At 41.9% G+C, this 72,089-nt stretch overlaps 1 long non-coding RNA gene across 2 annotated transcripts; it reads left to right on the forward strand.

Annotated features, from left to right (window-relative positions):
• The first annotated feature begins 14,109 nt into the window (after positions 1 to 14,109).
• On the forward strand, positions 14,110 to 38,091 carry LOC148511408 (uncharacterized). Of its 2 annotated transcripts, XR_015868740.1 has the most exons (4): positions 14,110 to 14,697; positions 15,798 to 15,926; positions 34,014 to 34,165; positions 37,751 to 38,091. It is a non-coding gene; the product is annotated as an uncharacterized LOC148511408 (long non-coding RNA). The 2 variants fall into 2 exon arrangements; XR_015868739.1 differs by having other exon boundaries at positions 14,110 to 15,926.
• Positions 38,092 to 72,089: the final 33,998 nt, after the last annotated feature.

Below are 72,089 nucleotides of genomic sequence, written 5' to 3' on the forward strand. Positions count from 1 at the left end.
TGTGTACCTGGCATTAGGTTTAGGGAGGTTAGGTTTAGGCACTAGGGGGAGGGTTAGGGACAGGCACTGGGGGGGTTAGATTGCGCGGAGGGGGAGATTAGGTTTAGGCACTAGGGAGAGGGTTAGAGGCAGGCACTGGGGGGTTAAAGTGTGAGGAGGGGGAGATTAGGTCTAGGCACTAGGGGGGAGGAGGGTACACGGAGGGGAGGTTAGGTTTAGGGACTGGAGAGGGGTTATGAGGGGAAGGGTTAGGATACAAACTGACAGGTGTGGGTATCCTAACCCTGTCGGGATGCCGGCATCAGGATTTTGACTGAAAGACTCCTGAATGCTGGCATCCCGTACCCAAACCAAAGGAAATGCTAGGTTAGGTAAGCAAGATATAGTAATGGGGAAAGTGAATGAAAACAGTACTCTGCACAGACCAGGCAATGCGGATAAGCCATGAAGTTTATATAAAAAAAAAACCGACAATATATCTTCTCCAGAAGCAATTAAAGAGATTTAGTTTAGTTAACTTGGTCAAACATTGCACAGCTAAATAGGGCGACGCTTTGACTGAAATTTCATAACCAAAAAAAAGTGCTTTAGGGCATGAAACGCATTGGCGCAGTAGGTGTTAGGCATCCAGTATCGAGATCCCCCGGTAAGTAAGCCGTCCGCATCCGCCAACGAATCCCGCTGACATCATCACTCGCGGCCGCATCCGGCCAGACGCCTGCGGCACGTGGAGAGCAGGAGTCCAGGCCAGACACTGCTCCAGCATCCACCAGCGCTCACCATCACCATCTGGAATCATACCATAAGGAAGGCCCGCTGGAGGGACAAGGTAGGGACAGATAGGGCTGGCATCATTGCGGCTTTTGGGACTACTGATCAGACCTCACCTCACACAAAATATCTCCAAAAGAAGCTATAAACACTTTATACTAATATATATTTTTTACAGGTGCCACTATTTATTTACTGACAGAGACATACCTGTCGGTGCCTCATGCTGACCGACCCTGCGCACCGTTGCCTGATCTCCCTGGTGTCCATATTTCCGCCTTCTCCTCGTCTCTGTCACTGTCATGCAATGGGGAATCACGTGACTACTGCCGTGGTTGGAACCTCGTCCAAAGAGCCTTTGTTCTTCCTTTGATGTGGGTAAACTTGTGTATAATCCCAATTACTGGTCTTCCTCTAGGGAATGCTGTGCTTTTCTTCCCTGTCTAGCTTATTTAAGGATGTAATTAATTGACAGAGGTGTTCCAGATCACTTGTCAATGAGTTGATTGGTGTTTATACATGTCAATCATCATTGTCAATCCTCATTGTTAATTGTTAATTCCTGTTTATCTTTGTTGGTTAGGTTTTTTCATTATTGCAGGATAATGGTAATAAATAATAATACAATAAATCATAATTGAATAATAAATAAGGACTAGATGTAAATAAATTATACATAAGGAATAGATGTAGATACTAAATAATAGATAATATTAGATGATAAAATTAATAATGAAAATAAACCTACATGAAAATTTGTTTGATAATATGATAAACCTAAATATAAATATAAATATCAACATTGTCCATTATTCCATCATAATGGGATTGGATTTTGTTAGACTAAACTGTAGTGTATTGACACAATAATAATGGCTTGTATATTTATCAAATTATGAGAAAATTACTCAGTAGGTGAATAGAGATGAAGATTGATCTTTTGATATTCACCAGTTATCTAATAACAGCACTTAATACCCTCATTCCTTGCATATATTTGTGTCCATGCATATACATACATACGTATACATATATACACACACGTCCATATATGTGCACATGTCCAAATATACGCATACACCTGAACATGTACACACAAAGACAGTGTATGTGAGAACACATGCACACATACATATATATTTCTGTTGCTGTTAGGGTGTACTGCGAAATTCAGAGAATAATAAATAATGTGATTATTGTAATCCCTTTATATTTTTGTTAAATATAGTGAAGGTGGATGATGTATATTATTACAGTCCTTCATGTATTCGGGATTCATATTTAAATGGTAGGTTAGGAAGCTCCATGTAATTACTGGCTAGAATGATCTTTCTAACCAGTCTAGATTATTTACATATTATTGATTTTATATCATTATTTCTGTTTAGTCCTGATGGTGTGAATGTCTTTAGTTTGTACATCCATCTCAGTTCAGTTTAATTTATTTTGTGATCGTAGTTACCTCCCCTCCAGTTCTGTTTTACTTCTTCGATACCAATAAATTGAAATGTATCTGGATTGCTGTCATGAAATTCTTTAAAGTGTCTTGATAAATTGTGATCTTCCAATCCTTTCTTAATATTGCGTATATGTTCTGTGATCCGGATTTTTAAAGGTCTTGTCGTTCTTCCCACGTATTGTTTATGACAGGCACATTCTAATAAGTAAATCAGGCCTTTACTGTTACAGGTTAGTCTGTCTTTGATGGTGTATGTTTTGCCTGTAGATGTCGATATTAATTTGGTTTTTGGTTTGGTACTCTGTGCTTTCATTATCTTGCATCCCTGACATGTACCACATGCATAGAAGCCTTTCTTCTGTGCTTCCATGTTTATTGTTTTTTGAATGTATTTCTTTGGCCCAATGTGGTTTTTCAGAAAGTTTTGTTTCAAGTTGGGGCTTTCCTGAATACAACTTTAGGCCTTCTAGGTAGCTGTTCCCCTAATATTTCGTCCTCCATCAAAATTGGCCAGTGTTTTATCAGACTTGTTTGTATTTGTTTAGCTTCCTGTGAATAGTCCATTATGAACAATAAGTTGTTCTTTTCTTTGTTGTTTTCTTTACTCTAATATTGTAAAAGATTTTCTCTTTTCATCTTTTCTACTTCTTTGAAGCTTTGTCTTAGGAGGGTTTCTAAATACATTTTTTCTTTGAATTGTGTGGTCAGTTCTTCTCCTTGTTTTCTGAAGTCTTCCAGTCTTAAGCAGTTTCGTTTTAACCTGATGTATTGCCCTTTCAGTATGGTTTTCATCCAGTTCGGGTGATGCCAGCTTGTGGACAGAATATAACTGGTAACGTCCACCTCTTTTCTGTAGGTATTTGTATGAATTTGGCCATTGTCTATAAAGATCTTCAGATCCAGAAATTCAACCTGTGTTCTGCTGTAGTTCACAGTGAATTTCAGGTTGTTGTTGTTGTTATTCAATGAATCTATCAATTGGAGCAGAGATTCTTCATCTCCTCTCCATGTGAAAAATGTATAATCTATATATCATCTCCATAGTATGAGGTTTGCCCCCAGCTCCATATTTGACCAGATGGTGTGGTCTTCCCACCAGCTCATGAATAAGTTGGCGTAGCTGGGGGCAAACCTCATACCCATCGCTGTACCTGTTATTTGTAAGAAGAATGTATCCTCAAAAAAACATAATTATGCTTTAGGATGAACTTTATACTGTCCTGTATAAATTCTCTCTGTTTATCTGTCATTCCTAGATCTTTATTCAGATGGTAATCAATGCTTATAATCCCTTGGTCATGATTTATAGTAGAATACAGAGATGTTACATCTGCTGTAACTAACCATAATTGGTCATCCCAAGTTGTATCTTGCAGGACGTTCAAAATTTGTGTTGTGTCTTGGAGATACAACCATTGTTGTTGCACATAGACTTGAAGAACTTGATCCAGATATTGTGATAATTTTGAGGTAAGTGAACCGATGCCTGAAATTATTGGTCTTCCTGGGGGTGCTTTGTTGTTATTGTGGATCTTCAGTAAGTAATAAAATACTGGAATTATTGGACGATGTGTTGTTATGAAATGATATTCTTGAGATGAGAGTATCAATCAGTCTAGACCTCTTTTAAGGTGTGTCTAGTTCTTTCTTGAATTTGTTTGTGGGGTCTTGTTTTAATATCCTATATGTATCTTGATCCCCAACAGTCTATTTGCTACTTGTATATAGTCATGTTTGTTCAACACCACTATTCCACCTCCCTTGTCTGCTGGTTTCAATATTATTGAGTTGTTGTCTTGTAATTCTTTTAATGCAGTCATTTCTTGTTTCGTTAGATTCTTCTTGTGGTGTTTTCTTATATTGATTTTCTCCAGATCTCTTTCCACCATTCGAATGAAGGTGTCCACTTGTGGGGCCTTCATATGTAATGGGTAAAAGTTGGAGTCTGGTTTGAGGTCTGTGTGTTTGTAGGTATTTCCATGGTTATTATGTTGTTCGGTTGCGGGGGCACAATGTGCAAAAAATTTCTTAAAGTGAGCTTTCTTGCAAATTTGTGAAGATCCACATATGTTTTAAATTTAACCATCTTTTGAGTGGGGGCAAATTTCATCCCTTTGTCTAGCAGTCCTCCGGTGTTCATCAGAAAGGGCTACATCACTGAGATTAAATATTCCTATTCCTGGTTGTCCTGATGATTCGGTTCTTTATTTCTTTGTTTTATGTCCACCCCGTACTAATCTTCTGGTTTGTCTAGTTTTCTCTTGCCTGGTTTGATTGAGAGGTCTGTTGTTTCTCCTTTTGCTTCCTTCGTACTCACCCCCAAAAAAGATTGCTTTACACATGTTATATACAATAAAGCAAAAAAGGAAAAAAGGAATCCTGGCGCCTAGCCAACCTAGCACTTATGGATACAACCAATATGTTTGCTGCAGCTATCTGTTGTATATAAGGGATCGCCAACCCTTATTGAAAGATACAATTGTAAAATAGCAAAAATAACAGATAGCGCTGCAATCAATAGGATAATCCACACAATAATTTTAATATGTAATATACATGTTTATTAATACAATATTTAAAATAATAATAAAATTAGCCAATATTGAAGAGAAAAAGAAAAAACAAAACCAAAAAAACAATTATAAAAAATGGACAAACATGGTATGCAATATTCCACTTGTTCTAATTGACAATGAATATAAACTAATCTCTTATAAAAACACCATTAATATGGTACCATCAATTAGTAGCTATATACTCCACACATGCAGAGACTGCACATTGAAAATGAGCATATATGTTTTAGATAATCAATAATTACTGGTCATGCTTTTTTATGCAGGGCTGTATAAAATTCCATGGCTAATGCTACCAATAATGATTCTTAATTTTCCCTAAGATCCGTTTTGGAGAATATGGAGCACAGATATAGATATCCAATTCCTCAAACAAAAAACATACAGTCCAGCACTTGGATTGTTAGCACACTAAGGTGCAAGTCTCAATAATTCAGTTGTTCAAATGATTGACACATTAATAAAAACATACATTCCAGCACTTATATGGTTAACACGCTGTAGTGTAAATCTCAGAATTCAATCCTCTTTTTTTTTTTTTTTATAGCCCATATCAAGCATTTGAGATAATTATCACACTGAGGTACAGATCACCGTATTAAATGAAGGTATGCAGTCCAGCGCTTTGGTGGTTAACACACTGTGGTGCAGATATCAAAGTTCTATCCTCTCAGTGTTTTTTTTTTTTTTTAACACATATCCATGTTATAATATTCACTAGATACAGATCTCAGAATTTAATCCTCTTAGTAGTTGCTATAACACATATCAAGCACTGAGATGGTTATCACACTGAGGTGCAGATCAACATATTAAATAAAAGCATGAAGTCCAGCACTTAGATGGTTAAAACACTGTGATGTAGATATCAGAGTTCAATCCTCTTAGTGGCTTTTTTAGCACATATCCATGTGATAATACTCACTGGGAACTTAGCAGAGGGATATTGTAATACTCCTTCCCAGGCTTAGTGTGCTTTAAAGCTGAACAGTCCTTGCTGCATGCAACAGGTAACGTGGAGCATACACGTTGGTAGGTATAATGTAACGCGTTTCCCCGCCTCTCTCAGAGTCTCAGCGGCTTCCTCAGACAGAACCTGTCTGTCTGAGGAAGCCGCTGAGACTCTGAGAGAGGCGGGGAAACGCGTTACATTATACCTACCAACGTGTATGCTCCACGTTACCTGTTGCATGCAGCAAGGACTGTTCAGCTTTAAAGCACACTAAGCCTGGGAAGGAGTATTACAATATCCCTCTGCTAAGTTCCCAGTGAGTATTATCACATGGATATGTGCTAAAAAAGCCACTAAGAGGATTGAACTCTGATATCTACATCACAGTGTGTTAACCATCTAAGTGCTGGACTTCATGCTTTTATTTAATATGTTGATCTGCACCTCAGTGTGATAACCATCTCAGTGCTTGATATGTGTTATAGCAACTACTAAGAGGATTAAATTCTGAGATCTGTATCTAGTGAATATTATAACATGGATATGTGTTAAAAAAAAAAAAAAACACTGAGAGGATAGAACTTTGATATCTGCACCACAGTGTGTTAACCACCAAAGCGCTGGACTGCATACCTTCATTTAATACGGTGATCTGTACCTCAGTGTGATAATTATCTCAAATGCTTGATATGGGCTATAAAAAAAACAGAGGATTGAATTCTGAGATTTACACTACAGCGTGTTAACCATATAAGTGCTGGAATGTATGTTTTTATTAATGTGTCAATCATTTGAACAACTGAATTATTGAGACTTGCACCTTAGTGTGCTAACAATCCAAGTGCTGGACTGTATGTTTTTTGTTTGAGGAATTGGATATCTATATCTGTGCTCCATATTCTCCAAAACGGATCATAGGGAAAATTAAGAATCATTATTGGTAGCATTATCCTTGGAATTTTATACAGCCCTGCATAAAAAGCATGACCAGTAATTATTGATTATCTAAAACATATATGCTCATTTTCAATGTGCAGTCTCTGCATGACTTTACACATGTTGGTTGAGGTGTGCTTACAATATTGGTTCCTGTGGTTCTTTCGATGAGTAGTTGATTTACCGTTTTGTTCAATATGATGGGACTTAATCTTTCGCTGTTTGTCCACCCTTTTCCTAGTGACAATCTTGCTAGATTTTCATATTCATAATCTTCTTCAACTTCATGGATTGAAAATGATTGGTTAGAAACTGATTGATACGTAGATGAATCAATAGACCATTCCTCTCCTTCTACTATGGGTGGTTATGTTGTTTTCTTGTGATTGTGTATCCTTGTCATATATTGCTGATATGTTAATTTAAGTTTCTTGTATATAGGTGTTCCTTTGTTACTGCTTATGTATTTATCACTTTGACTTTTGTCTATGGTTCACTAATCTGTTGTGGGATTTTTTTGGTTCTTTGTTTAGTTAAATACCAAATTTGTCTCTCAGGATTTTGGTTCTTTTTGTGTCAATCAATTTTGTTTCCACCTTCAGTATTCTGGTTGCCGTCAATTTTGACAGAGTAATAAATTCTTGCTCCTCTTTATATGGTGTCAGTTGTTCATCTAAATTCTTTATCTCAGTGTCCAATGTTTTTAATTTGTCCGTATGATTTCTGATTAGAAGATGTATGAATTTGTTAGAGCACTCAGTTAGAATATTATTCCATTGTGTCTTGAATACATTATTTTCTGTATTGTGTGTATAGTTTTCTTAATTTTTAAACCTTTTGGGTTTATATTATTGTCTATGTACCATTTGAGGGTGTGTGAGTCCCACCATAACTGATTTTCTTTTGATATCAATTTCTCTAGTTGTAAGAATATATTGCAGAATTTGTCACTATTACTATCCTGTTTGTCTTCTATAATTAGTGTGGAAAATGCTGTTTGGGCTCTATTTAACCTATTTTGTCTGATGTCAATGATCCCCATATGATTGCTTTGGCTGCAAAAAATTAGTGGTCATGACTATATACAAGAAGCAAATAGACTGTTGGGGGATCAAGATACATATAGGACATTAAAACAAGACCCCACAAACAAATTCAAGAAAGAACTAGACATACACATTAAAGGAGGTCTAGACTCAGGGATACTCTCATCTCAAGAATATAATTTCATAACGACACATCATCTAATAATTCCAGTATTTTATTACTTACTGAAGATCCAAAATAACAACAAAGCACCCCCAGGAAGACCAATAATTTCAGGCATCGGTTCACTTACCTCAAAATTATCACAATATCTGGATCAATTTCTACAAGTCTATGCTCAACAACAACAGTCATATCTCCGAGACCTAACACAAATTCTGAATGTCCTGCAAAATACAACTTGAGATGACCAATTATGGTTAGTTACAGCAGATGTAACATCTCTGTATTCTATCATAAATCATGACCAAGGGATTATGATTATAAGCATTGATTACCATCTGAAGAATGACAGATAAACAGAGAGAATTTATACAGGACAGTATAAAGTTCATCCTAAAGCATAATTATGTTTGGTTTGAGGATACATTCTATTTACAAATAACAGTTACAGCAATGGGTATGAGGTTTGCCCCCAGCTATGCCAACTTATTCATGAGCTGGTGGGAAGACCACACCATCTGGTCAAATATGGAGCTGGGGGCAAACCTCATACTATGGAGATGATATATAGATTATATATTTTTAATATGGAGAGGAGATGAAAAATCTCTTCTCCAATTGATAGATTCATTGAATAACAACAACAACAACCTGAAATTCACTGTGAACTACAGCAGAACACAGGTTGAATTTCTGGATCTGAAGATCTTTATAGACAATGACCAAATTCATACAAATACCTACAAAAACTTGAAACAAAAATTTCTGAAAAACCACATTGAGCCAATGAAATACATTCAGAAAACAATAAACATGGAAGCACAGAAGAAAGGCTTCTATGCATGTGGTACATGTCAGGGATGCAAGATAATGAAAGCACAGAGTACCAAACCAAAAACCAAATTAATATCGACATCTACAGGCAAAACATACACCATCAAAGACAGACTAACCTGTAACAGTAAAGGCCTGATTTACTTATTAGAATGTGCCTGTCATAAACAATATGTGGGAAGAACGACAAGACCTTTAAAAATCCGGATCACAGAACATATACGCAATATTAAGAAAGGATTGGAAGATCACAATTTATCAAGACACTTTAAAGAATTCCATGATAACAATCCAGATACATTACAATTTATTGGTATCGAAGAAGTAAAACAGAACTGGAGGGGAGGTAACTACAATCACAAAATAAATGAAACTGAACTGAGATGGATGTATGAACTAAAGACATTCGCACCACCTGGACTAAACAGAGATAATGAAATAAAATCTATAATATGTAAATAATCTAGACTGGTTAGAAAGATCATTCTAGCCAGTAATTACATGGAGCTTCCTAACCTACCATTTAAATATGATATAACACCTCAGAGAATCCTGAATACATGAAGGACTGTAATAATATACATCATCCACCTTCACTATATTTAACAAAAATATAAAGGGATTACAATAATTACATTATTTATTATTCTCTGTATTTCGTAGTACACCCTAACATCAACAGAAATATATATGTATGTGTGCATGTGTTCTCACATACACTGTCTTTGTGTGTACATGTTCAGGTGTATGCATATATTTGGACATGTGCACATATATGGACGTTTGTGTGTATGTATATATGTATACATATGTATGTATAAGCATGGACACATGAATATATGCAAGGAATGAGGGTATTAAGCACTGTTATTAGATAACTGGTGAAGATCAAAAGATCAATCTTCATCTCTATTCACCTACTGAGTAATTTTCTCATAATTCGATAAACATATAAGCCATTATTATTGTGTCAGTACACTACAGTTTAGACTAACAAATCCAATCCCATTATGATGGAATAATGGACAATGTTGATACTTATATTTATATTTAGGTTTATCATATTATCAAACGAATTTTCATGTAGGTTTATTTTCATTATTAATTTTATCTAATAATATTTATTATTTAGTATCTACATCTATTCCTTATGTATAATTTATTTACATTTAGTCCTTATTTATTATTCAATTATGATTTGTTTTATTATTTATTACCATTATCCTGCAATAATGATAAGACCTAACGAACAAAGATAAACAGGAACTAACAATTAACAATGAGGATTGACAATGATGATTGACATGTATAAACACCAATCAACTCATTGACAAGTGATCTGGAACACCTCTGTCAATTAATTACATCCTTAAATAAGCTAGACAGGGAAGAAAAGCACAGCATTCCCTAGAGGAAGACCAGTAATTGGTTGAAACGCGTTGGGTTTATACACAAGTTTACCCACATCAAAGGTAGAACAATGGCTCTTTGGACAAGGTTCCGAGCACGGCAGCAGTCACGTGATCCCCCATTCCTCAACAGTGAGAGAGATGAGGAGAAGGCAGAAGTACAGACAGCAGGGAGATCAGGCATCGGCGCGCAGGAGCGGTCAGTGTGAGGCACCGACAGGTATGTCTCTGTCAGTGTTAGGGAACCCGGTGATCAGCCTCAAGACGCTCTGAGCTGGCATATCCCCACCACAGATGGCAGCATCAACTCCGCAGCAGCTGGACACTGGGGTGCACCTGCACATAGGCAGACCCCAGTGTTAGGTAACTGGAGTTTAAGCTTAGTCCAGAGCACTTCATGTACTCATGCTGATAGCCTGCAGCCCAAGTGTATTCTCTGATCCCTTGCACCGCTGCAAGTGCACCAATGGCATCCCCTCAGAACCTACTATACCATCTATAAGCGGGATGCCTCTTTCAGACTGTACTGTACTTTATTCTTATTCCTATTTTTCATTCATCTAATCGCAAGTGACTTACATTATACAGTGGAACATGAGTCACTTATACAGACATATTGACACTCACCAAGGTTATGCATGCATTTCCTTTCTCTTTATTAATATTTTCTGCTGAATACCAGAATCTGCAGCACCAGACAGCTGTCTATTGTATATAGGCTGCGGATCTGCATGGTGCACACTGATGGGATAAGGACATTCACTGTAATTTGATATCAAAATCCCTCAGTGCATCACTTTATTATTATATTGATTGTATCATCATATGTTGATTTTTACTTTTATTAATGTGTTCATTTCAAAACTCTTGTTTACTTCACAACATATTAAAACAACATAGAAGATAAGCGCAGAACTTTTTCTGAACTTGTTATTGCTAATTAGGTTGGTCCCTATCAAGTGCAGCTGCTATCAGAGACACAGCTCCATCCCCATCTGATCCACAGTGCGCAAAAAATTATAATAATTCTAAATCTACCAGTATTTTATATTTTACCAAAGATCCATAAGGATCAAACAAATCCCCCAGGAAGGCCGATTGTTGCTGGAACCATCTCCATGACTGCAAATCTTTCCCATTTTTTAGATTATTATTTGCAGCCAGAAGTTTCAAAAATAAAATCCTATATAAAAGATACTATAGACACTTTATTAAAATTAAAGGAGGTAACCTGGCAGGACAATATTATGCTGGTTACAGCAGATATAAGTAGCCTCTACACAGTGATCGAGCACTCACAAGGAATAGAGGCAGTGAAACACTTTCTTGAATTAAGTGGACAGGAGGACGATAAAACTGAATTTTTAATAGAGGGGATTCAATTCAGTTTTAATAATAATTTCTTCTGATATAATGGGAACTTTTATCAACAAAAAACAGGTACGGCAATGGGTACATGGTTTGCGCCTGCTTATGTAAACTTTTTGATGGGCAGATGGGAGGAGCTTAATATATGGAATAACAAAATCTTTGAAAAAAATATAAAATTTTGGTACCAGTTTATAGACAATATTTATTCATTTGGGAAGGAAGTGATACTGATTTGAAATAGTAATGATTTTAATATAAAATTGTTTTTTAATATCAGCAACACTAAAAAATTTTAGATTTAATGATATATGTAGAAAACGGAAGCATGAAGAAAAGACGTACTATAAACCCATGGATAGTAATTTGTATATGTCTACAAAAAGCAATCATAATCTGACATGGATAAAAAATGTATGGATGAGAAGGTTTACTAAGAACAAGCTAACAATCTTAAATGTAATCCAAAGGGTATGAAGACAATATAATAGATAAATACATTGCTGAAGTGAAATATATTGAGAGAGATGATTTACTACTAAAATTAAAAAGGAAGGGGAAATCCCTCTATCTGTAATTACTACTTTTAATGGCCAACATAAAGAGGTTGATAATATTATAAAAAAAATTGGCACCTCCTACTTAGAGATCCAGTGTTAAAACCAGTTGTACCGTATAAACCCAAATTCATATATAGAAAGGTTACCAATTTGAGGATGAAACTAGTGAATAGTGCCATTGCTCCCCAAAAATCTGGAAGGCTAAAAACTACAGGATTCCATAGATGTGGTCTGTGCTTAATGTGCAGGAATCACACCACTCAATGTAGTAAAATGGAAGAATTACATTCAACTGTCACTAAGAAATCATATAAAATCAAGGGATTCATTACGTCCAACACGAAGAATTGTGTTTATGTAATGGAATGTGAGTGTGGCCTTCAATATGTGGGCCACACATCTAGGCCATTGAAAGAATACTGGGCGGAGCAGCTCCGGAATATTAAAAATGGCTTTGAAAATCATTCTCTGTCTAAACATTTTAAAGAAAGCCATATTAAGGGATGCAAGTTGTTAAAATATGTTATAGGCATAAAATAGGTACAGAATCATTGGCGAACCAATAATAGTAATTAGAGTTTAGCGCAAACTGAAATGAAATGGATTTATGAAATGGCTTCATTGGTACCAAGGGGTTTAAATATAGAATTTGAACTGAAATGGTTTTTATGAGTTTGAATTAGAAAGATTGTTATGTATTATTTTTCTGCTAATATATTGTTTTGTATATTTTAATGGCATTTTACATGGTTTGCAATCGGGAAGCCGACTGCCTAAATACCGGCAGCCGGCTTCCCGACTGTCATATGCGGTCGACGGTATTTCATACCGATTCCATTATATATATATATATATATATATATATATATATATATATATATATATATATTGTTTATATTATTTTTTATATATTTTCTACTCCATTTCTGTTGAGGATTATGTATTTAATATTTATTATGTCATATGTTGTTATGTATTGTAATACCATATATGAGATATCTACATGCTAATATAGAGTAGGTATGCCGACCTGTTGGAAATTATAGCCTTACTAGTGTTATATAGTTTCCAGAGTAACCTAGGTAACTTGGTGTACAGCAATTGGACATGCACCGCTAAATAGCATCTATGGTTACTAGGATGATGGTGCTGGGAGTTAAATAGCATCTATGGTTACTAGGATGAAAGCGCTGTTAGTAACAATGAAGTATAGCACTATTATTGTTATGTAGCATCGAGGGTAAACGAGGTAATGCGGCTAGCAGCCACTGAACATGCATCTATAAATATCTATGGTTACCAGGACGATGGCGCCAGGAACAATCACGGAAGGAAGAGCGGATGTAATGCACATTGCATTCCACAGGGTGGAATGCACGCGCAATCAAATGGACTTTTTAAAATGAATAAGAAATGGAATTGACATTATAAATATGTGAATTACATGTGAATTACATCGCAGGTGGACTGAGAACAGGAGGAATATATACAGTAGGGGTTAAATCCCCAAATGAGGTTTAATTGCAGTGGCAAACGCAGGATTTCTAGAGAGGGGTTTCCAAATGCTTGATTTTAGAGTGAGTGTGGCCAGTCCATGAATAGAGCATAACTACCACTTATCCAGCTTTAATATGCATCAAACAAATTGATGTGTCATAACTCCAGCATATACAGGACCAGAGATCACAGTAGCCATTAAATGCGGCAGTAGGGCCATCTTGCCTGAGCTTAATGTTTTTATTTTAGATGTGGGCACCATTCCAGGGCATGGAAGCAAGTCCGGGAGTCTGGGGGAGCAGCAGAAGAACCTAGCACTGCCCTGGACATATATGTAAATATTGGGCTCTATAGCAGTGCATCCCTAACAGTGCATGTTTTCCAAATCCCCTAATTAGTGCATAGGTTATTTATTACAGGCTGATACATTTTAAAAGATCCACAAGTGGTGCTATTTATTTCATTTATGATACTGAAAAGAACATGCAGCGCTAGTAAAAATTCCATTATATTACTATTTCTATTGTGGTCATGGTGTTGGCTGGGAAGGGGGGTTTCCAGGCAGACGGAACCCCCCCCTGCGTGTGCCTATGAATTGGATAAGTAGGTAGTATTAGCCTATTAGAGAAGAGATAAGGGTATAAGTAATCTAGGAAGTCACCAGAAGCACACACCTTGATAAAGGCTCATTTGGAGCTGAAACAGGTTGGTGAGAGGAGGGGAGCAGTAATCCAGGCGGAGGTAGCAGATGACTGTGGTCGACATACAGGACCTGAAGCAGTTCCAGTGCCTATACCTGGGAGGTTACTGGTAAAGCTTTTCATATGCGTGTAAGGGTTTGTTAAGATAGCACCCCATTCATTCTGGTATGCTGCTCTGCTTGTGAGTTTGGTGACATTTTGTTTGAATGTTTTAATTGAATTTATTGGATCAATAAATAGGACTTCACTATATACACTTTATTTCTTGATTTATATGTGTATGGAGAATAGGTGGATTTTTACATTCCAGAAAAGAAGAGAAGAAAAACTCACCTATCGTAAAAGAATAGGAAATCCACTTTCTGGAGGAAATAACCAAGAACTTTGTCTTTGAAACGACAATACCCCGGAGGGTGCACACTATTGCAAGTATTCTCTTTTCCTGACATTATTACCAGGGATTTGTGACAACCTGGTTGCATTTGTTGCTGCACTGTTAAGTTGAAGTGCAGGATTCTCTACATTTTCTTTTGTTATATAGATCTAATACTAGTATAGCCATGATGGCATCAGTGATCCACTGTGTGACTGGGTGAGAGCTGTCATACTTACTACCCCTTCCAAAGGATTGTTTCACAGTCACTTGTTTTTTTTTTTTTATAGTAGTCTGATGCTGGACTGCTTGTTATTTTTTTAGCACCAGTTCTGATGTTGTCAAAAACTTTTCACGAGTTGCTGCAAATAACAGGGAGGAAGTTCCTAGATGGTTAACATACCGACCTCTACTTACTGTAGCTTTACAAATGCTATAGATGGCTTGACAAATGTTGTCAGGATTTGGGTAAAAAGAATTCCACACATGAGAAGTGCATTTGTTGGTAATATTCCCAGACATGACAATGGCCTTCCTCTTATCATGACCAAGAGCTGCTTCCACTGGTGCCTGACTAACACTAACAACATCCTCAACCTCCTCATTAGTGCCAGCATCAGCTGCACAAATATCCCCCTCATCCTCTTGCACTTCCTTGGTGGCATCCTTAATATATATGTCATTAGCTATATTTGTGCTGCACATCCCCACATTTGCAGAGTGAGCAGAAAAGGTAGAAGGCAGCTTCTCAGCAAATACAACAGTATCAGAAAGCTCAGGCTCACACATAGCACTCATGGACACACTCAAGCTGGGTACACCCTAAATCATGTGTACTCAGCGTAATATTGCTAGTGACGGGACCCGGGGGGGTGCCAGCATCAGCAAGTGCATACACAGTTGCCGATGCTGCAGCAACAGAACAATGATGTTGCTGATGATGCGCGGGACCTCGCATCATCAGTTACGTGCATACACAGTGGACGATATGAACAATTTCTCATTCTGATGCATCATAATCAGCCAAATCATTCATAAAATTGGCTCGTTTGTACCCATCTTTAAACTCTACTCAGGGATTTGTGACATTTCTGTTTCTTCTACTTTTATTCTACTGCCTTAGTGTTTTAATTTTTTTTTTCACTTCTACAGTCTGAGTGAAAAGGTCTTGCATCATCATGAGAGGAAGATTCCTTACTGACACTTGCAGAACCACCACTCATAAATAAAGGCCAAGGCTTCAGTTTTTCCTTGCCACTGTATGTGGTGAATGGCATGTTGGTAATTTTACATTTTTCTGCCCCACACTTTCCGTTTATTAGATGTTTTTTTCTTTAGCACTGTATATTTTTTTATTTTAGATGCCCTGACTTAGACCCTCTATGCCCTTGAGCATCAGCTTTAATAGATGATGTTGAAGAATTATCATCGTCATTATGATCGAGGGCAGCAGCTGCAGTGACAGTATTTGGTTGCTCTTCTCTAAACTGAATGTTATCCATTTTTCAATTTGCAGATCACAGCATGGCTTATATATGCACGTGAACAAAGGGCCTGATTCAGAGCTGCTTGCTGCTAGCGAGCGCTCGCTTTGAATCAGGTGTTTTTTTTTTTTTCTTCAGACCACTCGCTAAGCTGTGGGTGACCACCCACAGCTTTTGCGAGTGGCCTGGAGATGGTCGCAGTAATCGCGACCATTGGGCTTGCAAAGAGACCCTGTGGTAGGGTCTCAGCTCTCTCAAGCCTGAGTGAACTTCCTGCTCTAATAGACATGACAATAGGAATAGATAATAGAACAGGAAGTCCACTACTGACATCACTAGTGATGTCAGTAGGGCCGCCCACAAACACCAGGCATTCCTTTGGGAATGCCTGCGTTTGCTCAACCACCCCCCCTACCCACCTACAAAATGGGGCAAGCTGTCAATCAACATCGACAGCCACCCCGTCTTGTAGCGAGCCCCTTAGCGACTGAACTTCAGTCGCTCACTGGGGGTCGCGCATGCGCACGCCGTATGTGGCGCATGCGCAGGGGCAAACATTGACCCGCTTGCGAGTCAGACCCAAAGTGCACCAGGGTAAACCACACCAAACAGTACAAACAGCAGAATGTAACTAATGACACCCCTGAGGAAGCCTGAAATAGGCAAAACGCATAGGGACCTGTGACTCTCATCCCCATTTGCTACCCATGCTGCTATCCACCTGGTGGAACATCATTGCTGCCTATGTTCTGCTAATCATACCCCTAAGGAGAACAACCATCCCAACTTCTAAGATAAGCAACCTTTTTTCTTTTATACTTATTGTAATTGTATATATTGTCTGAATAAAGATCAGCTAAACTCATGCTGAAATACAGACTTGGATTATTTGCAATTACTAAAGTTGAAGATAGCAGGGATTGGCTTACTTGAGTCCAAGGGTGGCTGATGGTGTATACTGAGGACGTATGCTGTTCCTTTGAGATGTATTGGATACGCTTACCGAACAAGTGTATGAAGGGTACGAGCAACTAATTACTTATTTAAATTGTAAGTATTGACTGAAATACCACACTATCAGGCACTTGTCCCGTCCTGTGTTTTTATTCTAGCTGCTGACCATCTCACCAAGCGGTCTCACCTTTGGACTGAGCTGCCACCTATTGAAGGGAGGAGAACAGTGTGATAAGAAGATTAATTTTATCAGAATATATAATAGAAGCTATAAACACCATAACCTACACAGAGTGCCAGATATCTATCTGTTTTCCACAGTAGAATGTATTCTTTTAATTTAGATTTTTTTTTGATGTTGCAGCTCAATTCAGACTGTTAGGATCTGCGGTTAGCAGGTCATTTCAGTTGCTATTGAGACACTGCATTTATTCCTGTCTGTCTGTGTGCTGATCTCTTGTGTAATTACTGCCTGTCTCTATGCAGTGTCACCTGAACACTAATTGAAATCTCCTGTTTGTGTGCACAGGCCAGGTGCAGGAGTCTATCATTAGGGAAATTTGCAGGGCTTCCTTTGATTGGGCCCTGTATCTGTTAAGTTGCAGCCACTCCTCACTCCATGCCGGTGATAGCGTTTCCCATGTGTTTCCGGTTGTGGCCAGTCTCCTGTTTGATCAGTCGAGTTCCAGTTCTCCTGTTTGCTTTTTTCTTGTTTGCCGTTTGTACCATCCAGGTTGCATGGTCTGCATAACATCTGCTGTTAGCCGCTTGTGTCATCTAGGCGGCACAGTGCGCATTCCTGCTCCCCATCGTTTGTGTCATCTTGGCGGCACAGAGTGCACCCACAGCCCTGAGTGTGCAATCCAGTGCACCAATGCCTGTGTCAACCCGGCGACATAGGTCCCACCTCAGCGTCCTAAGTGTGCAGTCCTGTGCACCTACACCTATGTCAACTTGGCGACATAGGCCGCACCTCAGCATCCTTAGTGCATAAATTAGTGCACCAATGCCAGCGTCTATCAGCCAAGGCCTACCAGCCCTCAAGGCTGCCAAAGCTAAATCCTATTCAGCCCAGAGGCTGCATCTCACCACGGCCAAGGCCACAACCAATTCAGCTCAGGGGCTGCATCTTGCCAAGGCTTACCAGCCCTCAAGGCTGCTACATGGCCAAAGCCGCATCCTATTCAGCCCAGAGACTGCCTCTTGCCATGGCCAAGGCCGCATCCAATTCAGCCCAGGGGCTGCATCTCGCCAAGGCTTACAAGCCCTCAAGGCTGCTACACGTCAAAGCCACATCCTATTCAGCCCAGAGGCTGCCTCTCGCCAAGACTTGCCAGTCCTCAAGGTTGCAACACCGCACCAGCCCTCAAGGCTGTGACAGAACTCATACCCTGCTGTATGACCTGAGCCTAAACATTTACCTAGCGATCTCCTGTCTGTTCCATAAACCCCTACTGTTCGGAGGGATGACCTGGTGGCCACCTGTTGTGTACATCTAACACTAAGGGAACAGCGGGTGGCTTTTATAGGCAGAAGACCCTCCATTGAGGGACTCTCTGGGTCTTATGCAATAGTGCACGAGTTTTGTTTCATTATCACCGGCCATAAAAAATAATCATAGAGCTGTAAGATTTACCATGGAGCCCGGTTAGAATCCAGCCCAAATTCTTGCGGCCCAGATCCAGGTCTTGACCCAGAAAGTCCAGGAGCTTTCTCTCCATGTCGAGGAAACACAAGCAACTCGCCCTCTCGAGCCCAAACTTAATTTGCCAGATTGTTTCTCTGGAAATTGGAAAGGACTTCCTGAATTTCCATTAAAGCTGCAAGCTCTACTTTTGGCTTTGGCCCAAGTCGTCAGGATCAGAGACTCAATGAGTTGGCATTGTTATCTCCCTGCTTCAGAGTGACCCCAGACCTTATGCACACAGTGCTCTCCATTCAGTATAGGCTTTCTTCACTGCCTTAGGTCTTCTCTATGATGACCCAGGCAAGGCGGCTTTGGCCGAGTCGAAACTTCGGTCCCCAGTACAGGGCCAGAAAGCTGCAGAGGACTACTGCATGGAATTCTGCAAGTGGTCGATTGACTCCAGGTGGAATGACCCAGCACTTCAGAGTCAGTTCCGCCTTGGTCTATCGGACTGGATAAAAGATATCCTGGTATTCCGCCGTCTCTGAGAATGGAGACTGGAGAAAGAGCTTCCTACACCTGCTCCTCAATCACCAGTTTGGGTTACTCCACCCGATTCAGGAGAACCAATGTAGTTGGGTGCATACTGTCTCTCTGCCGAAGAGAGATGGAGAAGATGCTCTCTAGGCCTCTGCCTATATTGTGGAGAGAAGGGGCATACAGCCACAAATTGTCCTGTGAAATCTTGAAAAGTTCTAGGTGTCCTGGGAGAGATACATCTATGCCTTGCATCTGTCTCTCCCTCTAATTAAGTTTTGATATCCACTATTATCCAAGGGAAGGATCATCAAGCTTCTGTCCCGGCCTTCCTAGACAGTGGTGCAGCAGGAAATTTCATGGACATCACCTTCTTTCACACCTTGGGGCTGGCATCTGAACCCTCCGTGGTCGGGCTTAATGGTGAAGAACAATCTAGGATAGCCATAATATCCCAAACACCTCCCATTCTTCTGTCCATTGGTGCCCTACACTCTGAAGAAATTACATTCCTTTTACTCCACTGTCCATTGGCACCTTTAGTCCTAGGTCTCCCTTGGCTCAGGAGACATAACCCTGTCATCCATAGGCACACTGGAGAGATTCTTCAATGGGGTGACACCTGTTCTTCTACCTGCATCACATTCCCTGTCCATCTGGTTGCTGCTGTCCAGCCTGAATTAGCCTCCAAGATTCCATCCCCTAATCGAGATTTGGCAGAAGCTTTTTCTAAGAAGAAAGTGGATATCCTGCCACCTCATCGCTCCTATGACTGCTCTATTGACCTTCTGCCCGGAAGGTAGTCTACCCAAAGGTAGACTTTATGGACTGTCTCTTCCGGAGAGCAAAGCGATAGACGAATATATCCAGGAGGCCTTGGAGAAAGGCTTCATTCGACCTTCCAAATCACCAGTCGGAGCGGGCTTCTTTTTTGTGCAGAAAAAAGATGGTTCACTCCGACTGTGCATAGACTTTTTGAGGCCTAAACAATATCACGGTGAAAGATTCATACCCACTGACTCTGATTTCTATCTTGTTTGATCAGCTTTGGGAGGCCTCCATCTTCACCAAGATAGATCTCAAAGGAGCATATAATCTGGTTCGCATCAGAGAAGGTGATGAGTGGAAGACGGCCTTTAACACCCATTCCGGCCACTATGAATACCTAGTGATGCCATTTGGCCTATCCAATGCCCCAGTCATCTTCCAAGACTTTATCAACAATGTGTTGAAAGAATATCTCGGGGTATTTGCAGTAGGGATGTGCAAGCTCGGATAGGTTCAGGAATTATGATGTTCGTCCATGTAAGATGACGTTTAGCCTCTTTCTGAGTTCCGTTTTTTTGGAGGGAAAAATCCGAACTCAACGTGCAAACTCGAACCTATCCGAGCCTGCACATCCCTAATTTGCAGTAGTCTACCTCAACGATATCCTGATTTACTCCAACTCCCTGGAAGAACATCGTAAGCATGTGAGGCAGGTGCTATTAAAACTCCTGGAGAATAATCTATATGCGAAACCAGAAAAATGTGACTTCGAAGTCCAAGAGGTAGCATTTTTGGGATACATTTTTTCCTCTCAAGGATTTTCGATGGACCCAGGCAAAGTCAAGGCCATCTTATATTGGGTTCAGCCAACCAATCTAAAAGCAGTTCAATGCTTCCTTGGCTTTGCCAACTACTACAGAAGATTTATTAAATCTTTCTCATCCATAGTTGCACCTATTGCAGAGCTTACCAAGAAAGGAGCAGATGTGAAGAACTGGTCGACCGAAGCTCTTCAAGCCTTCAACTCCTTAAAAACTGCATTTATCACCGCTTTCGTCCTCTGACATCCCAAACCCGATCTCCTGTTCATTGTCGAGGTAGATGCCTCTGAAATTGGCGTGGATGCTATTCTATCAGAGAGGGACCCTGAGAATGGAAAACTACATCCCTGCGCCTTTTTCTCTCGAAAGTTCGCCTGTGCCGAGAAGAACTACGACGTTGGGAATCGTGAGCTTTTGGCCATCAAATGGGCATTTGAGTATTGGAAGGAGCAAACCACGTCATCAAGGTGCTCACTGACCATAAAAATTTGTCATATATCAAGTCCACCAAGAGATTGAATGCCAGACAGGCTAGGTGGGCATTATTTTTCACCCGTTTTAATTATGCTATCTGTCCAGGAGTTTGTGTTAGATTGTGATATCTGTGCTCAAAACAAGTCTCCTCGTACAGCTCCTCCTGGTCTCCTGCTTCCTCTTCCTACTCCTTCCAAGCCGTGGACCCATTTTGCCATGGATTTCATCATAGACCTCCCACCCTCCTCCCGTTGCTCTGTTATCTGGATGATTGTGGACCGTTTTAGCAAGATGATGCGTTTTGTTCCTCTCACCAAGTTGCTGTCTGCTAAGGACTTGTCTTCCTTATTCATGCTTCATGTTTTTAGACTCCATGGCTTGCCCATTGACATTGTCTCTCTGATCGAGGGACACAGTTTGTGGCACGGTTCTGGAAGAATTTCTGCTCCACCCTAGGTATCAACATCAGTCTGTCATCCGTATACCATCCACAGTCTAACGGGCAGACAGAATGGGTAAACCAGTCTCTTGAGCAGAACCTCCGATTATTCGTCTCCAAGTACCAGAATGACTGGGTGTCCCTTCTTCCCATGGCGGAGTTCGCTTTCAACAGTTCCTGTCACTTCTCATCATCTGTGTCACCTTTCTTCTATAATTCTGGGCTGCACCCTAGAAAAAACTCCTTTGAGACAATTTAAACTGATATTCCATCCTCCACATCAGTTGCAAGGCTACGCTCAGTTTGGAGAACGGTTCACCAGTGTCTGATTAAATCATCCTGTCATGCCAAGACTTGGGCAGATAAGCATCATCGACCGTGTAACTTCAAAGTAGGAAATTTGGTGTGGCTGTCCTCCAGAAATATCAACATCCGCCAGCGGTCTCCTAAGTTGGGTCCCAGGTTTATTGGGCCATTTAGAATCATCTCCCAAGGCAATCCTGTGGCCTTCCATCTGAAGCTTCCTGTTAACCTCAGAATCAATAACACCTTTCACTGCTCTCTGCTCAAGCAAGTGTCTTCATCCCTCAGGTACAGCTCTAGATGGCCAGCAAGACCCTCACCCATCCTGGTCCAAGGACACCAAGAATTTGTGGTGGAAAAATTTCTAGATTCCAGACTCTCACAAGGAGGCCTTCCATTCCTGGTCCACTGGAAGGGATATGGACCGGATGAGCACTCCTGGATTCCGGAAAGATCTTTGCATGCTCCTACATTGCTGAGAAGATTCTTTGAGAACTTTCCAGACATACCAGGATCTAGGGGTTTCTTAACCCCTCATCAAAAGGGGGGGGTACTGTTAGAATCTGCGGTTAGCAGGTCATTTCAGTTGCTATTGAGACACTGCATTTATTCCTGTCTGTCTGTGTGCTGATCTCATGTGTTCAGTAATTTCTGCCTGTCTCTATGCAGTGTCAGCTGCACACTAATTGAATCTCTTGTCTGTGTGCACAGGCCAGGTGCAGGAGTCTGTCATTAGGGAGATTTGCAGGGCCTGCTATGATTGGGCTCTCTATCTGTTAAGTTGCAGCCAGTCCTTCACTCCATGCCGGTGATAGCGTTTCCCATGTGTTTCCGGTCGTGGCCAGTCTCCTGTTTGATCAATCGAGTTCCAGTTCTCCTGTTTGCTTTTTTCTTGTCTGCCATTTGTACCATCCAGGTTGCATGGTCCACATAACATCTGCTGTTAGCCGCTTGTGTCATCTAGGCGGCACAGAGTGCACCTGCAGTTCTGAGTGCGCAATCAAGTGCACCAATGCCTGTGTCAACCCGGCGACATAGGTCCCACCTCAACGTTCTAAGTGTGCAATCCTGTGCACCTACACCTGTGTCAACTTGGTGACATAGGCCGCACCTCAGCATCCTTAGTGCGTAAATTAGCGCACCAACGCCAGCGTCTATCAGCCAAGGCCTACCAGCCCTCAAGGCTGCCAAAGCCACATCCTATTCAGCCCAGAGGCTGCATCTCACCATGGCCAAGGCCACATCCGATTCAGCTCAGGGGCTGCATCTTTCCAAGGCTTACCAGCCCTCAAGGCTGCTACATGGCCAAAGCCGCATCCTATTCAGCCCAGAGGCTGCCTCTTGCCATGGCCAAGGCCGCATCCACTTCAGCCCTGTGTCAACTTGGCGACATAGGCCGCACCTCAGCATCCTTAGTGCACAAATTAGCGCACCAATGCCAGAGTCTACCAGCCAAGGCCTACCAGCCCTCAATGCTGCTACATGGCCAAAGCCACATCCTATTCAGCCCAGAAGCTGCCTCTCACCACGGCCAAGGCCGCATCCATTTCAGCTCAGGGGCTGCATCTCGCCAAGGCTTACCAGCCCTCAAGGCTGCTACATGGCCAAAGCTGCATCCTATTCAGCCCAGAAGCTGCCTCACCACGGCCATGGCCGCATCCACTTCAGCCCAGGGGCTGCATCTCATCAAGGCTTACAAGCCCTCAAGGCTGCTACACGGCCAAAGCCGCATCCTATTCAGCCCAGAGGCTGCCTCTTGCCAAGACTTGCCAGTCCTCAAGGTTGCAATAACTCACCAGCCCTAAAGGCTGTGACAGAACTCATACCCTGTTGTCTGACCTGAGCCTAAACATTTACCTAGCAATCTCCTGTCTGTTGCATAAACCCCTACTGTTCGGAGGTATAAGATCTGGCAGCCGCCTAAGTACTGGTGTGTACGTCTAACAATAAGGGGACAGCGGGTGGCTGTTATAGGCAGAAGACCTCCACTGAGGGACTCTCGGGGTCTTATGCAATAGTGCAGAAGTTTTGTTACACAAAGTGCATGAAGTGACAGTGTTTATATATGTACGTGCACCCCTATATGCATAGACTAAGAGCAGCACAGCCACTTGTGAGTCTAGACACAAAACATCCTATATACAGTAGAGCACAGCATACAGCAGCATGCCCCCCATACTTATTGACTAGAGCAGCACAGCCACTAGTGACTCAGGGCTTGATTCACTACCACACGCAACTGCTATTACACATGCAATTGGGCGATTGTTGCGTTCTGTGCATGCATATGCATCACACTAAAAATGCGCGAACTGGCCGCTGCAATTAGGACTGTGAATGCAGTGACTATGCAGATCCATTGCAGAGTGATTGACAGGAAGTGCCATTTGTGGGAGGTGTTAGGGGGGTGGTCTGTGAAACGCAGACATCCCAGTGTTTTTGCACGCCAGTGCAGGGGTGTGCATAAATTATCCACTGCGATGCCTTACGCAGCCTGAGGCCTGATAGCATGCGTGGAAGTTAGCAATTTCTGAATAAGGTCAGAGCTTGTGCAAGTGCGTGTGAGGCTGCGATGGTACTCGGTTGTACTGATGGTTTTGCAGTCTTGCAAAACAGTACGTATGTGTGCAGAGTCATAACTATTCTTTTTGGTTCCTTGTGCCAGAGAGAGCATTGGCGCCCCGCCCCCCCATTTTTAAAACAGGCACATAAGTTAGTGCACCTGAAAAAGATCCATGGCCTCATGGGGAAGGACCAGGGAAGAGATAAGGGAGGCCAGGAGTTGCTGGGGATAAAAGAAGAGGAAGCTGCAAGAGAGAATAATAAACAGGAAAATTGACAGGCCCAAACAGCACCCCCCGTCCTGCAGTGCCCTGTGCCATGGCACTGGTCGCAGAACCCTAGTTACAGTCCTGTATGTGTGCTAAGTAAAGTAGGCATCCCTGTGTAGTGCTGCGATGGGATAGCAATCGCAATGGAGCAGTTGAACTGTGTGTAATCGCAATTGCATAAGCAGATGCAATCCATAGTGAATCAGGCCCTGAGTCTGGACACAGCCTTTACTGCAGAGTACAGCGCAACATACAGCAGCGTGCCTGACAGAGAAAGGGTGCTGAGTCACATTTGTGGCACCTTATATAGAATCCAAAACCCTCAACACTGTGAGGATGGCTTGTTGCCTCGAAGTGGAATCCGAGGATGGAAGACTCGAGCTGCTGCTCATAATGACTCGGATGTCTGAAGTTCGGGCGGGTTCAGATTGCATGCAATCCGAACCGATCATCTCTAATTAATATATATATATATATATATCTATATATCTATATACTGTATGTGTGTGTGTATTATAAGGGCACAGTTGTGCCCTTATATTAAGGCTGCATCTAAAAAAACGTATTTCTCCATAGAGAATTCCGAAGGGGGCAGGGTGTTTAAGGCACCTCAAAAGCTATAGGAGATACCAAGTTGAAATTTGGTAGGAGCGGGTAGAACTATTGCACGGTGTTGCTTGCCAAATTTCAGGGCAAAAACATAAAAAATGAGGATTTGGGAGTAATCTAGAGCTCCAACTGTCACATTTTTATGACATTCTCAGTTAGGACCACTTTTCTACTGTAGTCTATGGGGGTTTTTTTTGGGTGGCGAATTTAGACTTGGGGTTTGTTTTATTAGGTAGCTATTGTGCCAGGGTATGTGCTTTTGGGATTCAGGTAAATTAGAAAGTTACAGTTTTTAAACTATTACCTCAAGAATGCACCATTGTAGAGATAGGACTTTTCAACTTGTTGCACAGCTTCATCAGGAGCCTCCAGCAGGTGTAGTCATAGTGACTTCACTTGGGTGCAGCAAGATGGTCGTCTTTTGCAGGCAGTAGTGGGGGGCAGGAAACTGGTGTTTGCTGTGGCTGGGATGCGGGGGAGAGGGGGAAGGGACTAGTTGGCATTAGCTGCTGCCGGGAAATGGGGATGGTAGCAGGCATTAGCGGCGGTGGTGCGGCAGTAGTGGTGCAGGTGTTAGGACCTGGGGGAGGTAGCAGCACACAGATGCAGGCTCAGATCTGAAAATTCCATGATACCTGCATCTGTGTTTAAAAAAAACAAACACAAATGTGAGACCCGTCTGTGCTTCTGTGTTTAAAAATAAAAACAATGTAAAATAAAAAAATGGTGTGGCCCCCCTCCCCAAAAAAACAACCACCCCCGGGCTATGGACCCCAGTACTGGCTGTGCTAAATACAGGGGACAAACGATGTAGGGGTCCCCCGTATGAAGCACAACCAGCACCTGCTTCCAAAACCAGGACCGGCTCAGAGCCCAGTGCCGGTTGCGCTAAATACAGGGGACCCCTACATCACTTGTCCCCCGTATTTTGGCAACCAGGACTCGTTCTGAAAAGCCTGGCGCTGATTGTGCTTCATACGGGGGACCCCTACATTGTTTGTCACCACCACTGCTGCCGCTACCCCACACACCTACAGCTGTCTCGCACTCTGCACCTCCCAAACCAACCTCCTGTGTGCTGTCCCCTCTTCCACCTGCGTTAGTGTACCATTTTGTTGCCCTTCTCCCCTGCAGGTGGCCCAGTTTGCTCATCCAAACCCTGATAGTTAATATATTTTTAAAAAGCTATGAAATTCCATAGACAAAAAACCTTACAGTTTCACATGTCCCATTAAGGCTGCTTAGACATGATCTGAAAATTCACAAAACCTATTGGTTTTCTGCCACTCAGACTTCAAAAAGCAATGAAATTATGATCATTAAGGCTGACGCCTCAATGGATGTGTTCCTTGCACAATACAGATATGGTATGCCATCACACCCTGTGGTTAACTGCAGATTCAGCACTCTCACAGAATTATGGAGCTGCTAATTCACAGAATTGTGTGCTCATTGGAATACACACACAATGGGACATGTGAAACCGTAAGGTTTTTTGTCTATGGAATATATATATATGAGTCAAATATACAGTTTATGTGTGTGTATATATATATATATATATATATATATATACACACATAAACTGTATATTTGACTCAGAGGCAGACTCATTTAAAAGGCTATTGTTTTATTAAACAGTTGACTGGTGAGAAATAGTGATTTCTTTTTTTGAAAACTGTTTATTGAACAGTAAAAGAGAAAATTTACATAGTATATGAATATACATTTCAATCAATCAGAATTTTGCACATACATATACAAACAATGTAATTTAAAAGACATATACAATAATTACTGTCCCCTTTTTATTTTTATTACAATAAAGGAGAAATAAAGATAAGAAAGCATGGAGATAACCATAAAATAAAATAATAAAATGAAGTAGAATAAAACAATACGTGCATCGCACAATGGTATCTCAGTTGATATAACAAGGTATACAGTCTTGTAAGAGTTAAGTGTTATCAGCAGGTTTTTGCAAAAAGTTCCCATTTCATACTCGGGTCAAAACTTATAATATCAGAAAGCATAAGTACAGGTCTAAGCACTTAAGCTGCATACACACACAACGATTGAGTTAATGAACGATTTTAGTAAACGATTTTCTACCTTGAAAAAATGAACTAAAATCGTTTACTAAAGTTGTTCATTTACTATGTTCATTTAAATGTAATGAACGATTTTTATGAACTACAAACGATTTTTGCATATTAACTTAATGAAAATCGTTGAGTTGACAAGTCTGACTGAACTACAAACTACAAACGTGAACGCACATGAACAATAATCGTTCATCGTTTGACTCAGAAAGTGAATGATCTTCTTGTGTGTGTATGCACCTATAAGCTCCTAAACCAGGTACCTATCCATATAGGAGGTAGAAAAGAAGAAGTATTAAAAGTGTAATTAAACAAGTAATTAAACGATTTGTCTCTGTAAGAACCACTCCGTATGTTCGAATACCTTCCAGATGTTATCTTGTAAGTGATCAGGTAACTGAGCTATATATATTTCCCATTTTTTGGAGAAGGCCAAAATACCTCTTTCTATATCATACGTGGCCATTCGCCTCTCATGATATAACACTTCTAGCATCGCAGTTTTCCACTCAGCTAACGTAGGTGTCGAACTGGAAATACAATGTTTGAGGATCAAAGGTTTAGCTACTGTGACCACAACAGTCAGCATGGATTTCCAAGGTTGTAAAGGATGGATTTTCTCCCAGGAGGAGAATTCCGCAAAAAGGAATGGCGCAGCTGTTTTGGGTAACCGTATGTGTAACATGGAATTTATGTGCTCCAATAATTTGTTCCAAAATTTAGCTAATTTACCACATTGCCACAAATTATGGGATAGCGAGGCTTCAGACTGACCACACTTAATGCAATTGCCCGAATCAGAAGGAACAAAATACTTCCTTTGGATGGGAGCTATATAAGTACAATTTAAAGTACGGATGTGTACTTCCTGTAAACGGGCAGATTTAAGGGCTGGTAAAATCTTGTTTAAACAATCGATAATTGATTCAAATTCCGGTAAATTGGTTAATTCTAATTGCCATGCCTGGATGGTGGATGACCACTTATGAGGAGACGCTTCAACTAGATGAGAGTATAGGTGTCTAATACGAAATTTAATTAGTTTACATGAAGATAATATTGATAATAATACATCTGGGGGACTGGAAGTAGTCAGAGGAGGATCCAAGGACTGAATGTAGTGGCGGAGTTGTAAAAACATGAAAAAATGTGCTTGGGGGATATCATACTGCAAATCTGAAAAAGAAAGGAGATGGCCACCTGGATCAAATACTTCTTTAATAGACATTATGCCCTTCTGATACCAAGTTCGAAATTTCGAGTTAGTGAGAGAGGAGATGAATGATGGGTTACCCCAGAAAGTTATATAAGCTCCTCTTTAGACTTTTATTTCTAGTAATCCATGCTCTATAGGTGTCCCAGAACAATATATTAGCTCTAATCCCTGAGGGAATTTGTGTAGTAGGGGTGTGAAGTAGAGCTGCTGGTGCATACGGATGGAAAAGAGCTTCTAGGACAGGGTCAGTGAAGTTGCTAGTGTGTAGCAGCCAATCTGTTATATAACGAAAGAGGGCAGATCTGGCAAACCCCTCAATATGTGGCACACCAAGTCCACCACTAGTTTTAGGTAAATAAGTGCGGGAACGGCTCATCCTGGGTTTACGATAGTGCCAAACAAATTTAGAAAAGACCTGCGTGCATAATAAAGCATCAGCCTTCGTAATCATAATAGGTAGCATTTGTAACAAATATGCTAACTTGGGAAATATTATATTTTTAACTACTACTACTCGTCCTAATAAGGATAATTGAAGGTCTTTCCAGTGTAGTAATTGGGATCGGATTTTATGAATAACAGGTGAAAAATTATAACTATATAATTTTTCACCTGTTATGAATAACAGGTGAAAAATTATAACAGGTGAAAAATTATATAGTTATAATTTTTCACCTGTTATGAATAACAGGTGAAAAATTATAACTATATAATGATGAAAGTGTTGTTGGTATGAAGATACCCAAATATTTAAGTTTATGCGGTGCAACTGTAAATAGTGAAGCAACATGAGGATGAGAGTTTAAGAAGGAGGGTGCATTCATCGGAAGTAGTTCTGACTTATCTATGTTAATACGGTAGCCTGCAAAGGAACCAAACATATCAACAATTTTTAATATGGCTGGAATAGAATGCAATGGTCTTGAGATGAAAAGCAGCATATCGTCTGCAAATAAGGACAGCTTGCATTCCTGGTGTCTAACTCTTATACCAGTGAAGTCTTGGCTTTGTCGCAAGGCTATGGCCAATGGCTCGAGGGCAGCTGCAAATAAGAGGGGAAAGGGAACATCCCTGTCTTGTACCCCTTTGTATGGGAAAGGAGGGTGATAAATAATTATTGATTAAAACTTGTGTATTAGGGGAAGAGTATAAAGAAGAAATTAAATGAATAAAAGCGGAGGGCATGCCAAACCGTTTTAGAGTCTCGAACAGATGATCCCACGTCACCAAGTCAAAAGCTTTTTCAGCGTCTAATGAGAGAAGAAACCCGGGATCATCCGTCCGAGAGTCACGAAGGAACTGCAAAACAGCAAGAACTTTCCTGATATTAACGTCTGAACTACGACCCCATATGAAACCGGTCTGATCCGGGTGTATAATAGAGGGGAGTACAATTTTAAGTCTTTCTGCTAGTAATTTAGTAAAGATTTTATAATCTACATTAAGTAGAGATATGGGCCTATAGGACGAGGGGAGAAGAAGATCTCTACCAGGTTTTGGTAGCACTTTCACTATAGCTGAGTTAAAATGTTGCGGAAGGGGTTCCCCGGCTAGTAAGGAATTATAAAGGTCAGTCAACGGTTGTACAATATGCGGACAAAGTATTTTGTAAAACTCCTCACTAAAACCGTCCGGCCCGGTGACTTCATGGGTTTAAGCGATTTTATAGCTCGATCGACTTCATCAGTAGTGAATTTATTAGTTAAGTTCTCCATTTGTGTTAGTGATAGTTGCGGCAGAGAGACTCCACTCCAGAAAGATTGTTTCTGTGGTTCAGATATAGGTTCCTGAGAGTATAGCTTCTGATAATATTGCTAAAAAATATCTGCTATTTTATCTCCCTTGAACTGAGTGTTTGAGTGTTCATCCCTAAGTGCAGCTATATTAGTATGACCCCTTTCTCCTTTTAACATGTTCGATAACAAGCAGCTAGACCTGTTACCATGTTGAAAAAAAAGAGATCTACCAGACCGTTGATATCGGTCATCAATTTGGGTAAGAACTTGGTTAAAATGTTGCCTACATTTATAATAAGCTGTTTTATTAACCAAAGAGGGAGATGCTTTAAATGTTTGAAACGCTTCAGTCAGGGATGATTGGGCAGATTTGTACATGACTTCTTGATCAGTTCTATATTTTTTCATGAATGAAAGATACAATATCACCACGTAGAACTGCCTTAGCAGTTTGCCAGAAAAGACTAGAGTCATTTTTGTGGCCTTGATTATTAATCTCATACTCAGTCCAAGCGGCCTCCAACCTAGCCTTAAATTTAAGTGAGGAAGCAAGTTTAGCTGGAAACCGCCATTGAGAGCACGGACCCAGAAGAAATTTCCCCTGTAAATCTATCCATACTGGTGCATGATCTGAAATAGAAATGGGTTCGATGGCTGTGTCTAAAACCATTGAGGATAAAGAATTAGAAAGGAAGAAATAGTCAAGCCTGGAGAACGCATTATGGGTAGCTGAATAGCAAGAATATTCCAATTCATCCGGGTGTCTCACTCTCCAAATATCTGCTAAATTTAGTTGGGACGCCATATGCTGAAGCCCAACTTTGGGCTGGTTAGGGCGAGTGCGTGAAATAGATTTTCTATCTAGAATTGGAGAAGCAACTAAATTAAAATCCCCGCCTAATATAATTTGTGTATCAGCGAAAGGGTATAATATATTAATTAAATTCAAAATACATTTCTTGTCATAACTATTAGGCCCATAAACATTGCACAATGTGTATCTAGTGCCATCTAAGGTGACATCAGCTACGATATATCGACCATTTGGATCTATAATAGTTGAATGTATAGTATGAGCAATCCCTTTTCTAATTAATATAGCCACTCCACGTGCTTTGGTAGAGTATGAAGAAGAAGCCAGTACTTTCTGATGTAACATGTTTAACTTATCATGTTCAGGGGGGGAGAGTTGGGTTCTTGGAGATATGTAATATCCGCTTTCAATTTATTTAAATAAGTTAATATTCGCTTCCTCTTCACCGGGGAGTGAATTCCCATGACATTCCAAGTGCAGAATCTAAGTTTGGAAGTCATGATGAAACATAAGCATGGAATAATCTACAGATCAATAAGTAAAATCGATTTATATACCGTTTACTATATGACCCCCTACGAGGGAAATTAAATTTTTGAGGATCACCAAGGAGGCAGCATAGACAGCGGGAGTGACATGGGTAGCAAGAGAACTCAAAATATTTGAAAGATAGTCCCCACATGCCTCACAAGCTCTAGTAATTTACCACTGCTGGAAAACATATTTAAAAATATCATATACAGAAAAAAACTAAAACTAAAACAAAAATAACGCCAAAATAAAATAAAAACATGGTAAAGAGAAGGTGAATTTACCATAACAGCGCAGTCACAGCCAAACATATAAACTATCAAGAAGTTAAAATTGACTAGATCAAAATCGGTGTATAGGAACTAACTAGAGAAGTTCCATTCAAAATGACCAAAAAATACTAGGAATTATCTAAGAATTATCTAATGACGGGCTCCTTCAAATAGAACAAGAGAGCCACATATAACAGAGCTAAGTAAAAACCTCAAATTATCTGTAAGCAAGAAAAAATTAGCTAAACAAATATCAACATTAAATGGTTACTTAAGTGATATTGAGTTTAAGATCAATATGAATCCCGAATGGCTAGAGACCTATCAGTCAGCTTGATCCATGTTAGGCGAACCGGTTGCTTGTTCCATTTCCCGTAGGTAGGTTTGAGCATCCGACACCTCCATAAAGTCCTTTGTGCCTTCGGGCGCAAAAATACGAAGCCTGGCTGGGTACATAAGAGTAAAGAGAAATAGTGATTTCTAATCTAAAATTACATTTCCAGTTAGTGGAACGCAGATGCGGTCATGTGACATCTAATTAATGGACCAGCAACCACTCCTAGGACTCATCTGTGGCCGTGACTGACGTCACTCCACTGGACAGCTTACATTCAGCAAGCCCTGCAATGGGGACCTTGATCCGGAACAGGACGGCACATCAGGCATCACTCCTACCGGGTTGTTTGTGGTCCAACGCTGGCTTCCAGAAATTTGGAACGCATGAATCATCACGTCACATCCTATGTGCAGACCATAGACGGGACATAACTAAAACTTGTTGTCATGGTGATAGACCAAAAACAAAAAACTAAAAAAAATTATATTGTCTGACCTTGTTGATTTTTATTTAATTTCAAAATATGAATACCAAAGAATGTTTAAACCAATTATAAGTTAAAAACAAAAATGAAGATAACATTAATAATGGTAATGTAACAGATAAATGTAGAACTATAATGCCTGTATATACTGAATAGGTTATAAAGAGAGAAACAGAATAAATTTAAATAAATATGATGAAAACCCATTTGACATTAATTGGTTGTGTAAAAAAACATAAAATCACTTACAACTTATGTGTAATCTTATAAATGTATATAACTATATTCAGTTCAACTGATTCATTAAGACTTTCTGGAAAAATAGAGTTCATTTTATACATCTGCAAAGTCTCCTATACCGATCCCCTCCACATTCTGTTACTTGAATAAATTCCAAACCTAACCATTTCAAACATTTAGGATCCCCATTATGGAATTCGTTATAGTGTTTTGATACACTATGAGTATGTACTTTGTTCATTATGTTTCTGCGATGTTCTAAGAAATGTATTTTTAAAGGGCGAGTTGTTCTACCTATATATTTTAAATTACACCCACAGGTTAACATATACAGTATATGACATAAGATGTGTCGCAATTAATGACATTTTTTATAACAAGGTTTTTCCCCTTCTCTAGTGATCGTGAGGCTTCGATTTTGTGTCTATTTTTGCCACATTTGAAGAACCCCTGTGGCCTCCTCGGAAGCCAATTGGTTTCTTCGATTGGACCTTTTTGTTTTTCCTTTGATTGTTTTAAATACAGTAACTTGGTGCTAACATATTCTTCAAAGACTTTTTTTAGCAAAAAATAAAACATGGCTTATGTGGTAAAAGATGACGTAATATGTTATCTTGTTTAAGGATGTTATAGTTATTCTGAACAATTTTCTTAATTTCTGAACGCTGATTATTATATGTAGAAATAAATGCAAGATCTTTTATAGTCTCCTTTGTTTTTATTTTTATTTTGAAGTAAAAGGTCATCTCTATTTATATCCTTGACTTCTTCAAATGCTCTTTTGACTAGTTGTTCTGGATATCCATGGTCAGAAAAGGACTCCATCATTGGTTTTACCTGTATAGCAAAGGACTTCATATCAGAGCAATTTCTCCTGAGGCATAACATCTGACCCCTTGGAATGTTCTTTTTCCAAGGGAAATAATGTGCACTATTGTAATGTAAGTAGGCAGTACTACCCACTTCTTTAAAATAGTTATATGTACATATTTTATTATCCTTAATTTCCACAGTTAAATTCAAAAAGTTTATTTGTGAAGAATGGAATGAATGAATGAAGCTTAAATTAAAAGAATTAGAGTTAAGGTGTGTAACAAAAGAGTGAGCAGAGGTGAGGTCCCCATCCCAAATAATAAACAGATCATCTATATAATGGCCATAGAGAACCAGGAGCACACCAAAGTTGATCCCCCACACGAGTTGGTCTTGGCATAGCTGGGCGTGAACCTGGTTCCCATGGCTGTTCCCATCATCTGTAAGAAGAAAGTGTCCAGAAATAGAAAATAATTCTTTCCAGTAAAAAATAGAGAATTACCCTCATATAATGGCCCATAGTTATAAAGATGGAGGTCTCCCTCGGATCTCTATTAGAGGGTCTCCAGTATGTAATTCCTCCTGGGTAGATGATCCTGTCGCCATATGCCAATGCATTTCAGGAGCTTACCTCCCTTCATCTTGTTTTTTTGATTAAAGGTTCTAACTCTATCTTGTTTGTAATATTCTAGATCACGTTGAAGTTTTTTGCATTTATTATTGATCAGTGTTTGTTTAAAATTCACTATTTTCTCTGTTATCACTGCATCTCTCTCTTTAAATTCTCTTTCCTGATTGAAGTGTTCCAATTTCAATTTTTAATGTTTCTGTTTATATTTAATCCATTCTGTATTCAATCACCAGTTCCAATAATGTTAGTGAACATTTGTCTAATATTCTATCCCATCTATTCTGAAAATCCACGTTGTCATAGAAGATTGAATGTTTAGATCAGGGGTTCTCAAACTTTTTTGCTCTGGGACCCTGTCTAACAATAAAAATGATTACAGGACCTCAGCAAGTTACTGCAGAATGACTGCCACACATGCATGGTCAGCAGATTGCTCATGCACAGTAGCACTATGGAGATGCAAAACTGAAGTGAGGTATCTGCTAATGCAGGGGCAGAACTATGGGAGACAATGGAGGTGCCTCCTCTATTGCCCACAATATAGTCACCCCACTTAAGACTATTCTATATTAGTGTTTTTGTGCATATGTGATAGATAGATATGCACCACATTTATTTTCCCTTTTGTTTTAGGGGGGCACCAAATTATAACTTGCCTCCGGGCATCTGGTATGAACTTACGCCACTGCGCTAATGCGATCATTTCATTTAGACATTGCAGGGACGAGCTCCTTTTGAAGCCCCTGTCCCTGCAAGGTGAGACAGAGAGTGACTGGGGAGACAGTGGGTGATGTAGGAGGCAGTGGATAAAAGGGAGAAGCTGTGGGTGACAGGGAGAAACAGTGGGTGATGGTGGCAGAGGGTGGCATGAAAAGGCAGAGGGTGACATAGGCAGTGGGTAATAGGGAGAAGCAGTGGGTGACGGGGAGGTAGAGGGTGTCGAGTGACGGAGAGGCAGTGGGTGGTAGAGAGAAGCAAAGGATGGCAGTGGGTGAGGGGGAGGCAGTGGATGGCAGCGAGAAGCAGTGGGTGATGGGGAGGAAGTGGGTGAAAGAGAGAGGCAGTGGGTGGCAAGGAGCAGCAAAGGGTGTCAGGGAAGACAGTGGGTGACTGGGGAGGCAAAGGGTGACATAGAAGGCAGTGGGTAATGGAGAACAAGTGGCTCACATGGGGAGGCAGAGGATGACAGGGAGAGACAGGGGGTGACTGGATGACAGAGACAGAGGGTGATGGGGGAGGCAGATAATGGCATGGAAAGGCAGAGAGTGACTGGGAGGCAATAGGTGACATAGGAGGCAGTGAGTAATAGGGAGAAGCAGTGGTTAACAGGGGGAGGCAGACGGTGTCGGTGGGTAACAGAGAGGCAGGGAGAAACAGAGGATGGCAGTGGGTGACAGGAGGCAGCAGTGGGTGGCAGGGACCAGCAAAGGGTGGCAGGGAAGACAGTGAGTGACTGGGGAGGTAGTGGGAGGCTAAGGGTGACATAGGACACAGTGGGTAACAGGGAGAACCAGTGGGTGTCAGAGAGATGTAGTAGATGAGAAAGACAGAGGGTGCAGTGTGTTTCAAGGGGGAGGCAGTGGATGACGGGGGAGGCAATGGGTTTTTAATAAATTTGTTTTTTTTCTGTTCCCCCCCTCCAATTCCCACACTGTGTGCTCCCCTGTTCCCCCATAGGGTCTGTGCTCGGCACTCCCCTCATTGCTCCTCCTGGTGAAGTTTCTTCTCCCTACACAGCAATCAACACACATTCTGTGTCCTCCCACCCTGGCAGCAGCGGTCCACCAGGCTGCACTTACTTAACAACATCTGCACAGACTGCAGAGAGAGTCTGGCAGCTGGCTCTTCTGAGTCTGTCTGCTGCTGAGGCTTTCTGCCTGTGTGTCAGTTTCTGCTGCTGGGCAGGACAACAAGAGAAGCTGAGCACTGGGGTGGGAAGGGGCTGCCTGATGACTCTTCGGATCTCTCATCCAGTGATCCGAGGAGTCTGAAATAACAGACAGTTCAACTGGTTTCACTCTCATCAACCTCACCCCATGTGAGTCGCGACTCCAAGCTGAGATGGCCGCGACCCACTTTGGGGTCACGACCCACAGTTTGAGAACTACTGGTTTAGATAATTTTAAGCCTCTAGGCACAATATTTTTATCTACATATTTCTGTAGGTTTACACTGTCTAGCCAGTGTTTTGTTTCTGATTTCAGTAAGCTTTCTAATTTGAAAAATGTTTCTCTAAGATGGTTCTCAGATATATCTGAACTCTTTTCTGGTGAATTATCCCACTTAGATAAATAAATCTGCCTCCTACAGAGTCTTTAATTAAAATTAGAAAAACAGCCCATGCTGCCCAAATTGGACTATGTGTAGTAGTAGTAGAAAATAACCAATAAGGTGATATTTGGGCGCTAATTAGGGATGTTGTTCTAAAGCAGCTGCTAAACAAATGGGAGAAGTCACCTCCACACACATAAGAATGATATAGCATAAAAGATAGCAGTGCTAATAACAGTTAATCAATAAAATTAGATACACAAGGATATTTCACAATAATAAATTCATTGATATTTAATACATGAAACTGAATTACATTGTTAAAATCAATTGTTACATCAACTTAATGATACAAGAACCAATGTATATAATTATGCTTGTTCCTATTCAAAGAGCCCCCACGTGCAAGAAGTCTTTATGCTTAAATTGATCATCCATAATAGAGTCCAGCTCTTTGAATAGGAACAAGCGTCATTATATACATCGGTTCTTGTATCATTCATACATATCGCTGGATCATACAACTCCCCTTTTGTGACTTACATATTTTGCCTTATTCAATGGTAAAAAAATTAAATGTGTTGAAAATCTTTTACACTAAATTTGTATGAAAACAATTAAGACATCTTATCACCGAATAGTTATGATTTTTTGTGGTTCTGTTAAACCAAATTTCAACTACTTAGCTTCAAACATTAACAGTATGTAATTTTTGAATAGGTTTTTAAGTATTTTTTTTAAATAATGTTTTTTTTTAAATCTTGTCCAAAATTCTTAAAAAAAGCTTCTGTGTCTCCTCTATACTCTTTAGTTATCTGAAGATATTCCATAAAACCAATGGAGAATTACTGGAATGGCTCCCTAGATAACAATGAACAATGAAATTCAACTATTTTTATTTTTCATATTATTTGGTTTTTTAAAATTTAAAATCCATGTCTCAATATTATATTCAAAAATTTTAATCAACTGGTGTACATAATTATTGCAAAATTTTTATAGTTAATTTTCTTTTTGTAAATCTAGGTTTTGGTTGTTTTTAATTATTTCAGTGTGGTTTTCTATTTTCTGCAATGCCTAATCCTTGAACAATGTACCATGTTTTCTGATGTCTATAAAGCAACTTTGAGTCCTGAGAGCTAAAAGCGAGAAAAGCGCTATGTAAATAAAATAATGTTATTATTATTATTAAAAAAAAATTCAATTATTCATACTCTGAAATATTTCTGTCAGTTTTTGCTAAAATAATGTTTTTTTTATAACATATTTTTATTGTAAAACCGCAATAAACAATATAACATGTTGATCAGAAAATGACAAGACATCAACAGGACCACAACAGTAATGTGCAATACAATGTATCCATGAGGAACGTAACAATACAGGAATTAAAATGGTGGTTCACCTGAAGACAAGGTTTCTTCATTATACCAGGCTGTAAGTTGAACTGCAGCTCGAAGCGTGTCTTTAACCTGAGGTGTTAATGTGTGAACATATGGAAGCCAGATATTAAAGAACTTCTCTGCTTCCTTGTCTTTATTAAGGGATAGTTCTAGCCAATCCATATTAAATAGGTATGTAATTCTAGGTTGTAAAAGTGTCAGTGGATATCCATTGAGATAATATTGTTTTTTTCGCAGCTGCTGCAATCTTTGCTAGTAATAGACGGGCACCTCCAGGGGCACAGGATGACCCAGATGATGGTACAATATCCCACATAGCCCACTCGGGTGTTAGTTCAAAAGCAATTCCCAACTTGGTGGATATATAGGTGTGTACCAAGGACCAGAACCTCTGTACCTCCGCACAGTGCCACATACAATGCATTAGATCCGCATCAGGTTGACCACATTTAAAACAATTTGAGTCTGTGGAAGTACCTGTGATGAGTCTTAATTTGGGGGTGAAATAGGCACGATGCAATAATTTATACTGCAAATCCGCGTATGAAGCCGAAATTAATTGCTTATTAAGTCTAACAAAAGATTTTAAAATGGTGGATAGGGGTATGGTAGGGAATGTGGAATGCCACTTGGCAAATCCCACCGTCTCCACTTCCAAATTTATTTCCCGGCGTATATAGGTGTATAGCATAGAAGTGGAAAATGACATAGAGAGGCAGCGAGACAGCACATCATCCAAACCATTTTTCCCAGGTATAATGGGAATTTTAGGGAGTAAAGTATTGACATAACTACGTATTTGGAAATATATAAATAAAGGGATTTGGATACAGGGAAATTTTTCCTGTACTTGGTTATGAGAGTAAATAGTCATTGTGGAGAGATCCAATAATTGATATATGTAACGCAATCCCTGTGTGTTCCAGGTTTTGAAAGTCTGTGTTAGAAAACCAGCATCAAACCCTGGGTTATGGCCGATAGGAAGGAACAAGGAGACATTGGGAGGGACTCTCATTTGAGTTCTGGCTCGTCGCCAAGCCAAGCATGTAGTATGTAGTAGTAGATTTTGTGCTACGTGAGGTGGAAGAGACAAGGGTCGTGTGTGTAGCAAACTAGCTAATGGCATTTCAACACTAAAAGATTGTTCTATTAGCGTGTCAGCAAATCCATTTGTTCCTCTAATCCAGTCAATTGCGTATCGGTAATTTGACGCAATAGCATAAGATTTTAAGCAAGGGAGATTAATTCCGCCTAAAGCAGGTGGTTGGCTGAGTTTGAATAGTGAAATCCTGGGTTTTTTGTTCGCCCAAATGAACTTGCTGATCGCTTTGTTAATCAATTTTAAATCAGATTCTAAAGGAAGCAAGGGGAGCATCTGAAAAAAATATAAAATCCTAGGAAAAGATATCATTTTAATTAATTGACATCTACCGAGATATGAGAGTGGGAGATGTTTCCATTTTTTAAAATCTAAAAGTGTACGTTGTATTAAAGCAGGGAAATTGACTGAGTATAGGGCGGAGGGATGTGCCGGGATATTAAGGCCTAGGTATTTTAGAGTTGTTTTGGCCCATTTAAATGGGAAAGAATTTTTCCAGTTTTTTGTGACGTCCGAGTGTAGGGCCAAGGCCTCTGTTTTGTTATAATTTATCAAAAAACCAGAGGTAATATGGAAGTCTTTCAAGATATGAAGGAGTTTAGGTATGGCAGAATGTGGGTTCTCAAAATACAGTAATAAGTCATCCGCATACGCGGAGACTTTCAAAGTGTTATTTCCGATATTTATTCCCTGCCATTGTTGACATAGCAAAAAGGTGCGGATAAGAGGATCTATAGCCAGGTTAAATAATAAAGGGGATAGGGGACAACCCTGTCGGGTGCCCCTATGTAGTCTAAGGGATGGAGTATTCAGGCCGTTAACTGTTAGGAATGCTATAGGAGTGTGGTATATTGTTTTGAATAATGTAATAAATTCGGGACCAAAATTTTGTAGCTGGAAGATGCGCAGTAGATGGTTCCACGACACCCTATCAAAGGCCTTGTCAGCGTCGCAGCTGACAAGGAGCGTTTGGTTATTTCTCATTTGGTGAGATTTAGTTAATCCTGCAATCAAATGTCGGACGTTGATCACTGAGTGTCGTCCTTTCATAAACCCAGTTTGTGCGGTGTGTATGAGATGTGGCAATACTAATTGTAAATGTTGAGCGATAATACCAGTGAGGATTTTAAAATCCTGGTTGAGCAGAGATATTGGCCTATATGATTGGGTCAGCGTATGGTCTTTCTCAGGTTTCAAGAGAAGGATAATTCGGGCCTGGTTAAAGTCTGGTGGTGTTGAGGCTCCCTTCAATATTGAATTAAATAAGGAAACTAAATGAGGGGTTACAAGTGGATTTAATATTTTGTAGTACTCGGCACTAAGGCCATCTGGGCCGGGTGTCTTTCCGTTGGCCAGGGATTTGATAGTTAGAGCAACCTCCAACTCCGAAACAGGAGTTGTTAGGGAGTCGCGGGCCTCTTCAGAGAGGGAAGGTAGATTAGCCTCTTTCAAAAAGTTCATCCCCAGAACAGGGTTATCATCCTGTGCGGAGTATAAGTCTGTGTAATATTGTAAGAAAGAGGCCGCAATGTCCTCGTTGGTATGTAATGATCCTAGGGGACCTTTAAGAGAAAGAATGGGAGAGGATGTTTTCTGACTTCTCACTATATTAGCTAGCAGTTTGCCCGCTTTATTTCCCCAACGGAAATAGCGATGTTTCTGGAAATCTAGATAATATTGGGCTCTTTCAGTGCACAATGTGTCATATAAATTTTTGTTATTCAAATAATTCCGCCGTGTCTCTGTGTTGTTATTTTGCAGCATAATGGCATACGATTGTGATAGGGCTTTACTCAATTCCGTGAAACGTGTGTTAAGTTTACGGCGTTTATGGGAAACATATCCCATAATATGCCCTCTCACTACTGGTTTAGATGCGGCCCAAAACAATGATATGTCGCCAATATGAGAAGCATTATCATTATTATAATTAAGAAATTGTTGTTCTAAGTATTTTTTGAAGTCTGGAGAAGTGAATAAGTATGAGGGGAATCTCCAATTGAAGGAAGATGTTTTGGGGGTAGATAGTTGTAACGTGAACCATGTAGGCGCATGATCGGAGATGACTATGTTTTCTATATGAGATGTTTGAATCCTATTAATTAATGAGCTTGAGACCAGCCAGAAGTCCAATCTAGCTGAGGAGTGATGGGGGTGGGAGTAAAACGTGTAATCACGTGCTAAGGGGTGGAGGTGTCTCCATGGGTCTACTAGGGCGAGGGATTCAATTAGAAGTTGTAGCGTTGGAGATGTGCTGCCCCGCCACTCACCGGATGCTCCCGTTCTGTCCAGACTAGGAGAAAGAGTAGTGTTGAAGTCTCCTCCTATGACGAGGGCGCCTTCTGCCCAATTCTGGAGTCGGGCGTAGAGATCGGAGAAGAATGCATTGTTGTGACCTGTGGGAGCGTACAAAGTGACAAGCGTGATTAATTCACCTTCTAAATTCAGTTTAAGAAAGAGAAATCTGCCCTCGGTGTCCAGGATCGAGTCTACAACTGTGTATTTTAAAGATTTATGGAAAATCACCAGCACCCCTCTTTTTTTAGATGTGAAAGATGCAGCTGTATAATCTTTTATCCATGAGTCTCTAAGAGTATTGGGGTCACCCTGTCTCCAATGGGTCTCCTGTAGCACTGCTATGTCAGGTTTAAATTTTTTAAGTTGTTGTAGTATTTTACGCCGTTTAATCGGGGTGTTTAAACCCTCTACGTTCCAAGTTAAAAATCTTATGTTTTTTTGTGTTATCCTATACCTGTCCTGTAGATCAAAAAAGTGAACCATCTTAAAGAGACCATCACGCTCTCAGTCCCAGCACGCAGAGAGCGCCTGCAGTAAAACTTTGAAAGTGCCATTACAGAAATACACATAACACAAAAACAAAAACATGACCTGCCATAATATATGGAATATAACAAACATAATGCAGTCTTACAATTTTTGAAAATTTTTAGAACCAAAAAATAAGGCTCTACGGGCCTATTTAAACCCAGTGAGGTATAAAAGTATCGATAATTGAAAAAAAGAAATAAAAGAAAATAAAAAAGGGGATATGAAAGAGGAGGAATGGTAAATGTGCAAAAGGAAGGGGAAAAAACAACAAACCAGAGATTATCTTGACAATTCTGCCATTGACGTTTAGCAGTTGTTGAAATAACCAGAAATCTTGAAAACAAGCATAATATATATATTTCCAATAACAAACTCTCCATGTTTGCGATAGGAGACGGATTTGTACAATTAAATGTATCTTCTTAAGTCACGATATCATTTTGAGGAGTGATTTGGTCAGTTAGAGAGTCCAGAAAAGTCTTTGCAGACGATGGAGAATCGAAAAAGTGTTGTTTGCCGTTATGTTGGACTTTCAGCTTCGCAGGGTACATTAATGCAAATCTCAGTCCCAGATCAAATAATGCTTTACAAATAGTAGAGTATTCCCTTCTTTTCATTGCTACTTGATACGAGAAGTCCTGAAACAACAACAATTTGTGCCCCTGGTAGGTGAGGCCTTCTGATTTACGGTAGGCGTCCAGTATGCGAGTTTTGTCTAGGTAGTTCAACATTTTCATTATGACAGGCCTAGGTCTTCTCTGGTCAGAAGCACGGTCAGGGCCTATGCGGTGAACTCGTTCTATGATGAGGGTACTGGAAGAAGCCGAGCAATTGAGCTCAGAGGGTAACCATTTAGAGACGAAATCCATGAGATCTCTTTGCTTAACAGATTCCGGTAGGCCTATTAACCTTAAATTGTTGCGGCGATTCCTATTCTCTAAGTCTTCCAATTTTTCCTGCATAGCAGAGATCGCTGATTCCTGTGTACGTATTACGCTTTGTGCCTCTGTTAGCTCATCTTCAACATTGGAGATACGTTGTTCTGCTTCCGTAAAGCGTCGACCATGTTCCTTAAGTTGCGAAACTGCTGATTCTATAGCTTCTTTGAGACCGGCCAGTTTTTTGTCAAGCAAGGGAGAAAGAAGCTCGGATATTTCTTGGGCTTTAGCTATTGAGGCGGTACTAAATTGAGTCGAGTTAGAGGCTCCGTCCAGGATATTGTCAGCTGGAGGTGAAGTAGGAGAGTCAGGAGATGATGATGGAGCTACATTTTTGTCTTTCCCTTTAGTAGTTTGACCTTTAGGTGCACGCTGTGGTCTGGCCACAAACTTCTCCATGGTATAGGGATGTGACGTGCGATTTAATCAGGAGCCACTAGGGGGAGCCCCAGGTGTTCAGGATATATATGACACTGGGTCTGTAAATTAGAACCTATAGTATGGCTTGTGAGCACTATCTTTGGACCAGACAAGACAAGATCACAGTATGAGGAACCAGCAACACCACCCTGCTCCCTGGTATGAGCAGCAAATAGAGAGGATTGTGAAAGGAGGTAAGCGCTGGCTGCAGCAACTTGTTCAGGTCTAAAAAATGGCGGCCGCGGGTGATGTGTGGCCAGCGGGGAGCTTATAACTGAGGAACGTCCCTGAAACGGTGTCCAGGCGTCCCGCTTGTTCCTCGGGTCTAATGGTAGCCCCGGTGGCTGTTGCTGGAGGTGGGGAGGGGAGAGATTATGCCCGGCCGCGATCCAAGATGGCGGCCGCGGGCAGTGCCGCTTTTCCAATGCGGCTGTACTCCGGTGTTGTGGGGCAGTGCGGGGGGCCGGGGCATGCGCCGCTCTTACCCGCGTTATCCTAGAGACCTCAGGGTGGCTTTAGGTGAGGCAGTGAGTCTCTCCGGCGGCGCTATGTCTCGGCTATATGGAGCCGGCTTGGGAGCCCATTAAAAGTGCGGCCAGGTCGTTTGGTCCGCCCACCGGAAGTGATCGCTAAAATAATGTTTATAGGATTTTCAATTCTTGCTTTTTAGCACTATATGGGTGGTATCCAATTAGCCCTGATAGTTTTTCAGAGATAATCCCCTTGTTTGCCGATTTTCTTTTTCACCCTATCCTATTTGTTTCGGGTGAACAAATAGGATAATTCACCCAAAAACACATATGTCACCAAGTGGATGAACCCTGTGACCACTTACCAGGTCTGGCAGTACTGGGGTCTCGGCCGGTGTGGGCAGCAAGCAGGCAATATCCCACCACCTGCTGTTATTCTAGCTTCTGGCTCCTTCCTCCTCCTTTCACAGCAACTGCAGTAAAGACAGCCACAGCTCCCCTAGGATGCAGCTAAGTCCAAAACTCTTTGTGGGGAAATACTGAATATCACCAGCACGTTAAACTCTGCACCTCAGTACTAGGTCTTGCCAATTCTGAAATACAGCCCAGCATCCACTTCCCAACAATGAGTTGTGACAACATAGGATCTGTGAAGAGTTCACGTACCTATGTGTTTTCACCATTGCATTGGTGGAAAAACTGCACTTTTCAGGGATAATTTTTTGGGACACATCAAGTCCCCCCAAAAAATCCCTGATAAGTGCCGGCATCAGCCTGGACTTCAAGGCTAATTGGTTACCCCTGGGGATCCATTAGCACCCCAAACAATGTTTGGGACTATTTGGATACCGCCCTATGTTGGTAATCAATTTTTAAATTGTTTTTAATTTTATTTATATGCAGGCCATAAGAATGATTTGGAATTTGCAACTGATGTTGGAGGTTTACAAAGAAAAAAATTATGCTACTTTGCAAAATGTTTCTAGTGTATAGAGGAAACCGTTATAATTGTAAAGAAACGGAGAAACACGTTAAGAACCCGAAGGACTGTGGATTGTTCACACCGGCTACACTTTGCTCTGCAAACCATCTGAGGGTGATACCAGCCATCCGATACATTTGTGACCATAGAGACCGCATCATAAGTGAAAAGCCCTGGTGGGCGATACCTGCTTCTTACTGCATCCGTAAGGCACATAAGTCGGGACACTGCGGAGAGTCTATTACCGGTGGAGGCTGTGAGTACATACGGAGCCGGCAGACTTTGGCCGCTTATTACAACTTGGCCGATGCTATTAACCAGCCAGCTGCTTTGATTTGGAACTCTGATCAATTCACCAACAGTCTATCTAGAACTATATCACATGGAATCTTATTATTATATTACCATTTGAGCCGGTAAAGTGAACTATTTTTTGATCTAATATATATGAGAGTCAAATCTCTATTCCGGAATATTGCTATCCCTTATTTGGATAATTATATACGGGACTTCAGTTTACCACCAAGGAGTGGGCTTTATTATTCTTTCTGGAATCAGTATTTCTATATAAAATTTGGACTATAAATCCATCAGTCCTTATTGCTTATTATGCAAATCGGCAATCAGCTGATTTACGGTATCACTTTTGAAGTGTTTTAGTAGCTGTTTTTAGAATCTATCATGTTTCATGATTGATTGATATTAAAATTGTGATTTATATTTATCAAAGACATTTACTTTATTTTTAAGCGTTTTCTATAACAGTATATTTTTTCTAGTGTATAGATTTTAGATGACTCAGAAAATTCTATAGTTGATGAAAATAGTGTGTAATCAATCCAAATTCTAGAAAACTCAGTTATCTAATGCATAGACAGTAATTACTATTCCTAATAGTTTGTAGTCTAGAGAAATACCTATTTCATTAACGCATCCACACCACAAAATTTAAATCCAAAGCTCATACAGATGAGTCAGGTTTTCCAAAAATCAATGGATGATTTTAATAATTTAACAAAGCAACAAAACACAGTAAATTCTAAACAATTATTCATTTTGAATGCAACCATCATTAAATGCTACAAAGTCAAGAAGAAATGCGCATAAATCTTGCAGAAACAATTACCTCAATTGCTGATTCTCTTAAAGAATTGGTCGAATGTAAAAAAATTGTCAAATTCAATAAACAAAGATAATAAACCTTACACAGAAGCCAAAATCAATATCATTTAGATCAGTTGGAGATGAAAATGCAATTGGAAACTCAACTGAAGACATTTTTCTACATAAAAAAACACATCCATTACCCCTTTTGGGCAAAAGATGGAGAAAAAAAAATATTGACAAATCTTTTGACAAATTAAATAACTGGGCTGTTGTTTTCTAGTAAGGAAGTTTTGCCAAAAAACTTTGTTTAACAATTTTGTAAATTTTGACCATCACATTAAGTTTTTTGAATGATATTTACATTTCTATATCTAAAATATTATTATGTTGATACCTAACTTTATTTGTCAACACAAATAAAGTTAGAGATCTAAAAATTTTATTATGTTGATACCTAACTTTATTTGTCAATAAAAAAAAGACAATATATCTATTTTCCCTAGGTCGAAGCACATTAGTGACACAGATTTTAGGCAGAAAACTCATATTTCATTTTATCTTTTACTTTATTTACTTGGCCTAAATTTTATATAATTCTCTAAGTATGTATGGTATCTGTTTTCTTTTAATTCTAATATATAACATCGGTAGGCTTATTATCATGCTGTTTATTTATGGAATGATTGTATAGTACTTTTGGATTGCTGGGGGAGGTGAATGAGAGGTGGATTCCAATAGGTGTGAAATGTTTACATGATTGATATACCAAAATGATCCAGTTGGATACATATAAAAAGGGGTCTCTATGTAGCCTCTAGTCACTCTTTGATAAAGCCCCAGATTTGTGGAGCAAAACGCATCAGAGGAACTTATCCAGGACACATTGGGACAATTCCAGTATTATACTCCTGCCAAACAGCAGCTGGGACCCCGGAGGACACATGCTGGGAGTCGGAGTGGAGGCTGGGATTGAGACGTGGCTGGAACATCATCATCGCATCACAAGGTGAGCCGCTTCATAACTGTCTCTCCGTGGTAACAGCCTCCTCCGAATCATACACGTTTCCTCTTACCTGGATATGGACACATTCATCTCTATCTAAACTGAGTTTATATCAGATGTCCTCCAGGATACTCAGCCACGCGGAGCAGTTTTTCTGATTGAATATATAGCCAGTATCATTGGTGAGAATATTGCATCAGGAACATACATTCAGTGTGAACTCATTTAGATCATCACCCCTGTGAACTGGATTTTTTATTCATTTTATTGAAATCACTCATGAGAGATATTTATATTTATATATAAACACCATTTATATATTTGTATACTGTAATTTTTGGATCCACCTCTCCCAGCAATCTATTTCTGTTTTTAATTGGATATTGTATTTAACAATTAAATCATTTCAAAGTATTTCTAATACTGATGTTTTTAATGTGATACATACATTTGACCAGTCAATTTAAATAATATTATTAGTAAAGATATTTGTATATATATTGTGTTGATTGTCAGTTCATTTATGACAATCCCCTTGTAGTTTCTACTAAGCACAGAGATCTATCACATTTATATTTGATGATTGCAAAATCCCACACATTCCCATTGTTGCAGGTAAGGGCGGCACAGGACATCAGTACCAGGCTGATGTGCTGTGTACTCAGGCAGAGATCTTGGGGGGGGGGTTCACTCCAGCAGATGGAATGTTAATACATCTCATCCAGGGCCGGCCCTAGCTCAAATGTTTTCGTGAGCGAATATATTTTTTTAGGCACCCCCCGGCATATTGTTGCCCGCACCAGAAAAAAATTAAGGGGCCGTGGTCTCATGGAAAAAGCCATACCCATGAGCCAAACCCCATTTTTGTCACACTGGATGTATGCCCAGCACTCCGGGAGCTACTGGGCATGCCCACAGACCCCCTCTCCAGTGTATAGATGTGGCGCCTATGCGCACAGCAATTATTACAAAAAATCAGCTACCCACCTTTTGTTTGTTTTTTTACTGAGGATAGATATGACTACTATGAAGGTGTATAGAAGTCATCCATTGTCACACACACCAGTCAGACGTTGTCTTGCATACCCACAGCAGTAATCCAATATCTCATATGCACACACACACAGCAGTCAGACATTGTCACACACACATCAGTCAACCATTCTCGCTCACACACAGTCACCCATTCTTTCACACGCACACATTCACCCATTCTCGCTCAAACACACAGTCACCCATTCTCTAACACATTCACCCATTCTCTCTCACACACACAGTCACCCATTCTCTCACACGCATACATTCACCCATTCTCACTCATGCACACTGTCACCCATTCTCTAACACATTCAACCATTCTCTCTCACACACAGTCACCCATTCTCTCAAACGCATACATTCACCCATTCTCACTCATGCACACTGTCACCCGTTCTCTAACACATTCAACCATTCTCTCTCACACACACAGTCACCCATTCTCGCTCATACACAAAGTAACCCATTCTCTCTCACAGTCACCCATTCTCTCTCACACACACACACAAAGTCACCCATTCTCTCTCACACACAGTCACCCATTCTCTTTCACACACCCATTCTCTCTCTCTCTCGCACACACACACACACACACACACACACACACACAGTCACCCATTCTCTCTCTCTCACACACAAAGTCACCCATTCGCTCTCACACACAGTCACCCATTCTCTCTCACACAGTCACCCATTCTCTCTCTCTCTCACACACACAGTAACCCGTTCTCTCTCCCTCTCTCTCTCTCACACAAACACACACAGTCACCCATTCTCTCTCACACACACAGTCACCCATTGCCTGGGACACAAGGTAGTTTATTATATCTAGAACATCTGGGTAAAATAATGAAGCAGAGCAGGCTTAGGGTCAGTGAAATGTAAGAACCAAGGACATGGAACAATAAGTTAGTGAGCTTTAATCATTGGGGTCTGATCCCAATATCAGAATACTTAAGTTAAAGGCTCCAATACCCAGATATTAAAAAGCATTAAGAATAAGAACTCACCAGACCTCAGGTGTGGTAGTGACCCTGAAAAATTCCTCCCCCCCTCCAGCCCTGCCAACTGCAATCTGTGGCTCTGTTTGTTGTCTCTTGCAGTTAGCTGCACTCTGATTGGTGGATAGCTCCAGCTATATATTGATCAGTATGTGAATACCACAGTGATTGGTATATAACCAGAGCTGTCCACCAATCAGTATGTGTATGACAAAGGACTCGGAGGCGGAGCATGTCTCATCAATCAGATAGAAAACAAATGAAGTGTGTGTCCTTCCTTGATTATTTGTTTTGTGTTATAATGTGAACACAATTTGAGCAGTAGGGGGCCGAGGTGCATCCTTACCTGTCCCCCAGAGTCAGGCATGAAGACAGCAGCTGAAGACTGCCTGCGGCTACTTCCCCTCCTGAATGTGCCTGGCGTAATTAAAGGGCTGACCTGACTGCACTGCTCCCCCTCCGCATCACTGGCAGTCCGGATGGGCAGCCTGCAGTAGGAATACGATCCTCCTCAAAGGTGGGCTACAGCAGTCACTCTCCTCCCACCAATCCTGTTTGCGCCTGCAACCTTGCGGAATTACGTCATGATGTCACGTCGCCGCATACAAGCCATCAGATGGCCGCCCACAGTGACAAAGTCTACCCGCGGTCAGCCTTTCCACTGCTGGGTGCTGGCTAGTGGCTAAGTAAATTAATTAATCACATGGTCGCAGCCACGGAGCCCTTCACTATGTGGCGCCCTACGCGGCCGTGTACCTTGCGTAATCATAGAACCGGCCCTGATCTCATCTTTAGTACTTCCTGCTTCGCCTTAGTCAAGAGGCAAAGCAGGAAGAGTTATAGCGGATCGATCAGTGCCGCTACTGTATAATACATCTACCTCTATGTCCTCATATAATTAACAAAGCTGCTACCTTGTATTAAGACTGGCCTTTTGAAAAGCTAAATATAAGAATTTTTCTGTGAGAATTTTTTTTAAAAAGATCATTAACTAATACCCCTTTTCTACCTAAATTCCGGGTCTGACCCGGAGTTGGAACAAAGTTCCTATACGGATCAGACACGGAATTTTGCCGGCGCCGACTCGGGATATTCCCGAGTCAGCGCCGCTCACACCGCAGTCTGGTCTGCATAGACCCGGCTTTTGCGGAGTGAAAGTGGTCGCTTGGAGATGACGTCATCTCCAAGCGCCACTGTGTTAAACCCTGCTGGTTACCTGGGTTGGATTGCCGAGTCACTCAACCCGGCGATCCAACTCTCTCCCCTTTTACACCAGGGAGCTGCCCGGGTTTACCCTTCAAAAATCCGGGTTTTAGCTCCGGTGTAAAAGGGGTATTAGAGACGCTTGCCAAGGCATTATAAGTCACAAGTCTGTCTTCCATTTGAAAACCCTAACCAATCGGCAGCCAGAATCGCTTCACATGTGGGAGCAGGCCTTTGGAACGGCATTCCTGATTTAATTTGCCTCTGTTCTAAGAGGTGTTTCATAGTTCCTATGCTAAAACATGTATGCTGATCAATGGGTGCAGATCAGCTGCAGCAGCAAGGGGGCCTGTTATTCAGGCCTCCCTGTCACACTCTTGTAAGTGGTCTGCAATAAGGTTAGGGTTAGGTCTAAAGTTAACTGGGCTAAGGGACCTGTTATGGATGTACCTGCACTATTTACAAGAGACCCCTTGAGTTCGCTGATGGATCATGAAATAGGCAGGGATCCACAGAAAAGGTTAACCTGGAGTAATGGCAGCAGGCAAGGTTGGAGTTAATGGCTGAGGCAAAAAGATGCAGGTGTGTGCTCGAGTCTGCTGCTGGAAAACTAGCTTGATGGTCTGAAGACTTGCAATTAACTGGCACATGTGGAATAGCACAGAAACAGACAGGATGTATATCTGGTAGGAATTGTGTTGAAGCTGCAATGCTGGATATGGATTTGATTATAGCAGGCCAGCTACTCAGGATGCAGGTGGGAATACTGTAGAACCTGCAATGCTGGAAATGGATTTGATTGTGGCAGGCCAACTACTCAGGATTCAGGTGGGAACACTTTTAAACCTGCAATGCTGGAAATGGATTTGATAGTGGCAGACCAGTTACTCAGGATGCAGGTGGGTGTTTGTAACAGAACCAGTACTTGATATTGTTGAACTGATAGGTGAGTGCAGGTTGGAGCTTGTAACAAAATCAATACTTGAAATGGTTGAACTGGCAGGCAGATGCAGATTGGAGTTTGTAGCAGAACCAATACGTGATATAGTTGAACTGACAGGTGAATGCAGGTTGGAGTTTGTAGCAGAACCAATATTTGATATAGTAGAACTGACAGGCAGATGCAGGTACACGCTGGGACTAGACACAAACCGAAGGTGACACAGAAGGTAATGGGTTAAAACATCAAAGGAAAAAAAATGATTTAATCTTCTTACACTATTACTTTTACATTGTCACATTAAAAACTTTTACTTTAATTCAATATGATCCATTGACATGTTTTAACAGTGCTATCTTCCTGTAGGTGACATGCTGGGATTAGATGTAATTGCCTTTGTACTGTACATGTTTAAAAAATGTATCAAATACAGACATTATCAATATGTTTGTACATCTTTATCATCTCTCATTTAGCTACATAACTTTAAACTCAGAATAAAAACCATTATGCAGTCCAATACCAAATTAATGAAAACAAAATGTTTTCAAAACAATCTATTAATTGACAATACCTTTACAAATTATTATTTTAACTGTGTCAAATTTACATCCCAAAAAAACCTACCTTTATCCTGTTCATTCAGAAAATGATCCACTGTCTTCTAAGATATCTGAACAAACATCTTAAATTTTTTTTCTTCATTAAAATAAATATATCAATTATAAATAAGCCATTTTTTATTAAAATCATCAGTATATAGAAATGTTAAACCAAAAATATTTTTACTAATTGCCAGTATATATTATTAAAGTTTCAAAACATTTGTTAAAATTATTATATGTCTCACGTAGATAGTGAATTTTACATTCCAAATGTGTATTAATTTGCTTTTTAAAAATATACAAAGTTAATTTACTATTTAACTAACAAATTAGCATTCCAAATCTACAGGATGGTTTCAACAAAGAGTATCATCTGAAACACACATTAGTCTTAATCATAAATGTTGCAATAAATAATCTAATAACAAGTTGTCAGGTTTGCTGAGGTAGAATCCCCTGCTGAGGGGTTGTGGTCTTGATTTCGGAAGAACTCTGGGTGAAAGGCCTGGATACCAGGACTCCTCATCCCCAGATCTTGGACGTTGGCGAGACCTAGACAATGGTGCGGAATCTAACCTGCAGGGAGGTGTTCGCCAGTGACCCCTCCAAGCGGGATATGGGCTTAGCTGCACCCTGCAGGCAGGTCGCGGTTCTTTGACCAGGTATCCAAGATCCATGGCAATAGAGACTCTGGGTATCAATGGCCCAGGGAAGTGCCTAACCAAGGCACTATTACACAAGGAGCTATACTTAGAGGAGGGTACAGTACTTAGAACTAGCACTCAAGAGGTACACTGGGATTGGCACTTAAGAGATGCTCGAAGAAATGCACAGGAGATAGCATGCTGATGCACCTTTGCGCCGTGGAGTGGCACTCAAGGAAAACACTGGTAATGGTGTGTGGATGCACTTCCGCACCACAGGATGGCACTAGAGAGAGACACTGGTATTGGTGTGTGGACGCACTTCTGCACCACAGGGTGCAACTCGAAAGAGACACTGGTATAAGATGTGTAGATGCACTTTTGCACCACGGGGTGCACTCGAGGCAGACATTGGTATTAATGTGCAGACGCACTTTTGCACCACGGGGTGTGACTCGAGAGAGACACTGGTATATGATGTGCAGGCAGGGATGTAGGACGCACTGCAGCTCACAGGAAAACACAGGAGACTTGGAACACTCCCAGAGATGGAGGTTGCACTGCGGTTCACAGGAATAACACTGGAGACTTAGGCACACAAGCAGAGATGGAGGTCGCACTGTGGCTCACATGAATAACACTGGAGACTTAGGCACACAGGCAGAGATGGAGGTCACACTGCTGCTCACAGGAATAACACTGGGAACTAGACGTGGAAACCATGGGAACCTGAAACAGACTCAACTAGCACACTAGGAGTGACAACTGTTGATAAGGCAATTTCCTGGAGTTCTGGAGGCAGATTTATACCCAGGAGTAGCAGACAATTGGAGCACAGCGTCAGCTGACTGAGATCATGCTACCATTGGTTAGGAGGACTGTCACATGCGAAGAACTGTCATGGCGGCGCCCATGATGGGAACTCCAATCCCCAAGACAAACAGCTGACCATGGAAGTCCACAGAAAGCACCTACAGTAAGGCAGAATACTCAGCAACTCGCCCCTCACTGCACCAGATGTCTGACCACAAGGAAGTCAGGGGAAGCCGACACGGAGGTAAGAGATAGCCGATCCTAGGCTGAACCCTGACACACGTATACTGGATCTGTGTTTAAAATAAATTCTAAAAAATACCCATATATCAAATTAAAATAGTGAAATTACTATCTATGGACTGTGGAACATGATCCCACGTTATGACAGAGGATAGCTAGCATTGCACATTATTTGCACTTAAACTGATCCTAGACCTAGTTTTAAAATGGTATTGGGAATCTAAATGTCATGCACAAAATAAGGGCACCATGTTTTAGGCAATTTTTAATACACTACAGAGTGCCAATATGCTGAGATTAGTTTGAATGGTAACATGTACTGTTTTGAAACTTTAAGTTTTCTAATTATAGAGTTGCTGGCCTTTGTTGTCTAATCAACACAGCCGTGACAGCATGTTCCACGTCTGTGGTGGCTGCTGTGCCCCATTCTGTACATTACTTATTTTGAGGTTTGTGAGATCTCACGCATAGCCATTGAGGTCCACCTAGAGATAGTATATAGTGTGAAATCACAAGGCTGTTTGGCTGGCTGTGCAGAGGTTCAGGAGAGAGAGAGATGATTTGTTTTTTAGAATCTGAATGATGACTATTTTGATACATTTTTAACAACTAAAGCTGCATACACACACACAACGATTTTTTTAATGAACGATTTGAGTAAACGATTTTTTCCCTTGAAAAAATTTACTAAAATCGTTTACTAAAGTTGTTCATTTACTAAATGTCATGAACTATTTTTATGAACTACAAACGATTTTTGCATATTCCCTTAATGAAAATCGTTGAGTTGACAAGTCTGACTGAACGACAAACTACAAACGTGAACGTGCATGAACAATAATCGTTCATCGTTTGACTCAGAATGTGAACGATTTTTGCCATCAATTATCGTTATACGATATCGTTTAACGATAATCATTAAAAAAATCGTTGTGTGTATGCAGCTAAATACATCTATATTTTTTAGTAAACACATTTATTTTTTTAATTAAAGATTGTTAATCATTTAACCAGGTAATTAAATTTTTTTTTTAAATTTAGGCAAGTTACTGCCACAACTCTGTCCTCAGCAACAAAAAAGAAATGTTCAAGAACTTCTATTTACAAACATTGGGGTAGATGTATGATGGGCAGATTTTTGTGCAGCTGACTACACCAGTACCAGATTAAGGTCCACATGGGCCTGGAGCTGAAATTTATGAAGGGCCTATTGTGTGCTCTCACAGGAAGCATGACCAGCATGATGAGGGTGACCAGTGCTTTGGGGGTTTGGTCTAAACACACACACACACATATAATATAATATATATGCACGCGCGCGCACACAAATAAATAAATAAACAGCTAAAGTATTTAATCACTTAACTGGCTAAAATTTTTCAAAAAATTTCCCCCAAATTGTCAGTTTTTTTTATTTATTATCAAATTATGTTTTGAAAAAGGTAGTTTTATAGATTAAAAAAACCAAGGGAAGGATGTACTAACCTTGTGATGTACATCCCGCCAGTCACCGCAAAATGACTAATCACATATGTGCTAACATATGTGATTAGTATCGCAAAGGACAGCTCTTGCGATAAGAGCTGCCCTTTGCGAATCAGCCGATGACGGGTGAGGGGATCTCCGTCCCCTCCATGCCCCGAGAGCTTCCTGCTGGTGACCTGTGTAGGAAGTCCCGGGCTCCTCCTCCTCTTTCTTTCTGCACCCGGAGGAGAAGGAGGCGGTGGACCCAGGAGGAGCACAGGCCGGCAATCAGGAGACTGAGGTGAGTGGGGCCAGTGCTGGGCGACTGCGGGGCAGCAATACGACAGCGAAGCGTCGGGAGCATGTTGCGGTAAGAAGCCCATAGGCTTCTATAGGGTAATGCCAAGTTTTCTGGCATTACCCTCCTCTCCGAAAATAGGGTGGCCGGGGCTTAGTACATATGAAAATGCGGTAAAAACCCAGAAAACAGGATTTTTACTTCATTTTTCCATTAGTACATCCCGCCCAAAATAATTTAATAATTTATTGGAGATGGAGGCGGGTCTAAAGGGGGCGGGGTGAGAGGCGAGGATTGGGGTTGGCGGGTGGAGCTCTGTTGTGTGGGGAGGGGGCATGGCTGGACAGAGTGGAGATGGAATGGGGGGGCAGAGATAAACACTGCATATATACACACAGTACACATACACCCACAGTATAACAGTGTATACAATATACATATATATAACCAGTGTGTGTGTGTATGTAAACATACATGTATGTATGTATGTATATATATATATATATATATATATATATATATTATACACACACACACACACTGCCTGATCAATATGGCCAGAAGTGATTGGGGGCAGAGTGGAGCCAATGCTGCTGGGAGATGCTGGGCTGCTTGGCCACTGTGGCCAGCAGTGATCGGGATAAATTGGTTGTGCAGAGTGGCCGGAAGGTCCCTCTGAGATTGGCAGCTAACTTCCAGCAGCACAGAGAGAGTTTTTCTGACTGGTTGCATCAGATGCAACCATGTCAAGGAAAGCCAAGTTTGGTGTGGTTGCATCTGATGTGACCACGCCAGGCAAGTGGTTAAAAAAAAAAAATTTTTCAGCTTTTAATAAATAAAAATAAATAAAGCAATTTTTTATTTAAATGGAGAAAAAACCATAATGGCTTAATAATTGAAAATTGTGCTTACCTGGCGGTTGCTCCTCCGTTCAGTCTTCTCTTTTCTGATTGACAGCCAGCAGCCATTGGGTGAGGGGGCAGAGGCACACATGGATAAAGGGGGCAGATGCACAAATGGGGAGAGGCAAATAGGGAAAAAGGGGACATGGGTATACTGTACATACAGTATACCCATGAGGAGACAGAGGCACAGATATGAAGGAGGACAGAGGCATAGGGAAGGGGCAGTGAAAGATGGGAAAAGGACAGAAGCACATATAAGGAGGGGGCAAAGGCAAAAATATGGAAGTCTGAGTGAGGCACATAAATTGGTAGGCAGCAGAGGCACATATATGGGGAGGTGGCAGAGGTTGGAATGATAAACAGGATGACAGGACAGGAGAGAAGGGCTGAGGCACCTCTGTATATGGCAGCGCTGTCTCACCCTCATTGCCATCTTCTGTGCAGTGCACACACTATGCCCGTTCAATGGGAGCAGGAGAGGAGAGCTGGGGGCGGGGCATCTGTCGAGGTAGACAGAAGGCAAGTGACACTTATCCGCTGGGGGAACCTAAGAGGAGGACATGCATGTGACAGGGGGGCCCAACGCTACTTGCTTCCAATAATCTGACAGATGCCACCGTTCCCTGTGAAGGAGGCGGGGGGTGTCGCTGCCCGTGGGAGGGGGCGGGGCTAGCAGTTGTGGGCGGGGCCTCAGATGCCACTGGCAGGCTGCTGCTGTAGCAGGAAAACATTTTCCTGTCTGCAGCAGCACAGCAGATGCTGTCGGCCTATTTTACTGGGCGGCCTGGAGCTGAAGCTCCACCCGCCCCATTGATAATCCGGCCCTGGAATAATGTGCTGCTGTTCCACCCTGTCAAAGAAGAAGTATTATAGCGGCTAGCAATAGGCCCAATGTAAGTCTTCCTGCCTGTCCTCATTACCAAGGCAAAGCAGGTACCAGTACCTATGAGATGAGTGAATACCTCATCTGCAGGAGTGGGGGAGTGGATTTTGTCGTCCCCCCCCCTTCCCCTCCTATGTCTATTCAAGCCAAGGCACAGAATGCATCAACCTAGTCAGACACAAAGTGTTTTCCATTTCTGCCCATCTCCAAAGGGCATGCACAAGATCTTTAAAACATTCTGAGTTCTCACACGCAGCCAGGAACCGGCAGCAGTCACAGCCAGGTTCAGTGCTTCCTGGCTACTGTGGTAGGGCAACGACAGCTGCAGCTTTCAATATTGATAACTGCAGCTGAGGGAATGATCATTGCCAATTACCATTCATACATTGCCCTGCACATCTACTGTATGCAGCTATCTTATAATTAGCAGCATTGAATATAAGGACAAGGGCGCAAAGTGCTCCTGTAATCTTTAACCAAACCCCACAATAAAACATGGGAGAAAAGCCGTTTAAACGCAAATAATGAGAGCTTATACCAATTCTCCACCCATATTGACCCATTAAACATCTCTCCCTAAGATAGCTATTCATGTGGAATGTTTAATATATACCGATCTTTGACAATTTTTTTTGTTGAGAAGGATTATTTCTTTGTTTTATTGGAGGATTGCTCAATTTGACCTGTAATGGTAATTACAAAATATACTATAAGCAAAACAAATTTATATAAATAAAAGTTTCTACATTGATTAAAAAAAACCCACTCTAGTTTACTAATCCTATAATTGTCACTTATAATTATTTGTATAATCAACAAATATTTAGTGGTACCTTTTTGAATTCAGTAGAGTTTCCAGTATCCAAACCTCCCTCGACACCCAAAATTGTGGCAGGAGTAAGAATTTCCTGAAGCTTATTTTTCCAATTTTGAAATTCCATCTGAAAAGCCGGCCTACCACCTGTTCCATGAGTGTATTGTTTCTCAAGGCATAATTTTTTTACTGTGCTTTTACAGTAGTGGTGTTGCTCTTTGCAAATATGAGCCGTTCTTTTGCATACTCCAATGGAGCTAACGTCACTTGCAATTTTCCTCCAAATTGAATCTTTGCACTCAGAGGGAACATTCAGACCACTTGATTTGCCAAATAATTTGATATAATTATTCAACACGCCAGCAATTAGGATATCATTGTCCTCTGAAGAGAATTTAGAAGATCTTAGATGATCTTCAGGGTTTTTAATTCTTTTTTTTTCCCCAGATACGATATCGGTGGATTCCTAACATGGTGTAAGTAAATAATCACTTGTACTTTCTTTGGTATTGTCAAAAAAACTTACTGTTGACATTAGTACACTGTTAGGAAATTAACAAAAAAGCAAACAAAAAAAATTCAATAATGTAAGTAAAAAACTACAACACATAGTATTACATGCACAGATACTTACTGAAAAATAAAAATTTTTATTTTAGCATATATAAAAAAAAATCAGAGAAAACTACTTGATAATTCAGGTATTCAGACCGCTAAACTTTAACAAGTAGTTGTGTATAAGACCTAGAGTACTCTGAATAGGCCTAAGTTAACATACAGTATGTTTATAGAGTATTTATGGTGAAGGAGTCTTTTCTACAGCTCTAAACACCTGAACTAATATAGCATTAGCTAAGTGAAAGTTTAGGCAAACTAAACAAATGTATACCCCTACTCAAGAAAAAACAGCCAGTGTGTTAGAAACATGACATCAGAACTGTAAGCAAAGATAGTCGCAGCTATGAAATGTAATTTTTCACTATTCGCTAATTACGTTAGCTAACTATAAAAATAATAATTGCAGCCTTGTGCATATGTCTCTATTTAAAATACATTTAGACAACAGACAAGACAGACAACTATAGAAAACAATTACCAAAAAACTATTATCTTTAGAGTCGGCCTTTATTTGACTTTAATGTTTAAATTTTGTTTTCAAAATTGGTAGATGTATTATAGTCGCATGCATCGTGCCACTACAACTTTTCCTGTTTCACCTTCTTTATCCAAGGCATAGCTGAAAGCAGTACCGATGAGATAAGTGAACATCTGAATTTCCAGGAGTGGGGGTGTGAAAACTTCCTCCCCTCCACCCATCCCATGCATAAGCACACAGCTCATCGGTCTTGTTCAGATGTGCTCCTTCCTTCCTGGCCACCTCCAATGGGCATGTGCATGATCTCGTAAACATAGTGAGATCTCATGTGCAGACAGGAACCGGCAGCAGCCACAGCCAGGGAAATGCTGTCATTGGTGTGGTAAGAGGGCAACGACAGCTGCAGCACACAACCCCCCACTAATACACGGGGGAGAAGCAAAAGCAGCGCACATAACATGCACTGATTCCCCTTCTTCCACATATCGCCAGGTAACTCATCTACCCCTTTGCCCAGTACATCGGCGTTGCTAACTTGTAGATAAGAGAGACAATAATTATAGGGGCACATAGCACCCCAGTCATTCAACACCAAATCCTGTCAATATGACAAGTGGGAGAAGCATACATCAGTGCACATATCATGCTCTGATACCAATTCCTCCCCATATCGTCCATCTCTGTTGCTTGATGTGCCAAACTTTATGGCTGCACTGTTTGCTCACACGCACCTAACTCTTCCTGTGTCTGTCATCCCGGTCAATAGTACCCATGGAGACACATCATTATATCAGATTAAGCCCTCACACACAGTATATTTGGCTTTGGGGGTCTGTTCCCCCAAGAATTAAAGGTATAAAACAAATAGCAAAAATAAATCATTAAAAAAAAGGCTAAACTCAGTGGTGGATGTATTATAGCAACAATAAGTATTACAGCTTACCCTTCTTTATCCAAGGCATATCAGGAAGCAATACTGATGAGACGAGCAAACATCTCAAGTGCAAGGGGAGAGGCAGTAACCCCCACCCCTACCCTAGCATAAGCACACTGCTCTTCGGTCTTGTTCAGATGTGCTGTGCCTCCCCTCCTGGTCATCACTGGAGGGCATGCAAATGATCTCACAAACATTGCGAGTTCTCACATGCAGACAGGAGCCAACAACAGCTAGGTCCAGGGCCACTGCTAACCCTCCTGTGGTGGGAGGGCAATCACAGCTGTAGCTGTCGATCTCAATAGCATCAGCTGTCGGATTGGATCAGTGCCAATGACCATTCAAACATTGGCTTGTACATCAGTGCTACTATGTTGTGGATAGCAGTGCTGATAATAACAGGGGTGCATAGCCAAGAGCCATCCCCACATTAATACATGAGGAAGAAACAATATCCGCACACATAGCATGCACTAATAACACTTCTCCCCAATATCACCCCTTCATACATCTCCCCCAAATAATCAATAATGTCTGCAACAAGATGTGGTATCACTAATCCCCTGATGATCCCTACATACCTCATCCACCAAATACATCGCAGTGTAATATTACATATACTCTACACATATATATATATATATATATATATATATAAATATAATATATATATATATATATATATATATCTATACACAATTAATTATAAGGGCTACGTGTAAAAAACTGCAATTCTCCCATAGAGAATTCTGGAGGGGGGGGGGCATGGAGTTTAAGGGGCTACACCTCAAAAGCTATTGGAGGTACCAAGCTGAAATTTGGCACATGTGGGTAGAATTGTCGCTCAGTGTTGCATGCCAAATTTCAGGGCATAAACATAAAAAATGAGGACTTGGGAGTAATCTAAAGTTCCAACTGTCACATTTTTCTGATATTCTCAATTAGGACCACTTTTCTGCTGTAGTCTATGGTTTTTTTTTGGGAAGGCATAACTCAGGGTAGGGGGCAAATTTAGACTTGGGGTTTGTTTTATTAGGTAGCTATTGTGCTTTTGGGGTTCAGGTAAATTAGAAAGTTACAGTTTTTAAAGTATTACCTAAAGAATGCGCCATTGAATAGATAGGGCTTTTCAACTTGTTGCGCAGCCGCAGTAGGAGCCTCCCACAGGTGCATTCACTGTGGCTTCACTTGAGTGCACCAAGATGGCCGTCGTTGCGGGCTTTAGTGGTGGTGGGCTAGGGGGAAGGAAGCTGGTGTTAGCTGCAGCGGGACCCGGGGGAAAGGCACGGGAGGGGGGTAGCGGGCGTTAGCTGTGGCCAGGACACTTATTGACGGTGGTCCAGGCGGCAGTGCGAGCGGTGGTGAGGCATGCATTAGGACCCAGGGGAGGTAGCAGTAAACAGAATGCAGGCTTGGATCTGTGAGATCCGTGATACCTGCTTCTGTGTTCAACAAAAAAAAAAAGGCGTGCCCCTGCCACCCAAAAAACAACCAGGCTTTGGAGACGCAGTACTGGTTGTGCTAAATACAAGGGACAAACGACATATGGGTCCCTCGTATTGAGCGCAACCAGCACTGGGTTCTGAGCCAGCATTGGTGCTGGAAACACAGCGGGAAAAAATGTGTAGGGTACCCCTGTATTTACCAGTACCAGTACCAGCACCGGACTCTTTCTGGTGGGGGTTGATGCCACAGCCAGGTGAGCCCTTTCACCTGGGCCCCCCAGCCAAAGCATCACCCCTGTCCGCTAGTCAGCCCAGGCTGAGGATCCCTGGGGAGCTTGGGACCCGCACAATAAAGGGGTCCCCCTCTCCAGGGCTCCTCAGGTCCCAGCTGATAGCCAGGGGCTATCCCCAGCACCCCTGGGTGGTGGGTGCCGGGTTGATTATGTTAAGTGTGGTGCAAGTAAAGATTGAATATTGGCTTTTGCGGTGGAACTACCCAGCAAGCGTCCCGTACAGTTCCCAGCAAGTCACACTACCAGTGAGCCCTCTGTCGTCCACTGATGCCCCATTGCACTACACCACTGCGGCATCAGCAGCACCACAGCTGCTGCCGCTACCCCGCACACCTACAGCCGTCTCGCACTCTGCACCTCCCAAACCACCTCCTGTGTGCTGTCCCCTCTCCACCTGCGCTAGTGTACCATTTTGTTGCCCTTCTCCCCTGCAGGTGGCCTGGTTTGCTCATCCAAACCCTAATAGTTAATACATTTTAAAAAAGCTATGAAATTCCATTGACAAAAAAGCTTACTGTTTCATATGTCCCATTAAGGCTGCTTAGACATGATCTGAAAATTCACAAAACCTGAATTTTTGCCACTCGAACTCCAAAAAGCAATGAAATTACGATCATTATGGCTGAAACCTTAATGGACGTGTTCCTTGCGCAATACAGATATGGTATGCCATGACACCATGTGGTTAACTGCAGATTCAGAACTCTCACAGAGTGAGATTGCTGTCACTCACAAAATGGTGGAGCTGATAATTCACAGATTTGTGTGATCATTGGAATACACCCATGCAGTCTATGCAACTGAGGTGTGAGCAGAACATACAGCTACGCAGATGGGATAAGAGTATGGTGAATGGGGGAACAGGGGCAGAACTATGGGAGACAATGGAGGCACCTGCCTTCAGGTGCCAGTACTGAAGGGGCACCTTCTCCATTGCCCATAATATATTCACCCAGCATTAGGCTATTTTATATTAGTGTTTTTGTGCATATGTAAAACATAAATAGATAGATATGCACAATATATATATTCCCTTTTTTTTAGGGGGGGCACCAAATTAAAACCTGCTTCCGGGTGTATGGGGATGAACTTACGCCACTGTGGGGGAAGGAGACATAGCAGTGTGGATGGAGCAGACAGAATTGCATGTAGAGGGGAAGATTAGGCAGTATAGATGGGCTCAAGCCAAAGTGATGCAGATTGGTAGAAAATGGTGCACATGGGGGGGACAGAGTGGCACAGTTTGGGGGCACACAGCGACATGAATAGGGGGTACAGAGTGGCATGGATGCAGGAAGACAGCGCAACGCAGATGGGTAAAGCCAGATTGGTGTGGATGAGGAAGACAGACTAGCAAAATGGGAGAACACACAACAAAAGGGATTGGGGAAGACAGATTGGTGCAAATGGGTGGGAAGACAGAGTGGTGTGGGTGGGAGGGGAAAGATAGAGTGGCACGGTTGGGAGGGACAAAGTGGTGCAGATGGACAAATAACGAGTGACAGAGATAAGGGGAAAACAGAGTGACGTGGTGCAGATGGAAGGAAACACAGTGGCACGGATGCAGGAAGACAGGGCGGTGCACATGGGGAATGACAAATTGGTGTGGATTAGGGCATGCAGACTAGCACAGTTGTGAGAACACACAGCTGTAGGATTGGGGAAGTTATAGCAGGCGAAGATAGTGTACATGTATAGACAGAGTATGATAGTTTTAGTAATTGGGAAGCTGAATGTGTATAATGAATGAGATGGCTGTATGGAGTGAGAAGGATGTTGGAACTCAGTGAAATTTTTGTGGTGACTGAATGGGAAGATTGTGGGTACTGAGTGGGATATGTGTGCCACATAACTGCTCGCACCTCAGTTGCATAGACTGCATGTGTGTATTCCAATGAGCACACAACTCTGTGAATTAGCAACGCCACCATTTTGAGAGTGACAGCAATCTCACTCTGTGAGAGTTCTGAATCTGCAGTTAACCACATGGTGTCATGGCATACCATATCTGTATTACGCAAGGAACATGTCCATTAAGGCATCAGCCTTAATGATCATAATTTCATTGCTTTTTGGAGTTTGAGTGGCAAAATTCAGAAGGTTTTGTGAATTTTCAGATCATGTCTAAGCAGCCTTAGTGGGACATGTGAAACCGTTAGGTTTTTTGTCTATGGAATATATATATGTAAAGAATATACATACATATGACACATATGCATAAGAATTGACCCGCACTCCTCTTTAATCAAATAAGTACTTGCTTGCCCTCCTAGGGATTTGTTGGATCCAAGTAATACATGCAGCAAATGGACTGCACTCCAAGGTTTTAAAGAAGACTCAATAGAGCAACATGTATAGCATCAATGTTTCAGATGCCTTTATTGCTGCATCTTTCGTCAGGATAAATATACACAAAAGTTATTACTTTTTTTTTTTTATTTTTTTTTTATATTCTGTATTTCGAAAGCTCACAGAAAATAAAAACATGGAAAAACATAAATATAATAAACATTACAAATAAGCTATTTTTTAAATGAAATAATTGGCAATAAGCATATGAGGGGATCAGTAGAGGGGGTGGGGGAAGGTGTTTGGGGGGGGTGGAACAGGACTACCAAGGGAAGCAAGGTACCATAGAGAATACCAGATGCTGGACAGGAAGCATTAAAAGGAAGAAAAAATGTACTGCTTGGAGAACAGCAGAGAAAAGTATTTAGTTAATTAATTAGGGGGGTTTGTCACATAGGGGTCAGATTGGGGAGAGCAGACTCAGCCACCACGCATGGGTCACACATTGGTAGTGAGAGTGGGGAGCAGAGGTGGCGAAGTGCCATTGTACAAGATCCAAACTGAGTAAACATATGTCCTCTATCATGAAGGTAGTAGGTAATATTTTCCATTTCCACTATATGCCGGATTTGTGACTTTAGGGCAGAGAGGGTTGGTGGAAGAGAGTTTTTCCAGTTACGAGCAATCAACTTCTAGCAGCAACTAAAATGTGGGATTACAATTTAACAGAGCGTTACTAAGGTCAGGAGGGGGGTAACTTAAAAGGAAGGTCCATGGGTCTTTCGGAATCAGGGCCCCAAAGACAGTGTTCAGAAGTGCATGAACTGAGGTTCAGAAAGGTTCAAGGGTCAGGCAGGTCCACCATATATGGGTGAGGGCACGTCAAAGGCCCCATTTTCTCCAACAGAGGGGTGAAACAGAGGGGAACATATGGGAGAGCCATACTGGGGTATAGTACCAGTGGTAATATAATTTGTAAGGTTTTTTAAGGTGAGTAGAGATAGAGGTTTTAGCAATTGCCAGTCTCATGTCATCCCAACCATCTTCGTCAGGTGGAGGGCCAAGATCCATCTCCCAGGAGGATTCATGTGGACTATTAATAGGGAGATCAGCAGCAATGAGAATAAGCCATATATTTGAGAGATCAACCCTTTAGACATGGGGCAATGTTTACAAAGTCATTCAAAATGAGTAAGGTCATGGAGAAGTGGGTCCTGTGGTAAGGAGCCTAAAAAGTGTTGTATTTGGAAATATACAAAGGGATTTAGGGATTGGGTTGGACATTGCAGTTGTAGGTCTGAGAGAGAAAGCCAGAGCCCCTGTGAGCTAAAATCAGTAGGAAATTTAAGGGACGCTGTTATCCACGACTTTGTGCGGGCCGTATGCAGACCTGGGGGGAAAATGGGGTTACACCATATGGGGGTAAGAGGAGAGGAGCCCCCTGTAGAACATAGGGGTGGTAATAGCAAATTTAATTGAGTATAAAACCCATATGCGTAAAAGGAATTTAAGTGTTGGAGGAAGGTTAGAGGGAGGAGGATGATGTTTCTTTTGTAGGCCCTATAGGGAGGATAGGTCTGAGGAAATGATATAGCTGAATTCAATATTAAGCCAGGAGGACGTTCCATGGGCATAGGAGGAGTAGGAGGAAACAATTTGGGAAACGTGTGAAGCCAGATAGTAGAGCTTAAAATCCGGGAGACCTCTAACTCCCTTGGAAATAATTTTCCAAGGGGGTTTGCCATTACAAATAAAACGGTTGATAGATTTCTGAAGGTTTTGAAGGAGGGTAAGGGGAACTGCCACTGGGGGGGTCTGGAAAAGGGAAAATATTAATTTTGACTGCAATGATCATTCCCAGCCACAAGAGTATAGGGTGTTTTCAGGAAGTTAGATCAGCTTGTAGTTTCGTTAAAAGCTGTGGAAAATTCTCCTGATATAATAGATCATAACGGGATGTCAGGAAGACCCCAAGGTATTTGATTTTTCTATGTTGCCATTTAAAGCTGTAGGAGGGTTTAAGGGCCTCAGCATCTTGGTGGGGTATATGGAGAAGCATGGCCTCAGATTTAGAAAAATTGATTTTATATCCAGAGAGCACACTATAGCTGTCTAATAAATTGTAAAGGTTGGGTAAAGATATCCGGGAGTTGAGTGAGGGTAAGTAAAATGTCATCTGCAAAAAGGCCAATTTTGGAAGATGAATTCCCAACCTGCACTCCATGAATGCTAGGGTTCAGTCGGATGAGGGAGGCCAGGGCGAAGATCAAAGGGGACACCGTTGATGAAGACAGTAGCAGAGGGAGTAGAATAGAGGGCCATGACACCAGTCAGAAGGTCTCACGATGTCCTAAATGATCGTAGGGTTTGAAACATAAAAGGTCCAGGAATCCTATTGAATGCTTTTTCAGCATCGAAAGAAAAGATAATAGCCGGGGATCTCCTAGAGTTTATGGTATGGATTAAATCTATGGTCCTACAGGTATTATCCCGAGCTTGATGTCCCAGTACACAGCCGACCTGATCATAATGGACCAAGGAGGGAAGGACCTGGTTAAGTCTGTTGGCTAAAATTTTGGCATATATTTTAACATCTAGGTTGAGGAGGGAGATAGGCCTATAACTAGCACAATTGTGCAGGTCCTTACCCTCCGTAGGCACCACGACGATCCTGGCCTCTAGCATATCTGTCGGGAAGGAGCCCCCTGTAGAACATCATTAAAAAGGGAGTGCAGGTGGGGAACCAGATGACCCATACATTTTTATAGTATGCAGCTGTAAATGCGTCAGATCCAAGTGACTTGCTGGACTTCTGCTGTTTGATGGAAATTACAATTTCCTCCTCCAAGATCTCACTCAAACCCTTGATCGCCACATGGGACAACTGAGGAAGATTGGCAGCTGAAATAAATATTTGAATTGCCATTTCTGTAGGCGGGACAGAAGCAGGGGGTAAGGCAGACTGCAGGTTGTATAAGTTACTATAGAAGCTCTGGAATTCAGAACGAAAAGCTGCGGGGTCGTAAAGAAGGCAATTTTTGGAATTTATAATCATGAGGATGTTTTTATGGGTTCATGCCGCAAGGAGCCTAGATGCCAAAATCTTATCAGCCTTATCTCCCTTTTTATAAAAGGTTTGGCGTAACCATTTTAGATGTTTAGCCATGTGTTGGGAATAAGTTATTACCTTTTAAATAACACCCAGTGAAGTCCAGGACTCCGGCTTCCCCAAAGGCAGGCAATTCATACATCTCTCCAATTCTGTAGCAACTCCTTTATATATATATATATATATATATATATATATAAAATCAAATTTGAATACAAACTGAATTGGTAGCCCTGTGTCAGTGACAGGGTGGAATCACTCCCTTTCCTGGCATCTGTATGCCTCGCTCTAATATTAACTGAGGCTTCCAATATTACTCCTTTCCTGAGGATGGAAGCTGGTAACATAAAATGTATGTAGGAGAACCGAGTGTGCCCTACTCAAAAATGGCGCCTCAGGGCCATTTTTGAAATTCAAAGATGGCTACTGCAAGCCAATCACGGCTTGCGACGTCATCGCCCCACCCCCTCGGCTGGCTTAAATACAGCCAGCAGCGTGTGCTCCATCCATTTAGTCCTTCAGCCGGGGAGCTGGAGAGACCAGCTGAAGAATGAAGACAACGGGAAGCCCTGGATGAGCGGCGGCCGCACAAAAGAGCTTACTGGCTGCTGCGCTCCAGGTGAAGGTCCTGGTAAATAAAAAATTTAGAAGACTGTGTCTGTGTGTTTTATTTGAATATTTCTTTTGCAGGGGTACTACAGGTGCCAGCAGGCCCTTAATACCCCGCCTGCTGGTATTGTGGTTCTCCAAGTACCAGCATGCGGGGATGCCTGCTGGGACCTGTAGTACTATTGCTAAAGACAATATTTATATTTTCTTATGCACCACACTATACATAATAAACCCGGCACCCACTGCCCAGGGGTGCCGGGGATAGCCCCGGGCTATCAGCCTGGGCCTGGGGTGCCCTTTATTGGGGGTGTTCTCAACTCCCCAGGGATCCCCGACCTGGGCTGACTAGCAGTCAGGGATGATGCTGCAGCTGGGGGACCTGGTGAAAGGGCTCCCCTGGCTGTGGCATCACCCCCCGCTAGACGGAGTCCGGAGCTGGTTCTGGGAAATACATGGGGAGCCCTATGCATTTTTCCCCTGTATTTCCAGAACCAGGACCGGCTCAGAGCCCTGTGCAGGTGGCACTAAATACGGGGGACACCTACGTCATTTGTCCGTCGTATTTTGGTGACCAGGACAGCTTCTCAAAAGCCTGGTGCTGGTTGTGCGTAATACAGGGGACCTCTATGTCATTTGTCCCCTGTAGTTAGCACAACCAGTACTGGGGGCTCCAAAGCCCGGGGCTGGTTGTTTTCTGGGGGTTGGGGCCATGCCATTTTTTTTTTTTCAAAACACAGGCAGCGTGTCATGGTTGTGCTTAAATGCAGGGAACAAATGACATAGGGTTCCCCATATTTAAACACAACCAGCACCAGGCTAGTCAGAACCAGCCCTGGTTGCCAAAATACAGGGGAGAAATGGCATAGGGGTCCCCCGTAAGTTGTGCAACCAGCACTGGGCTCTGATCCAGTCCTGGGTCTGGAAATACGGGGGGAAAAAAATGAGTAGAGTCCCCCTGTATTCTCCAGGACCAGCACCAGACTATGTCTAATGGGGAGCTGATGCCATAGCCAGGGGAGCCCTTTCACCGGGCCCCCCAGCCGCAGCATCAACCCTGACCTCTAGTCAGTCCAGGCCGGGGATCGCTGGGGACTCGGGGACTCCCCCCGCCCTCCCCCCCAATAAAGGGGTTCCTCTCCTCAGGGCACCCCAAGACCAGGCTAATAGCCCGGGGCTATCCCCAGCACCCCTGAGTGGTGGGTGCTGGGTTGATTGTGTTGTGTGGTGCATTTTAAAGAATATTTTCTTTTGCAGGTGAACTATAGGTCCCAGCACGTCTCCCTGCATGCTGGTACTTTGAAAACCACAAGTACCAGCATACTGGGCAATAGGGCCCACTGCCACCTGTAGTCCACCTGTAAAAAAAAAAAAAAATTAAAATAACACAACACACTTTAATATTGTAATATTTTATTTTACAGGTCTTCACCTGGGGGACGACGGCCTTTAAGCTCTTTTGCATGGCCACCGCCACCCCAGGACTTAGGCATCTTTGCCTGGTGGACGCCAACCCGCCAGGGCTTCGGCATTTTCGCCTGGCGGCTGCCAACCCTCCGGGGCTTCGGTGTCTTTGCCTATTGGGCAGCAGCCTGTGATAGCTCTTTTTCATGGCCACCACCCACTAGGACTTCTGGTGTCTTCGCCCAGCGGGCACCAACCCGTCAGGGCTTTGATGTTTTCACCTGGCGGGCGCCAACCTGCCGGGGCTTTGGCCTCTTCACCTAGTGGGCGGCAGCCTGTGTCAGCTCTTTTGCATGGCTGCCACCCACTAGGACTTCCGGTGTCCTCGCCCGGCGGGTGCCAACCCGCCTGGGCTTCGGCGTTTTCACCTGGGGGGTGGCTGCCACCTCCACAGGGCTTCTATGGTCCTCTGCAGGTGCCGCCACCACCACCTCCATTGACATTATGAGTCATGATTGGCTTGTGGTGGCCATCTTTGAAAATCAAAGATGGCCACCGCGAGCCAATCACAGCTCGCGACGTCATTGTCGGCGTCAGCTGCGGGACCGGCGCCTGTTCAGGTGTCTGCGATGGGCCTGCCTAGTATGGCAGCGGCGCCCATTTTAAAATTCAAAGATGGTCGCCGCGAGCCGTGATTGGCTAGCGGCTGCCATCTTTGAATTTCAAAAATAGCGCTGAGGCGCCATTTTTGAAATGGGTGACGCTGCCATATTCAGCATAATGGCTGTCTGGGTCTGAATCCTCTTGGGTACATGCCCGCCACCAATGTTCTCACCACCGCCGGACCCTCCACCGCCGACGGACCCTCCGCCGCCAACACCCGCACCCCTGCCAACACCCGCGTCCCATGCTGACAACCGCGACCCGCCACCGCTGCTGAGGTCCCCACCGCTGCATCAGTGTTCTCCCTGCTGCTTTGCTCGCAGACGACGGCCATCTTGCTGCACCCAAGTGAGGCCACTATGACTACACCTGGTGGAAGCTCCTACTGTGGCTGCGCAAAAAGTTGAAAAGTGCTATCTTTGTAATGGCGCATTCTTGAGGTAATAGTTTAAAAACTGTGAATTTCTAATTTACCTGAACCCCAAAAGCACATACCCTTTCACAATAGCTACCTAATAAAACAAACCCCAAGTCTAAATTTGCCCCCTACCCTGAGTTTTGCCTTCCCAAAAATCTCCCATAGGCTACAGCAGAAAAAGGTTCCTAATTGAGAATGTCAGAAAAAAGTGACAATTGGAGCTTTAGATTACTCCCAAATCCTAATTTTTTATGTTTTTGCCCTGAAATTTGGCATGCAGCACCCAGTGACAGTTCTACCTGGCCATTCCAAATTTCAGATCCGTACCTCCTATAGCTTTTGAGGTGTAGCCCCTTGAACACCCTGCCCCCCCCTTCAGAATTCTCTCTGGAGAAATCCGTTTTTTTAGATGCAGCCTTAATATAAGGGCACGACTGTGCCCTTATAATATATATATCTTAATTGTGTCACATAGGGGCCTATTCATCATCCCTTATTTCTTCTTCAGGGTCCATAAGGCTCCACAGGGAGACATTGGGGTGTAGTTGGGACCTGGAGTACCGGACACCAACAGCAAAGCTTTTCAATCCCAGGATGCTCTGGTCCTTCCCCCTATACCCCGCCCACAGCCTGAGAGCACTTCAGTTTCATTGGTGTCCAGCAGGAGCTGAACCACCATTATAGCAGTGGGCTGCATTAAGTAACCCAAGCTTTACTTTTATGCTTTTATTTACTTTTGATTTATTTTTTTACAAACGGGTGAGCAGCAACATCACCCCTCCGGATGTCTGTGCTGCTGCCCCATCACCCCTTTGCAGCACCGTGACACCAAGCCAGTGCTAGATACTCCAGCAGGCTCTACAGACCCCAGACTGCAGCCCGGAATCCAGGGGACAGGTAAGGTGGAACCCAGTTTGAGGGGACCCGTGTCTTAGTGCAGTCTTGCCTCCGGTCTCAGGAGACAGACCGGGGGCACTGATGTGGACACTGACTTTACCCACTACTCCTCTAGACCCCCGGGGCATAACATTACAGATGCAGAGGCTTATTTTAAAGGCCAAGGGATCCGTTGGTTAACATCAGCTAGGAGATAAGGAGTTCTCCATGCAGCCCTCCCCCATCTCAGGGTGCCTTTCCACTGCGGTCTTGGTTGTTCCCTGAGCTGCTCCTCCCTCAATCTCTGCCCCCTCAGAGATGCACAGCAGCCATTTTAGGCAAGCAGGTCTCCGGGAAACGCTGGATCCAGTCTCCCTGTATACCTCTCCCATGGGCCAGGTTATACATTGCTATAACCTACCAGCCACTGTGGTCTGTGTAGTCAATTTTAGTGCCCATTGCAGACATGTAATATTTTTTTTTCTGCGTTTGTATGTGACTTGTGCTAGAGCTAATCTCTACTTTCTATATTATCAGTTATACCTTTCCCTTATTTTTGAATATACCCTGACATACTAAGTTATTGGGGGTTCCTAGTACCTCACATCTGCTATATAACTGTGAGGACTATCACATACTATATATCGTGGTTGCACAGTACACTTTGCTATATATAGCGTGGTTGCAAACTACATTGTGCCATATTACACATACTGCAAGGTGTTCATTGCACTGTATCATACTGTGTATTCTATTATTCTTGTGCCTATGGCTGGCAGAGGAAAGAATAACAAGCAGCCTGATGCTGCTCCTCCTACTTTGGTGTCTTGTAAGTCCTGCTCTGCAGGTTTAGCCACAGAGGTCCTCATTCAGGATGGTCTCTGTATTATTTGTTATACAACCCCAGGCCCA

Source organism: Taudactylus pleione, unplaced genomic scaffold (assembly GCF_031769625.1).
Source record: "Taudactylus pleione unplaced genomic scaffold, aTauple2 ptg000309l, whole genome shotgun sequence".
Classification (NCBI taxonomy): domain Eukaryota; kingdom Metazoa; phylum Chordata; class Amphibia; order Anura; family Myobatrachidae; genus Taudactylus; species Taudactylus pleione.